This window comes from Anabrus simplex, chromosome 5, assembly GCF_040414725.1.
Source record: "Anabrus simplex isolate iqAnaSimp1 chromosome 5, ASM4041472v1, whole genome shotgun sequence".
NCBI lineage: Eukaryota > Metazoa > Arthropoda > Insecta > Orthoptera > Tettigoniidae > Anabrus > Anabrus simplex.
Genome location: NC_090269.1, coordinates 434,462,890 through 434,534,978, shown reverse-complemented (window position 1 = coordinate 434,534,978; position 72,089 = coordinate 434,462,890). Strand labels below are relative to the sequence as shown.

General features: G+C 39.1%; 1 long non-coding RNA gene across 1 annotated transcript; it reads left to right on the top strand.

The window, feature by feature from the left end:
- Positions 1 to 13,077: 13,077 nt before the first annotated feature.
- On the top strand, positions 13,078 to 28,171 carry LOC136875071 (uncharacterized). Its single transcript, XR_010860349.2, has 3 exons — positions 13,078 to 13,183; positions 22,397 to 22,526; positions 28,098 to 28,171. It is a non-coding gene; the product is annotated as an uncharacterized lncRNA (long non-coding RNA).
- The last annotated feature ends 43,918 nt before the right edge of the window (positions 28,172 to 72,089 follow it).

The window sequence follows — 72,089 nt, the reverse complement described above, 5'->3', positions numbered from 1 at the left end:
AGTTGAAATCACCTCCGAGAATGTTATCATAATTGTGACGCAGAAAGTAAGGCTATTCCTTCTGAATGAAATCTTCCCGTTCTTGACGTCTGTGTGTTCCTGAGTGTAGATATATATTAATCATCAGTGTATTATCTTCGTTAAGTATGGATGAAATTCTTCCACTCGGGTGACATTCACTGAGTTTGATAGTTATCCCTGCTCTATAGACTACGGCAGTTCATCTTAAATTTTCTCCGGCATTGATTATATAACTGTATTGAGATCCGAGGAAAGCTAAATTCGTGACGTTAAACTCTTGCAAGAAAACTACGTCTAAATCATAATCTTTAATAAATTCTTTTAGCAAGACCTGCTTGCTCTGACTTCGGAGGCAGTTCACATTCAAGGTACCGTAACAGCTAACTACTGACGTCACAGCTAAGGTTACCAAGAAAAATACATTAGCAGCTTCCATACTCGCTTGGCTTTATGCAACAGCACGTAAATATTCGTCAGATTAGGTTTGCGGAAGACATTTACTTAATTTTATTACTTTATTCCTATCATTCCCCTTAACCTCTGTTTTTAATCTTGGATCCCTGTGACTAACTGCTTGGTGGGATTTTGAATGGGTGGTTTCCATTTCCATTAAACTACCTTCGTCACCGCCTATTTTGTTTGTGTACTGTGGGGTGGTGTCATTTTTCAACCCAGTCATGTCACTGGTAGGTGTCGGGAACTGTTCGCTGACAGGTTCACAAAGTTGTGTCTGTTGCTGTGAGGGTGACTCTGATAGTACCGGTACATCTGTTAACTGGGTATTATTCTGGTGGGTTGATGAGCTGAGCGACTGTTCGACTGGGGAATTTCTATCGCAAACAGGTTCTGTTGTCTCCTCAAGGTGGTTGTGTGCTGGCTTGGCTATTTGTGTCTCTTCCTCTTCTGTGGAAATTTCTACCTGTTGTGTGGACGGTGTGTTTACGTGTGAGTCTGGTGTATCAGCTGATCGTGTGCCCACCTCTGGAAAATCTGGGGTGAGTTGTGTTGTTGTAAGAGGCATACGTTGCGTCGGTAACTTCCCCGAGGCTGATGTCAAGGTCGCCCAGGTTGGCTTGTCGGGTGTAGCAGGTGTTTGTACTGTTAAACGTCGCGTTGAGCACTCACTATGGTAATGGCCTATCTAACTGCAGCTGGCACAGGTTGGTGGTTGGTTATCGTAACTTACTAAAGCCTTATATCCTGCTATGTCTACGTAGGAAGGGTTTGTTTTTAAGCGTGATGCGTACTGCACGTATACCATTGTGCAACTTATATCGAAAATTGGAACTCCACGCAAGACGTCTGAAATGTGTCCATGAGATGTTTCGGTGGAGAGATTAAAAACTCTCACAAGTTTAATCCCTAGGCCGACCAAATCAACAGTTATTTTACTACGATAGCCATTGCTATGAACAAAATATTGCTCACCTGCATAGTGCTTGAGAAGATGATCAACTGTCTCTTACCTCCTGCACTTAATGAAGACTTGTCGGGAAATACCGTTGAGCTGTAATGTTTCGGCTTCATCTAGTTTCAAATTTTCAAAATTCCACTCATGGATTTCACAGGGGGCTGGTCTTGGAATATCTCGTGAATGTGATGACGATTGCATTTTTCCTTTCAACTATCATCGTTCCGTAATGTCTTTAGTTACCTAAGCGTATAATGCGCAAAACACTTAAACCAAACGGGCTTTCCCCACTTCACTGTACGACTCCACACTTGCTCGAGATACGTGTTGCTCGTGCTAAGGCTAAAGCGGAACTGAGCTCGCACCGCTATGCTGTTGCTAAGATGCTCATAATGAACTACCTCGTTCATTTGAACGACTTCGTTCATTGAACGAAGTGCCACGAGAGCTCCTTCCATGAAGACAGCACAAATGAACTACCTCGTTAATTTGAACGACAAATAAGCTTGCACACGGATGGTCAATGGCGTGCCGTGTTAATGGTCACGTGACAGCACATCTCACACTTCTGAACTGGGCAGAAGGAGTTATACAAAATTAGAAAATGTATCTGTCTCTCCGTCTCTCGTAGATACAATTTCTTCACTTAGGCAGACTGGCGGCGGCATTGTGTAGGTGTTTTCAGTTCGTGCTCATAATAAACTAACTCGTTCATATGAACGAAGTGCCGCGAGGGCTGTTTCCATGACATCACCTCATGAACTAACTCGTTGATTTGTACAACTCAAGGCTTTGAACGGTATCTAATGAAGTAGTTCAAGCGAATGAACTAACTGGACCCATCCCTAATTGAATGCTTTACGGCCTAACTCCTCCATTGGCTGTCTATTTCTTTCTACTAGTGATGCGCGCGAGCGATGCCTCGAATCGCAGTACTTGACACTTTCGAGTCCAGGCTCGGACTCGTTTCGCATGCGAAGGCTCGATGACAGCATGACGTCAAACGTTCGCTCTCTCGCCCGCTCTTGGATGGATGAAGCGTGCGTACAAGTGGTCGCTGAGGTTTTATGGGATTGCGATAGACCGGTACGATATAAATATTTTTAATGAATGAGCAAAATAAATAATCTGAATTTGATGATGACTTGCGAATGATAATACCTCAACTATATACGCATAATAACATATGAAAATATCCGTTCACGGCGTCTCTCACCCACTCCACTGAATGTGCCCTCTATTCTAATATTGATAACATAGCTTATCTGGTCTTCTGAGCCCAACTTGGCAGGTTCGATTCTGGTTTAGTCCGGTGGTATTTGAAGGTGCTCAACATGTCAGCCTCGTGTCGGTAGAATTGCTGGCACATAAAAGAACTCCTCGGGGACTAAATTCCGGCACCTCGGCATCTCAGAAAACCATATAAATGTACGTACTTGGACTTAAAACCCATGACATTATTATTATTATTGTTGTTGTTGTTGTTGTTTAAAATCACTGTTACGTTGTCCGGCTCCATGGCTAAATGGTTAGCGTGTTGGCCTTTGGTCACAGGGGTCCCGGGTTCGATTCCCTACAGGGTCCGGAATTTTAACCATCATTGGTTAATTTCCCTGGCACGGGGGCTGGGTGTAGGCCCTATGTGTTGTCTTCATCATCATTTCATCCTCATCACGATGCACAGGTCGCCTACGGCGTGTCGAATCCGTCTTGGGATCTCCCGGCACTAAAAGCCATACCCCATTTCATTTTCTTTCATTGTCACAGTATGTATGTTGTAACCATAACCTATTGCTAACCGCGCCAAAGCCTACAATCGTCCTAGGCGACAGGTGAACAGTTTATATTTACATCATACTTTCGGCAGATATAATGTAGGGTATTATGATTAGGCGTCCAGAATGTGATGTCTGTACACGAAGAAAATCATCAGACAGAACGTCATTCTGTTCTAGCTAAACAGCTGATGGAACGCAATGAACAAGATACACCCTCCGTTTTGACGTTTATCATTGCAACACATGACTGCGCAAAGGAACAAAACCGAGCGTAGTCTTTAGAAGTTGAGCGGCGGGATATGAGCAGTACTGTAAACATTGACAATGTCAAGTAGGAAGAGTTCGGGAGTATTTTGATGTCTCTGAAACTGTTCCCAATAAAGCTGTATGCGACGTACAGTATGTAATAATAAAATTTTAATTTAAACAGAAATACAAACGCCATGCTAAAATACCTGAATGCAGCACAAGAAATCAGTGTGAGAATACCTGAAGGGCAATTACGCCACCATCGTGGGACTGACAAGGATCATAGTACATACCCACGTAAATACTGTAAAATAGTTATGTAAACAATGTAAACGTAGTTTTATATCAAAAAATCGATTTTGTAATGTATTACTTAAATAAACAATCTATTACTTGAAATAAATATTTTGTGTACTGCTTTTCTCTAGGTCGAGGAATATCAATAATTTTCTTTCTACAACAACAAAAATATATACTGTAGTTCCGTTTCTGGCCAAGGGTGATCGAAGCGCTCACATATCAAAGCACCTCATTTAGCCACTGGCCAGTGAATGTTAAATGCGCTTTAATCAAATAGGAATCAGATGAGATGTGCATGTCATTCATGCAGAATGCGTGAATAAAATACCAATATGTGATACTTCTTCTTTTCCTACCGCTTTTCCCACACCCATGGGGTCGCGGGTGCGAACTGCGTCGCACATGAGGATTCGACCCTGTTTTATGGCCGGATGCCCTTCCTGACGCCAACCCTCTATGGAGGGATGTAATCACTATTGCGTGTTTCTGTGATGATTGATAGTGTAGTGTGTTGTGTGAGTATGAAGAGGAGGGTGTTTGGACGGACACAAAGACCCAGTCCCCGAGCCAGTAGAATTATTCAGAAGCGAACCAGGGACCCTCTGAACCGAAGGCCAGTACGCTGACCATTCAGCCAACAAGTCGGACAATAACAATAAGTGATACTACAACACTATGTTTCTGAACGCCCCACACATGTATCTTTGCAATAAATTCTCTGGCAGTAATATTGTAATTATTTCGCACAATATTATTACACATTTTCCTACAAGGACGTCGCGGGAATAATATTTCATAGCTATCAACAAATCCCTAGTGACTACATCCAGGCTGCACACTAATAATAATAATAATAATAATAATACTAATAATAATAATAATAATAATAATAATAATAATAATAATAATAATAATTGTACCGGGAGGTACACCTCTACTCCGCTCATTCAAAATCAGCGCCTTAATAAACTCCTCTATCGATCAAATAGTGAAACTGATAACACAACAAGTTGGAACCTTAATCAGAAGATGTCACCACTGAAATATTAAGTAATTTTGTTATTGTGAATTTCCCAAAAGTGACTGAATTTCTGCTTGTTTTGTTTGCCATTCATCAAGAAGTTCGGACATTTTTCCACAGATGACACTACCAAAACTATGGTCATGCACTCTGGTGCAAAGTGAAAGAACTTACAACTTAAAGAAGTTTCGTATTTCTAGGTTTTTATAACTGAATCTATGTTCATTTATTTTTGGATTGGCAACACTCTCTTTTCTTTCCGCCAGTTTTAAATCGGACCAAACATAAATTTTGGTATTTAATTTTCAACCAATACCGCATTTCTTGCTCATTTTGATTCTACCAATAAAAGTTAAGAGGATATGTCCTGATTAGTCTTGAATCCTCTCGAACCTTCCCTGAGGGTATATAAACTGCGGCTTTTCATGTTTCCTTGTCAATTGCTCACCGTCTTTCTAAGTGTGTGCGTTAAGGCCTCTTTCTTCAGCCAGCAGACCATCTACAAGGTAATGGCCACATAAAACTCTATCTTTCTTGCTGTCTCCGCAACTTTATCTGAGAGGAAGTTCCGAATCTTTAATTATGTAACCACACTTTTCTAAAATGTAACTTTCCTTTCGACTAATTTAAAAACTTCATAAAATCTTTAATTTTAAATCGGGGATAGAGAGTGAGTTACCCTCTCGAGCTCCCCTGCATCCCGGTTTGAGGTGACTTCGCTTTCGTAACTATTTTCTCTCCTGTAATAGATTAAAGATATTTCCACGCGAGCCACCTCATTAGTTTGGGAATAGCCCCTGTTTCATCGGCCGAGAGCCCTGTAGGATTATATATTTCATTATCTGGAGCGCAGTTTCCGCCTCCATTCAGTTTGTGTTCGGGCCGTTTTATTTAACCGGTTCTTTTTTTTTTCGCAAAGGCCCTTTAGGTTCGGTACTAGATACCCCTGCATTAGCAATTCCAATTCGTAATTCGTGCCTTGTGAGGCCTGAGATTGTAATATTTTGAGGTAATGTTGCCTTGAAGAGGCTGGAAGAAACTGAGAGCCTATTAGCTCTTTTCAAGTGGTGTAATAATGAAGAGTGCCTCTGGAAGGCTAGATACTGCAATTTAGGAAGCAAGTGCTCTTTGAATTGGGGGATTTCTGCCCTTGACTAAATTAGTTCTCATTTTGAATTGTACATTTGAGCTGGGAGCTCAGGAATTGTAAAACGAGGGGCTTGAAGCCCAGAATCTCTCAAATTCCCTAATCTAGGATTTTCTCAGTCTTGTTTCAAGATTGCTATTTTGTTGATAACAATGTTCACTCAGTGAAAAACATTGTTAAGTTTGTTTCTGGAAAAGAAATATAACCTTTCAAAGTTTTAATTCAATTTTGGTATTGTAGATAGACCCATTCACCCCGGTACCTTCTTTAACCTCTTTCTGCTCCACGGGTATCCCCGTAATAATAATAATAATAATAATAATAATAATAATAATAATAATAATAATTTCGTGTGGCTATTTCTAGCCCTTGCAGGGCAGACCCTCCGATGAGGGTGGGCGGCATCTGCCGTTGGTAAGTAACTGCGTGTTACTGTGGTGAAGGATTGTGTTATGTGCGATGTGTGAGTTGCAGGGATGTTGGGGACAGCACAAACACTCAGCCCCCGGACCATTGGAATTAACCAATAAAGGTTAAAATCCCCGACCCGGGCGGGAATCGAACCCGGGACCCTCTGAACCGAAGGCCAGTACGCTGACTATTCAGACAACGAGTCGGAAATAATAATAATAATAATAATAATAATAATAATAATAATAATAATAATAATAATAATAATAATAATAGAACGCTGTTGTTATCAACATTAGAAAAGTTCAGATTGTCCCCATTCCTCGCTCATGTTCGGTCTTACGTGCCTATCTTTCGAGTTAACGGTTTGTTAGTAAGTCATAGGTAAATATTTTGTCTATGATGATATTAATTATCGTAACAATCAAATTATAGACGACCGATGACTCAACAAAATCAATCATCAGCAGCAAACATATTGCATTCCTCATCACAAAAATATTCTGTGGGTGACCCCGAATGCCGTGCAATCCAGTGCCGTACAATAGATTATAGTTCTAAGACATGTCCACAGATAGCGAAAATAGTATGCTTGGACTACAGTGACTCTATATGTACAGTGTGGCCAAGGCTAGTCCAGCCGCCATGTTTTAGCCAAGTACTCAATCAGCTGATAGATGAAGGAGAGTGATATTATTAGTATTTCAATAAAGAATAGACTAGGTATGTATATAGGCCTATCAGTATTTGTTATATCCAGAGTCTGACTACCTGACGTAAGACTTCAAAATTTAGTTATACGTGGTATAGGCCTACAAGTCACTGTTATTGAAGAGGTCAGAAATTCTGTGTTGGTAGCTACGCCTATCATAACATTTATGTTATAATACATGTGGCATAAAATAGTATAGTCATTGTCTTGAATAATGTACGTGATGACTGTAAAATTAGCCTACATATATTTTTTTCTATTTGCTTTACGTCGCACCGACACAGATAGGCCTTATGGCGACGATGGGACAGAAAAGGCCTAGAAATGGGAAGGAAGTGGCCGTGGCCTTAATTAAGGTACAGCCCCAGCATTTTCCTGGTGTGAAAATGGAAAACCATCTTCAGGGCTGCCGACAGTTCGAACCCACTATCTCCCGGATGCAAGTTCACATCTGCGCCGCCCTAACCGCATGGCCAATTCGCCCGGTCATTTAAATTTTAAATTATAACATTACCATATATCAAGTTTCATGGTTTTACATATCAGAATATACAACGCAGTATCATAAAACTATACATAGGAATGTACTTTTTATATATGACTTATCGGTATGTACAGTATATACACGCAGAAGATAGAAAATAATATGACTTGTTAACTAATGTGTTTGTCCAACCCTTGTCCCGTTTCCCTACGGGGTCGGGTATGAGGTGAGATGAATTTGTCGTGGCGGTTTTTTATGACCGGATGCCCTTCCTGACGTCAACCTCATCAGAGGAGTTAATGAGAGATGAAATGAATGACGTGATATATGATAGTAGGGAGAGGGTGAAACCCGGTGCCGGCACATATCCTACTCCTGTCGAATAGCACCAAGGGGTCTGCTCAAGGCTTAACGTCCCCATCCGACGGACGAATCACCATCAACAGCGTCATATGCCCTCACTCCATATGAGCACTGCGGAGAGGTTTGGAATTTAATCCAGGCTTTTGGCACGCAATCTAGTGTGCCCTTCAGGGCTCTGAAGTTCCGGCCAGGCGAAAGCCGGTCTCGAACCCAGAGTAGAGAAGTGAAAGAACTCTCACAAACGTGAGCTGGTGCACATAGTCTTACATGAACACATTTCTTCGCTCAGCCGGATAAGAGCGCTCTTCTCAGGGATAACATGGGGATAAGTGGGCAACAAAAGATAAAAAACTAGGATATGTGACTAATCAGGTAAGAATTCGCTAAATTAAAGTAAAAATAGCTAACAGAAAACATCGCTGCATTCAAAGTTTAACAAACAGGGATTTATTACATAAAATTGAATTTATTTACAAAAATAAGAGCTTTTAAAATGCTTGGGTCAAGATAATGTTGAGCCGATGACAACCAGTTCACTGCCTTCACGAAAACAGCTGTGCTGTAACAAGCATGTTACAATTGTGTAAGTAACGACATCTAGAAAAACGGATATCTGCTGAAATACACATCTAACAGTAATTCCCATAAAATTTACTACGCCTCGTATCATCGAACCCCGGTGCAAACAAAAATCAACACATAATGTACAGTGTCCTGACTCGGTCACGAACCCTAGTCCCATGAAGAGTAAGGCGTATCATATTCATAAACAAAGAATATAAAAAGAACACAACCAACATATCCAAGGGTGTCAATATCAAACGGGCCAGTGTAAAAATTAACGTAGAACAAATAGAACATTAAAACAAATCATCTCCTTGCTTTCAAAACATCACGGTCGTCTCTTCCTCTAAACACACTCGACAAGCTGCAGACGGCAATATGACCAATTCTCAAGACTGTGACGTCAGGCACAGCACCCTCACCCTCCGGCCACTTCACACGCGACAGTCCACATAATTTACGAGCTCAGCTGTGCTGCAGGCTAAAAAAATCTCGCCTTTCAAAAACACCCCACGTAATCTGCTGCTAAAAGCCCTCTTTTAAATATACCTGGGCTGTCCGCCCTCATCTCAATGTCACCCGCACTATCACAAATCTTACTTCCGCCTCTCATGGGCTCAACCTTGGTGCTATAAAAACACAAATCACTAATCGATAGTCACATGGCCATAATACGGCATCTCCAATACATCAAATACACTCTCTAACTGTGCGGGGCTTTCTCATATCAATACATACAGTTGGCTATATGCTTAATGCTCATATCTCTCACATATTCGGACTTGCTCGCTCTATCAGTGAAGCTAGGTGAATTACGGGTTACATCCTGGTCACAACTATACACGTCTACGTCTGCAGAGACAAATGCCTGAACGCGACACAATAAAAAGTGCCTGCCTGTTAGACTAATCTACTATGACCAAAGGAGTACGACCTGACCCCTAAAGATAACCTGTACGCTAATATAATACTATTCAAGGAAAAAAAAATAAACACGCCAACAAGGAATCTACAAACAATCATCTACCCTAATGTACGGGGTTCGAGCTTGAGGCCTAGCTCTTTATTACCAAGAAATATTCCTACCCTAATTAATCTGTTGACTGACGGCCCCCGATTCCTATCTAAATTTAAATGACATGCTTGAAACAGAATTGGAAAGCTCTGACCTTATGTTATTGATGACATGACGGAGCGGCCCTCCCTGTGGACCACTGAAATTTACCACATCATGACAGACTGCGGCGCTTGCATCAGATACTGTTGACCACTTGGAGACATTCTTTCTTGCGTGACTACTTCGTACAGCTCCTTCGATAGTCGAAAGATGTCCCCTTCGACGTCGCGCTAATCAGGTGCTCCCAACGTTCCTGGATCGATGCCCGTTGTCGTGTTGGCTTCAGCTCCTGGTTGTGGCCTCCTCGCAATGATGATGTCAAAACTCGTTCTGACTTGATGCTGGGGTAACTGAAAACAAATTCATTCATTACAGACTGTCCAAACTCGATGCCTGTTTCCACTACTATCGTGTCTCACACGTTACATTGACCAAGTCTTTTTCAGAATATTAAACCTGGTACACAATAGTTTCTTCACTACTCTTAGTCACTGTTATTTCATCCCTTCACTCGGACAACAGGTAGTTCTTGAATTACCCTGAGCCAATATTAATTCTAGCCTTTCGTCAGTTATACCTTGACCTCAAAGAAATATGAAGCTACTAGTTCATCAGTCTCTTACAGGCAGTACCTCATCTCCCCATAGCATATCCTCAAAGGTAAAATCAAGAGTTCAGCTGAATATTCAAGTTGATTACTTACTTCCTCGCAGTTACAGTAGTACTAGTAGTATGTGCAGCTCGAAGACAAAGCGTTGTTCTCAGTACCAACACGCAGTATGATGACTCGTTCTAGCCGCCTTCCGGTCAAAGAATGAGACTGATATGCCAGGCGGCCTTATTTTTATAATCCAGTTTAGCGTCACCACGCCGCTTTATCGCGTGCAAGATACGCGCGCCCGCGACTCGAAGTTTTCCCGCACAAAGTACTTCCAGTGCTCTATTTAACGAATGCATTTATGATTGCAGCCCTAATGTCTATCAAAATTAAGCAGAAATTATGCAGGTTGCAATTCTTGTCTCAAATCCAATGCAACTCTTCCGTAACCAAAGATATTAATTTAATTCTTTCTTCCCTCCTAATGTAGGTTTTGCCGGGATCTAGGAAGCGTCCCCAATCTTCATTAAGAGGCTTGGCTTGGGACATAACTCCCTTTAATGAGGTTCTGGAGATTTCTCATAAAGACGCTCTAGCTCACTTCACATAAGAACGCTTCGTCTGGACTCATTTATGAAAAACACTATAAGACAATGACTTCGTGGGTGGTCTTATATAATCCGAATATCCAATACTAAGATCAATACTCTTGGCCCATGAACAGTACGGTTCACTAGTGGTTAGAAATTGTATACCACCACCTCCCCTACCCTGCCGGCCAACATTCTGATGGTGAAAAATTTTTCGACCAAGGGGACTCGAACCGGCTAACCTCGGTGTTAGACCGTTTTTAGACTTCAGTGCCTTAACGATCATGGCCACCAGGCGGGCTTATGACTTGTTAACTAATGGGTAGACAAAATTTTATACCAAGCTCCATATTTATGTTAACGTAATATAAGTTAACATAATATACAGTACCATTTTACTCGTGGTACTAATATAAATAATAGCGAAAACCTGCTAATCTTTAGTGGTGAAAACAAGCAACTGCCATGGCCCCCGGGTTGTGCATAGTGCTCCTTTAATGATGGCTACGGTTTGATCCCCGCAACTAGGAATTAAATATTTAGTATCACATCACAACAGGCCTATCGTATAAGAAAATACTACTTGTTGCTCGGTGAAAACAATCAATTTTCCTGGTCCCATTGTACTTGTATTCGGGACTCATCGACCACCCGCTGTTTGATTTCCGTGATGTGCGACTAATTCTGTGCCCCGGTTCGATTAGTACTGGTAGATATCCGCTGTATTTTAAACATTCTATTTGCTGCTATCGGTTTTTCTAATACATTGTTATAACTGGTATCATTACCTTATTATTTTTCTATCGCTCTTCCCAGAACTGTGGGGTTGTGTGGCGGAACTGCGTCATACATGTGGCTTTCGTCCTATTTAACGGCCGGATGCTATTCCTGACGCAAATCCTATATGGAGGGATGTAATCACTATTGCGTGTTTCTGTGGTGATTTGTAGTGTGGTATGTTGTCTGAGTATGAAGAGGAGAATGTTGGGACAAACGCAAACACCCAGTCCCCAAGCCCGAGATTTTAAAATACCCCACCCGGCCGGGAATCGAATCCGGGACACTCTGAACCGAAGGGCAGTACGCTGACCATTCAATCATGGAGTCAGACTATTATTGTTATTATTATAATGTATGAGAAAACTCAACTTGAGCTAGGCGGCACTTATAATCAGGTCCTTTAATAGATGAATAGCCATTAAAGTTTGAATTCAAGAATATATCATAATACCTCATACGGTCAAAATGAATGAGACGTACAGCGAATGATTGGGAGTGACCTTTCCTGGAAGTTTTGTTTCAGATAAAACGGATATTTTCGGGGATACTTGAAAATTTGTGAAAAATAATATAATCGTCAAAATCACTATTATTTCCTTACACGGTATCATTGCATAAAACGTAAAATGTCGGAAATTATATTCTAAATAACTTTCCTTATGTACAGGTTTTCGATACGGCGAATATTAACGGAGACATCTGACATTTACTGTTTTGACCTCTATAAAAATTACTGACCCATTTTGTTTTTATTGTTACCATTATAAAGCACGAAACAACCCTACTCGTTGTTGGGAGCGTCTTATAACGTGCTGAAAACAAGCAATTGTCTAATTTCATTTTAAAAACCTTTCCTGATTTGTTTCTGCAACCATAAGCATAACAGCCTGGCGTAATTTTCTTCAAAACTCAGACCCCAGAAATACGTAAATTCACACACATTTCTTAACTAATAATACTAAATAATCTTCCGTGTTTAGTAAGAACATATTTTCCGTGTATTAAGGTTAAAACAGATAGCCTGTACTTCGCTGAAATTGCATAAAGAGTGATCTTACCCTGTGCTGAATACATACGTTTAAATCAGCTGACGGGACATTTGGCTAAAACATGGCGGAGCCAATGAAAATGAAGCACTCGTTAGCCACACTGTATATATACAGTCACTGTAGCTTGGACTCGAGTTTGGACTCGAGTTTGGAGTCGAGTATACCGATTCTAAGAGCACATTACTCGATTCCGTCGCTAGCCCATCACTAGTTTTTTCAGTAGATTAGATGGCGAAACTGCACCAGCGCCACACGTAGTCAAGCGATGGAACTAGTGCAGCTGTGCGGAACTTTTGAACTTCTGAGAGATGAAATTAATAACACTTGTTTTGAAACAACCTAAAATGATACTCCAGACAGTCCTTTGCGCTATCATAACGCATGCAATACGCTCCTGACTATTAAACTACATCGCAATATCTTGTTTGGTTTCGAAGTGACAGGTATGTTGTTTTACAAGAAACGTATTAGCCAGCAGTACCGTCCAGCTTATTCCGTTAATTGTGTTACTTCTGTAAGATTTTATTCATTGAGGAATTGTGATTTCTATGATTTTACGCTGTGTCCACAAGCTCTAACATATTGTCGGTAATGTTCAAGTCTCAGTCATTTACTTTTGCCAAACTTATAGATCTCAGTTGAGAACTGTAAGAAGTAAATACTAATCGCTCTTAGTTTTAGATTTCTACATGTTTTGGGCTACCACTATTTTAAATGGTATTTATACTTAAGCATTAATAATTTATACCTATATCAGTAGCAGTCGACGAGTAAAATGGCGCCTGCCGGTCGTGTTGCTCCTCAAGCTGTTGAGAATTTTCAGAAATGTAATAGTTTAATGGAAAGTAGTGAGTGCATAGAATTTAACGACGGGAAGAAGAAGGTGTCAAATACCAGTGGAAGTGTGGATCAGGCCATAGGCCAAAGGAAAAATAATTCGCGAAGTGTTTGTGTATGTGACGCACGCATCGTGCATGCGGAAGCGGGAAAGTGTGTTGACTGTGTTACTTTATTATCCGAATTGGCCTCAAGGGATGAAATTATTCGAATGTTAAGGGAAGACATTGAAAGTATTAAACGTAATAGACTTAGTTTAAATGGTGTGACTGAAGTGCAAACTGAGACATGGTCGGAAGTAAGTACGAGGTGTTGTAACAGTAGGCCTAAAACTAATCATGATCGGGGCGTAGGCCTAGGTATTGAATTAAGGAATAAGTTCCAGGTCCTTGAATCAATTACCGCTAGTGAAGAAGAATGTGTAAAGATTAATAACATTCCAGCCATTACAAGGAAGCCTGCACTGGGGTTGAAGAAGAAAAAATGTAAGGTAGTTGTGTACGGGGATAGCCATGGTCGGGGTATTGCTGTCGAACTTGGTGATATGCTACCGGAGACTGAAGTTGTAGGTTTTGTCAAGCCAGGTGCTCTGTTCAAAGAGGTTCTTCAGTCAGATATGGAAGAGATGGGAACACTTAATGAGAATGACTACGTGGTTATTATGGCAGGGACGAATGATATTGCCAGAAATGAAGCATCAAATGTGATTTCTGGGGTGAAGAAAGCACTTTGCAAATTAAAGACCACCAATGTAATATTATGTAATATTCCACATCGACATGATTTAATTGAATGGTCTTGTGTAAATAAGTTAGTTGATGATACAAACAGGCGGCTACAGAAAATTGTCAAATGCTTTCGAAATACAGAAATAATTGATATGAGCAATATGGATCGAGGATATTTCACAAATCATGGCATGCATCTTAGCAGAAGAGGGAAAAAGCAGCTATGTAATATGATAAGAAAGAAAATACAACAGACTTCAGGAACAACTATCACAACCAATGCCATACCACTGCTGTTCGATAAAGATGAGGAAGTTGCAGAACATTTGCAGGTAATGAAAGTAAGAAGAGTTGAGGAAGTAGTTGAGGTGAGTGCTACCACTAAAGAAGGATGCCTAGGAGAAGAACATCAGCTGAAAGGGATTAATGTGATTCTACCACAATCATCAGAGACAGCAATACCAGAAAGCACTGAGTACTCAGGGAAAACTTGTGAGGAAACCATTGAGATCATCAGTAGCAGTCAGTTGAATGAACGAGGAGAGGAGTTACTGGAGAAGTTGGATGTTGGAGCACCATCAGGACGAACTGAAGGAGGGCAAGCTAAACAACCAGAAATAAGAACGTCAAGTAGGACAAGGAAACGACCAGTATTACTAGAGCAGGATTTTTTATGGTAAAAGGTAGCAATAGTTATAATCTAAAGGGAGAGCTAAATTTGTTCCACCAGAATGTTCAATCTTTAAGAAATAAAATTCTAAGTATGGAGGTTCTGTTGGCAGATAACCTACAAGGGTATGATGTTTTATGCTTAACTGAACATTGGTTGATGGAGGATGAGATTTCAAATTTTGTATTAGAAGGTTATGCTCTTGCAAGTAAGTTTTGTAGAAAGAAAATGAAGTGTGGAGGTTCATGTATATATGTGAATAATAATATCAAATGTAAGCAGTTGGATAAATTTGAATATCTGAATGTAGAGGAGCATTTCGAGGCTAGCTTTGTTGAACTAGTGGATTATAAGTTAATACTTATATGCATTTATAGAAATCCTTCTAGTAATGTTGAAACTTTTTATAATAATATTGAAATTATTTTAGATGACCTACAGAATCATAACAAAAATGTAATAATCATGGGTGACTTCAATGTAGATTTTTTAGGGAATAATGGTGGGCGAGATAAGCAAAGGCTAGAAATGTTGTTTTCCTTGTACGGTCTAAAGGCAGTTGTAAATCAACCAACTAGAATATCTGGGGATACAAAGTCAGCAGTAGATCAAGTCGTATTGAATGAGGAAATGTGGAACTATGAAATAGAAGTTTATGATACAGGTTTTTCAGATCATTCTGCTCAAATTGTGCATCTAAATTTTAGGGTAATAGGAAACCATAATTTAAAAAATAACAATGTAATTTACAGGGAAACTAGAATGTGCAACAAGGAAAATATTTCATATTTTAACCAGTTATTGGCCAAGGAAACTTGGGAGAGTGTATATAGAAATAACTCAACTAATGAGGCCTTCAGTGAGTTTTTGGGTTTGTTCGATTATTATTATCAAGTGGCAATACCAGTCAAAAGGATAATTGTAAAGAATTATAGGAATGGGTGGATTACAACAGGAATTAGAAATTCAAGTAGTCGATTAAGGTTTTTAAGCAAATGTGTGAAAGGGAGTAACACCTCATCTGAATTGAAGGATTATTATAAGAAGTATAAGAACATATATCAAGAAGTTTTGAAGGCTGCCAAAAGATTGCATAATGAGAATGAGCTAAAAAATTCTAAAAACAGGTCTAAATGTATGTGGAACATTATAAAAAGGGAGAAAGGTACTCTAGTTCCATTAAAAAATAATATTACTCTTACAAATGCAGGGAAAGAAATCAGTGATCCAGAAGAAGTTGCAGAAATATTTAGTAACTATTTTATAGAAGCAGTTTTGAGGTTAACGGAAAATTTTCAAACATCAGTGACAAGAACAAACTTGAATACAGTTCACAGGAATGTATCATCCATGTTTCTTACTCCTGTGACTGAGCAAGAGATAGATAAGATAATAAAACAGATGGGTAAAAAGAAGTCTTCTGGTTTAGATGGTTATTCAAACTACCTTATTCAATGCTGTTACCAATACATAATCAAGCCTCTCTGTTACTTGATAAATTTGTCACTAACCACTGGTAAATTTCCAGACAAATTCAAGGTAACCAAAGTTGTTCCGATACATAAAAAGGGTAGTGAAGAAGATGCTGGTAACTATAGGCCTGTCTGCCTCCCCTCTGTATTCTCCAAAATACTGGAAAGAATTATGTACGATAGACTGTTATCATTCTTAGAGAAGCATAATATATTAGCTGGTTGCCAGAATGGCTTTCGTAAAAATAGATCAACTACCACAGCATTCATTAACTTTATTGAACGGATATATGACACACTAGATGGGAAGGGTGCATGTTTAGGTATTTTCTTGGACTTAACAAAAGCTTTTGATATAATTGACCACAGCTTGCTTTTAGAAAAGTTATACATGTATGGAGTTCGGGGAATGGCCTATGACTGGTTCAAATCATTTTTAGGGGATAGAAGGCAGATTGTTGAAATATCATATACCGGTACTGATTTGAGCAAAAATGTAATTAAGAATGTGTATTCCTGTGCCAGAAACATAGATCATGGTGTTCCACAGGGGTCAGTTTTAGGACCATTATTATTTTTAGTATTTATTAATGATATCGTCCAAATTGTTGATGATATTCAAGGAGTGCAATTAACTTTGTTTGCAGATGATATTACTGTCTTTGTAGCTGATGAAAGTTCTGAAGGGTTAGAATTGAAGGCAGGCAATATAGTGAGTAATATCCTGAGCTGGCTTGAGGATAATAAATTAATTTTAAGTAAACAGAAAACTTCTGTGATTAGATTTCACCATAAGATTAATTTAAATATGGAAGTTAGTCCAATATCATTTGGAGAGACCATAATTGAGTACTCATCATCAACAAAGTTTCTTGGCTTGTGGATGGATGAATCGTTAACCTGGGATAAACATACAGAGTTTATAGGGAAAAAGCTTAGTAGAATTTATTTCATGATAATGTCTTTGAAAAATAGTTTTAATTTAAAGGCTTGCCAAATTATGTATTTTGCATATGTCCATCCCATACTAACCTATGGAATCATTTACTGGGGGAATTCACGATATAGCAAAGTCATCTTTAAGTTACAAAAGAAAATAATTAGAGGAATGGCCGGTGTCGGCAGGAGGACAAGCTGCAAGAAATACTTTAAACTTTATTTTATTTTACCATTGCCTAGCCTTTATATCTTCCATACACTTGTATATATGAAGGAGAATGTAAACAGCTACACCATAAATTCTGATGTACATAGGTATAATACTAGAAATAAACACAGTCTGCACATAGAAACACACAAAACTAAGCTATATGAATCAAGTTTGAGTTATGCAGGAGTACATTTATTTAATAAATTACCAGACTGCATTAAGCAGATAAAACCATGTTCAAAATTTAAGAAAGAATTATTCAAATTTGTTTCTAACCATTGTTTTTATTCTATTGAAGAATACTTAGCTCTTGAAAATTAACTTATGTATCACTTTATTTTTTATTTTTTTTTAATCTGTGCCTCTTTACCACATTGTATATTTCTCTTTATTTATCATGGCATGTATGTTACTGTTTTATCCTTTGTTACTGTAAATATGATTATTGACGTGTCCCATATCACTGTATGATCAGTTGGACGAAATAAAATACAATACAATACAATACAATACAATACAACTAGCTTTCTTTTAGATGGATCCTAGCCTTTGTGTTACAATGCCGGCAAGTCTTTCCCTCTTGTGTTGTAACAGAGTTCCGGTATGAATCTCAGTTTAACTGGATCGGATATCTGAATTTAATGGTATGGATAATTTTTGTGAAGTGCTACGCACCGGAAGTATTAAGGATGGTTGTTCTAGAAAAAAAAAAAATTATAGTATTTAGTGTATAATTGTAAGCATTGTGGTGATGTGTTGTATACCTCAGTGTGTGATATAAAAGTGACGCAGTAAATTTTGAAGTGGTTTATTTTTTTTTTTACTCTGTAGGCTGCGAAAGTTGGTAGTAGGACCCGGATACTTGCGAGTTGTTCCGTTTAGGATATCTGAAAGATTATCCGAATGTGTAGAATTGTTGGCATATCAGTGTTGTTATGGAGATTCTTCTGTATCATATCATCACCCCACAAGAGCTATATCCATTATTTATTCCTCACGTATTATCTTAACAGTAGCCCGCTTCACTTTCGTAAGATATTTCCTGATATTTATCGGTGTATTAAAGAACTTCTTCAGCACCGAGCGAATTGGCTGCGTGGTTAGGGTCGTGTTGCTGGGAGTTTGCTTGGTTCGAATGCCACCACCGGCAGCCGTGAAAATCGTTTTACGTAGTTCCCCATTTTCTCATTAGGCATATGGTGGGCAAGTAAAACCAGCAATATATTAATAGAATAACCAATGACTGCCAGAATGAGTAAACTTGGCACATTTAGGAGTTCTTCCCTATGCTGAAATATACAAAACACATTTGATCATAGTTTCCTGAATAGATATATGTGTACACAGAAATCTGTTCCCTAGCAATAGGTAAGGATTAACGCAATTGGCCACAGGGACGGAGCTCGTTACATGTGTGAGAAATTATAGTATTCATTGTCAGTGCAGTTTGTATACTTTTACAGTAAAATATCAACACTGCTATTGACTGAAATGAATTAGGTGAGGCATTCAGCACAGACAAGTTTTGTATCACCAGGGGAACAATAAAAACTGCTAAATATTTAAACCAATTGTTTGACATGGAACTCCCTTCAAGGGGCGCTCTAGTAAGCACCCCTCGGTTCTGTCATTAGACATGACATGCACATGAAAATAAAGGGAGGTTGGTAGCATTTTTAAATGAAATTAGCTGATAGGAGTGTTGTATAAATTTTTATCTTCAGTTCAGCAGATTCTTCTTCTTCTTCTTCATTTCCTGTTTCCAATCTTCTGGGTTGAGTTGTGAATCAACAACCTCATCAGTTTTATATCTCTCCACCACTCCCTTCCTTTCTCCAATATTTCTTCAACCTTTTCTCCTCTCTTCTCTGTACTCTCCTTCGCGGTATCATGCACCTCTTTCTGGGCATTTCCCATTGTCTTTCTCCTATTATTTTCTCTCTAAATACTCTCTTTGGTACTCTATCCTGTTCCGTTCTCATCATGTGTCCATACCATTTCAGCTTACTGGTCTCTCCCTTGTATTCCGATTCTCTTGCTGATTTCTATGTTTCTGCTTTTATCCCTTTATGTCTTCCCAATTATTCCTCTAAGGAATTTCATCTTGGCTGCTTAGATTCCGCTTTCATCATGTTTCCTTGTTGTCATTGTGCTGCCGCATATATCAGAATTGAAGTGTAACACATTTGGTACAGAATTTCCTTACATTTCTTTGGGACATTTCATTTCCACAGTATACCTCTCACACATTAGTAAAATGTGTTCATTAGTCTTTCGAATTTCTCTGTTTATTTTCCCATTATCAGCAGGCTGAGTGGTTCAGATGGTTGTGGGGGGGGGGGGGGGGGGTTGGTTGCCTTCTGACACCAGACTTGCAAGTTTGAGCATGGCTCAGTATGGTGCTTCATGTAGGTAGATTCATTGACACACACAAGAACTCCAGTGGGATTAAATTCTGACACCTGGCATCTCCAAAATGTAAAAACATGGTTATTAGGATGTAAAGCAAGTAACATTATTATTAATTATTTTCTCAACTTCTGCAAGTATACACCACAAATAGGCTACTTGAATCTTTCCACAACTTCCAGTGGTCTTCCATGTCTTAAGGTGGCATGTGGGCAGGCAGACCACCATATTTTGAAGGTTTTTAAAAAATTGTAGAAAATAGTAGGTAGCTTGCAATTGTAACGCGTATATATCATCAAAAAATTAAAAGTGTCTATTCTACAGATTAAAAAGTTGCATTAAGTTCTACTGAATACTTTTCACACTACACATTTTCCAACGGTATGCCTTTTGCAACAACAACAAAAAGTCTGACAACGAAGTTTTACAAATGATGAACTTGAGTGAGGAATAGTTTGAAGCATTCAGGGACACAAAGTGCTAAAGAACACATTTGATACCACCAGTATGTCTCTTTCCTCATTACTTTCCAATTTTCCGCTTTTCGTTTATCTGCATGGGCATTGCAAGTGCATCTAAATCACCAAAAGTACCCGGCGAATGTGAATCAGTCCCTGCCTTTGAATTATCATCGCTTGCGTCACTTTGTTCTAAATGAAAATCCAGTCGTATGAAGATCGTGAAACGTTAGCTAAATAAAGTTGTAAGTGCAAGATCACATCTAGGTAGAATATGATAGAATCGATCATAAATACCTTCATCACTAACATGAAGTTCGAAATCAGGTTCTGTATCTGAATCATCTACCTCTTCTTCTGAACCACTGTCATCAAACATCTCTTCTAAAATCTCTACAATTTCACCTTCATTCAATGATCCAATAATTATAGCAGAAACAAAACGCAGTCTAAACACTTCGCAGGATGTAAACAAAACTCTGAAAGCGCGCGCTTTGAGCAGCTGGAAGCAAGGCTGGAAGCATGGAGTGTAGAAGCGAACTCGAGTAAAAATAAGCTGCTATAAGTTTGAGAAAACAATGACAGAGGACACGAACGCACAGTACAGATGTTATAAAAGTACTTTAAAGTGGTATGCTTTCCGAGCGAATCTCGTCCCGGCTGTGTTGACAATATAACAAATACACAGGCCCGAGTTAGCCTCGGGTGCGGTCAGTCTGAGCTGTTACCCGACCCGATACATACTCGGGCTCGGTCTCCAGTGTGTTAATATTCTCTCTTCCTTCTCTATTACCTCTCATCACCACTACTATTGTACACTTCTCCACACATATTTTATTTCATATCCTTCTATCTCCTGATTCAATACAGTAACTTGTTCTTGTACTTCCATTTCATCTTCTCCCCAAATTACAGTATCATCTGCACAGATTAAAGCCTGTGTCTCTTTGCTTCCCATTTCTTGTTGTATACTCTCATGGATTTTCATTCATGACTGTAATGAAGAGTAGAGGGTATAATACATATCCTCGTTGCAGTCCTGTTTTTATATTCAAACGGTTTGTTTATCCTATCATAGTTTTCATACTGCTGGCTCAATTTTTTGTATATGGCTTTGGTAATTTGTTCTGCTCAGCCTGCCTTCAATTTTTATCAATTCATCCAAGACCAGTTGCCGTTGTACACTCTCATATGCTTTCTCAGTATCTATAAATACTGTCACTAAATCCTGCCTGAACTCCAATATTTTCTCTGTAGTGTTCTTTACATTCAGGAGATTGAAAACTTGAGAATTATATTTACATTGAGTGTGGAGTATCACACTCCATGGAAGTGAAACATGGATGATAACTGGTGCTGAGGAAAACAGAGTTGAAGCCTTTGAAATGTGGTGTTATTGGAAGTTGTTGAATATCAGATGGATAGAACATGTCTCAGATAAAGAGATAGTGAATCAGCTTGATGAGAGGAGAACCATTGGTGAGAATTTGATTCTAAGAAGGAAAAGTTTGATAGAACAAATCTCAAGGAACTGGGATTTTTTCAGTCAGTTTTGAAGGGAAGCTCAGAGGATAAGAATGGTAGGAAGATACCCGCCTAATCAAAGTGAGAAGCAAGTGGAATAATCACTGAATTTTTAAGACATTTTTAGTCTGATCACACTCAATTTGCCTTGAATTTTATATTGAAAAGTCATCTAGCTATTGTTTCAGTTCTGTGTAAAACTGTAGATTACATAGCTACGATTGCAATATCAGCTGTCATGTAAAATTGGGGGGTCCTTGGCTGTAATCATGATATCATCAGCCATGTTAAATTAGATATCCTATGGAAGTGATCACTGTATTGACAGTCATGTAAAACTGGAGGTCCTTGGATATGATCATAGTATTGGTCATAGAGAACTTGTGGCTCTATAGGTATGGTCACGATATCAACAGTTATATGAAATTTGAGTTTTTTTGCTGTGATATTGGCAATCATATAAAATTACAAGCTTGTTGTTTACTCTGTTTACAAATAACCTAGATAATAATGACAGCAAAATGATAATGTGTTTTTCTGGCCTGTTTTTCAGTGTGAGGTCATTGGAAGTAATCAACAAACACAGTACCTTCTAACTACTTCACTTGCATTGTGAAATGGAGCTGGAAATAAAGATCAAAGAGGAACCAGCCTGGCATGAAGGAACAGGAAGTGCTTCAGTTGTAAGTCTTATTCCAGATAACTTTATAGAGATCAAAATTCAACCCTTAGTAGCTGAATAAGTTTGGCAGGGGCAAAATTTACTCTGTGCTTACCCAATATTAACACCAGCAGTCACCACTTGCAGCATGGGCATTTAGGCGTGATATATATCTATTATGTATCTCCATCTGGAAATTGTCTGGAAATTCATGACAGCATGCTACACAAGCCTGCCAACACTCAGGAATTACAAACAACATTATTGAAGTACATATTTGGATCTGGCTAGTGAAAAAGTCATTGTTTATGGGGCAAGCAAAAGGGTTCTGGTGGCATAAGCCTGCAGATTTGGGCCACAAACTGGCTAATTGGGCTCTAGCATTTACTACAGGAACAGCAGTGCATTCTATGTTTCATAGTGTTAAAAAGCTGAATTATTATTTTGTGCTTGATAGTGAAGGAACCTTTGTTAGGTCCAGCTAGTTATGAAGTCATGATAGACTGTGTCTCAGGATTGAGGCTTCAGTGCCTTTCATGCACTAAGTAACCCTTGATTGACAGTCTATTGTTTATTCATTACCTGTGTTGGTTATTGATATGGCTGTCAGATGGTTGTGTGGTTATGTTTGTATTCTGCATGGATTGCCAATGGTATCTTTGTAGGATTGATATCATTTCCTTTCATGTCAGCCAATTACAATGCTACTAGCTGCTGAAATGATGGACAATGTTGGATGTTAGATTTAATTAGGTTATGGATGGTAGGTCCCTGGCTATCATAGTGAACATATTCTTCCTCCAAAAGAAATTACAGCTAAGATTTTCATCATTTAAACTTCTTTGCAATATTACTAATGTTGTCGCAGTATAGCATATCTAAAGTAATCACTATATTAAATGCGGAGATGCAATCAAAGATATTGGAGAAGAAGGGAGATATTTTCATCATCTTTCCTTTCTCTGTCTGTTGCTACTCTAAACACAGTCCATTGTGGTCTTCTGAGTGTGTGGCTTTCAGTTTATTGCCCCTTCATCTGATGGGTCAGTGGGTAAAGTGATGACAAGCTAATTTCATGTTGAGAAGTGTGACTCGGGTTCAATCTAGAGGTATTTGATGAAGGTGAGTTATCTCTGCATATGTCTGTAGTTATACTGAATTCCTGAACATCTATCTGTCACCTCTTGTACAAATATCAAAATTATGTTAGAGGAATGTGTGCCAATATAAGAAACACCTTTTTTTCTTCATAAATGTGCAGAGATATTCTAAATGATACATTGAATTTTAAAAGACCTATACCTTTTAAAGTCTTTCATAAAATAAGAGATGAATGCTTTCCAAATATTAATTGTGTCTTCCTTTCATCTCATGGCACACATCTGTTTAGGGTAATGCATTTAGTAGCATGTCTCTGTTGATGGCCATCAGAGAAGCAGTGATGCAATCCTTAGGTCATTCATTGTTGATGGAAATTCTGAGTAGTTGCTGTCTTCCGAACATTGATGTTGTTCCATTTTCCCTGTCCATCTCTTCTGTTCTCTGCTCAACGTCCTTATTATCAATCAATCAATCATTCAATCAGTGACCACCGAGCTGCACTGAGGGCAATCACTCAGGTTGCAGATTTCCTATATGTTGATTAACGAGCCTTTTCTTAACCCTTGTCTAGTCGCGCGAAAATTGTTACATTACTAATCACACACAGAGGTAAACTCCGGGTTTAGAAATGCGCGTCATTTTTGTCCTTTGAGATGATGTTTTGGCATGTTCATTTGCAGTATTCTTCGGTATAATTAAAAGAAACCCTTTTTTAATACTTGTAGGTCATTTTTGCACAGTTTATTTGATCTAAAAGCAGAATACTGTAGACCTTAACTATATCGAATGATCTTATGATATTAAATTTGTGAGACTCGCCATTTACCTACGATGATCACATCATATGAAATATGAAATAATATTTTTTCCTAAATAAGTTTAGAAGAACAAAACAAGGTCATCGACCTCAAAAATAAAAAGTATGCACTAATATATGAGGTACTTTATTTAATCGCACACGGATGAAAGGTCCAGGCAATGTCACTTGTCAGAACAATATTCCCACACTCGCACACAGGATGCACGTTCGCGCTGAAATGCTGACAGGACGAGCCCAAATGAACAAGGAGAAAGGTATAGCGATGGGGAGACCCACAGTTCAACTAGGAAGTTCAGTACCGTACAAGATGTAATCGGCCCAGAAGAAATCTCCGTGTGCGACTAATTAAGGGTTAAACAATTTCAGATAATTTGGAAATGATTGAACATTTTTGCTTGGTAAATGATACCAATCCCTAAATCCTCTTTCTATAAACACATATTTGATGCAGTTTTTCCTTGAATTCCAAATTCACCTTCTCTCTTAAATTTAAAAACACTACTCAGAGTTATTCGTCTACAGATGTCATTGCACAACATCTCTCCGCTTACAGCTTTGAAAATACTAACAAATAAATCAAGACAGGATGCGAGCTCATCAAACTGTGTGAAAAATGTGCATTCAAAGTGTCAAATAACATCACATCAGCACAATTTAGATTTGCTCCTTCATGGCCATCAGAGAAGCAGTGATGTAATCCTTAGGTCATTCATTGTTACTGGAAATTGCGAGTAGTTGCTGACTTATGAACATGGGGTGAACTGTTACTTTTCCCCACAGTACTTGTTTTGTCTTGAATTTCTCAGCTTTTTTTAAACTCTGTTTCTCTGCGTCTGTTAAATGGAAAAACTGAGCTAGTTGGCCATGCGGTTTGGGACGGATTCCTGTGAGTTTGCGTTCACAAGATAGTGGATTTCAAACTCACTCTCAGAAGGCCTGAAGATGTTTTCCCATGTTTCCCATTTTCACATCAATTAAATGGTATCCGATGGTATTACATATGTCTAAATGTAGTAAATGAGCAGTGCTCTATCCATGGTGTGTCCAGATATTACTAGTACTCCTGAAATGTTCAGATGTTTCAGATGTGACGCCTAATAGTTACTGTTAGTGAGAGAGTTAAGATTGGATTGGATTAGCCTGTAATTTTTATTGTCAATATCAATGTTACTTTGCCAGTTCTTTGGTTTAGAGGTTGCACATTTCTTTTCCTTCCCCTTCATTATAATAGAGGGTTGTAGCCGGTGTTTCTTAAAACCATAATTGCCATCACTACTACCACACCACCTTTATTACCACATCTGAAAAAAAATTCCTTCTACCTTAATTACTGTAGGAGAAATTAAATTACAAAACTTCGGACAATGTTTCTAAGACTGGATAGTACAGTCTGTTAAACAGAACTTCAATGCAGGTGCAATAACTCTGGGTTACTTTGATGTCCACAGTCTGCTAGAGGAACTGTGTGTTGAGGAAAGGGCAGGTTCACCTATGACAAACGAGAGATAAAATAGCTCAAAGTGTGAATGTAAGTTCTCCCAAAACAAGTATCTTTATCAGACATTGAATTCCTTTGGGAGGGCAGAATTTTGATAAGCTCATTATATTCCTCCAACACAGGTCAGTGTCTATGTTGTATGGATATCCATGTCTGAAGTCTCATGAGCGATTTCTGAGAAAATTATCTGTAATCTGCTCTGTTTAGTGGGCTCTTGTTCTTTGACAACTTAGGCAAATTAAAGTTCTCCTGTCTGTGCTCTTTGTCATAATTCTCCTCTCCTTTTTCTGCATCGCTTTCTGCGTCCTTCAGTCATTAGTGAAAATTTGGTGGAGGCATTTGACCGAGCAGTGAGAGATAACAGATGCTTTATGATTATGTCATCATCTGATGTGTTTCCTCAAGTTTCTCGAAGTGTTCTTTATGAAAATGTGAGTAAGCGATTAAATTACCGAAAGGTGTGCTCATGCCAGGTACCGAAAATGTTGATGGATGAGGACAAGAGCAAACATTTGGGCAGTGCCTTAACTTGGCTGGAGCATTACCATGAGGAAGGCGATGATTTTTTGAGTCAAATTGTAACGGGGGATGAAACCTGAGTGGTCTGTGTTACACTTGAATCAAAACAGCAGTCTATGGAATGGCGACATTGAACTTTACCCAAGAATGTGAAGTTTAAGCAAATAATGTCAGCCTGGAAAATCATGTGTACCGCATTTTGGGACAGAAAGGGGTGTTACTGGTGGACTTTCTGCCCCGTGGTGAGACAATCAGTTCAGCAACATATTGTGAGAGCTTAAACAAATTGCACCGCTCGATTCAGAACAAAAGGCATGGCATGCTCCGTAAGGGGGTCCTTTTGCTTCATGACAATGCCCGCCCACATGCGGCTCATTGAACCCAAGAACCTCATCACATCATTTAACTGGGAACAAGTCGATCACCCCCCTCCCATACAGTCCCGATCTTGTGCCCAGTGATTACCACTTGTTCCTGCATTTGAAGAAACATATGGCCGGCAAATTCCATGACGACAGTGATGGTATCTAGATAGCCATGTTGCAATGGCTGACACATCAGGCGGCCTACATCTATGAGGGTGGTATGCAAAGCTCATTGTATGATATGACATGTGCCTCAGTATTAGTGGGAATTATGTTGAAAAGTAGAGTAAAGTACAGGCTTTCATATAAAAATAAAATTGTAAAAAGATCTGTTTTATTTCATTTATTTCAAAACAGTACTTAATTAAAAAACATGCCTAGTATATTACAATGTAAGCTTTTGATCACAGTCCCTTTAGTGTTGACCAGATTTTATGAGTCCAAGTGAGAAATTTAAAGGTCTCATACTAGATCATGAAGGAGGCTCTGAAACAGCAAATGTACTTGCCAGCACTGCTGGCTCAACACCGATGGTTTTCTCGTCCCTACAGTTCTTCACAGAAAACAGCGTAACATCTTTGTAGTCGTAAAATATTTCATTTGTAGTTGCCTTGAGTGCGGCTCACATCACGTATTTTCCTGGAATATTACTGATAAGCCTGCTTCTTTGATGTTTTTAAAAATTTTGTACTTGGAAGCATTGCCATGGAACTGTCTCAAGACATTGTGCATCACTTTTTAGTTCGGCAAAACCAGAGTAGAGAATGTGCTTCGGATATTTCAAGGTATTTTAACATGCCTGTAAACAGAATGTAGTATTTATATTTCTCACTATATGTCAGAAGATATAGAACAGTTTCAACACTTGTAAGTGGTTCAAACAACCTCTAACATTATTTTGATAGCATTGGACATATAATATCAGTTCATACTATTTAGTGCTTATGTCTGTGGTTGCTTACTTCCAAAATGCTGTGTGATATAACTCCAATTCCATCTCTGGCATGATACAATATATCTTCTGGTATGCCTAAAAAAGTTTCTCGGTTTATATCTGAATAACATTCTCATCCTTTCCTTGACATTAGGTGTGAGCAAGGATAGTAACAGGATTCTCAATACAGCCTTTGGTTTTAATAATCATCTACTGGTAGAAACCTTTCATAAACATTAGTGAAATTTTGAAAGTACCTCTAAAACTGGCAGGTAATGACTTACCATTCTCACTTTTGGTGACTATAATTGTAGAACTTTGTTATGTGCATATCTAATATATCTTCTTTCCCACAGGAAAATATTGAACATGTATCAGAAATGATAACTATGAGAAACAAAGCCAAATCAGAGTTATCAGAGCCAGGGCCAACACAGGAAAACTCGTTTGAGGTAATGTACATAATTTGATAAGCCATTGTCAAATAATGAATATAGTTAGAAAGTGGCTCAGTGGATATCAATGGTTAACCCTTTATTTCAATGTGTATCATTGATAGTACCATGCATAATATACTTTATTATGCGATTGCTTTTTACTTGCCTGGTTTTCATATTTTCTTGAAGTAGTTCCAAGATGTTGTATTAGGTATCATGTAGAAGTTGGGATGGCTCCAAAGAACTCCACTGCATATCATTTGGGAAGTAGTGTTATTGATACTATTACTTTTGACTACATAAATATCATCTGGCACCAATTTGCCGTAAGATACATTCTTTTATTACTGTTGAGCAAATGATGCAGTAATGGATATTCTACTAGTTCCAAATGAAACACCTTTGTAATCTTATTGATTATACTAATTGGATACTTAACAGTAGATTGGTGCAAAGTGCCAAGTTCATGAAAAATGTGATAAGTGGTTTGAAAGGTGTAGTATACTGAGGAGCATTGCCTGTGAAAAGGGCTAAGTCCACTGAGAACTCCAAGTGGATAGAAATACCAGCACCAAATGGCAGTTGTGCTAAGTTCTCTGATGATCTCATAAGAATGGTGCAATGTGCAATTCAGTTGTTTTTGTTTGTCCTTTTTGCACTGCATGATAAGTGTATGCATATACTGTCATTATCTCCTGTTTTGTGACTCATTGCTCTTCAAATTATAAGATATGTGTATAACTATTGCTTAATATTATGTCATATACAATCATATAACATTGTCATACTAATTAAATATTTATATGGAACCATTTTATACATATGTGATGTGCACATGTTAGGTTATCGCAGCTGAAAGCCATGTGGGTAGGAGACGAAGGAAGAGTGGTAGTGGGACATTAAGAAGAGAACAGAAAATAGTGTAGACAAAAGGTTTAACCTACGAAACACTCGCAAAATATGTTATGCCAGCTAAGAATGCTCCCTTACCACAGGTACTATTTTAAGCCTAACACTGGCAGTGAAGTCTGAATAATATGATAGCTGTTGAATGTATACATATCTCCAGTATACTCTACAGTAAACATGCTGATATTATTGTTCTTTCTTTTAAGTACAATGCAACTGTAGATTAAGGTGCAGGGAGCTGGTGCCTGCATTGAAAATAGATTTGTTTAATAAATTCTATAAGCAAGACTACCCACCACAAGGAACCTTCCTGATGGGTCACACCAGTACAGCGTCGTCGGCATGGAACCTATGATAATCCCTCTGAAAGTTGCCGGCAGGGAACAGTTCAGTATTCTATTCCAAATGCCAAAGGTGATCTTGTTGCAGTATGTTAAAGCACTTTCATGGATACTTTTGCAGTTGGAGAAAAGGCTGGAATTACTTATTAAGATGAAAAAACTCAGAGATACAACATTCACTGACCACAGAACAAGACAGTCACTCAAAATATAGTGACGATGACAAAATGACTATAAAGCAGCACTTAAATGGCTTTATGTGGGAAGTTAACCATTATAGATGAGCAAGATTAATAAAGGAATAACCTCAGTCCTGATGTAAATATTGCAGGACTGTACTCCCACTTTCAAAAGATGTTTACTAAAAGTACCATCTGTTTGAGTTTTTATTGCCAAATCTTTCTGAAAGAGTTTCCCACCCTTTCCTTCAAAAGACCTAGGAAAAATACCTGCAAGGCTTATGACTTAATGAACACTGAAGTAAATACTGGTTAAACGCAGTCACAGGTGCATTTAGAGCTTCACCATAGGAAGGCAGAGATGGCACAGAACATTTTGAAGAAGGACATCGGTTCATCTCCATTCCCTGACTGTGACTCTTGCATCATATCCATTGATTTGCAGCAGGTTATGTTTGTGCCCACATTGACACATTCTGAGGTGTTTTATCACTCCCAGTTATCTTGTTACAATTTGGGAGTGTCAGTAGGAGATAACCTTCAGTCTTACTTGTCCATGTGGTATGAGACTATTGCTGGTAGGAATGAAAATTAAATCGCATCTTGCATTCTCAAAGTGTTGAACAGTGCGATAACAATGAAGAAACATATAAATCATGAACAGGATTCAATAGTTAGTTGTATTTACAATGTTATTTACATGACATGGGACTAGTTTCAACCCTATTCGGGGTCATCATCAGCCTTATTAATCATTCACAATACTTGATAAAATCCTAAAACATGTTTCTAAGCAGTAAAAATCTTATGAATATATAATTTACAATATGAAATTTGGTTGAATTAGGCAAGGTGTTATGGCGCTCAAAATGTTGCAAATGAAAGTGAAATATTACGTGTGACATAGGTGAGCAATAAATAATTCAAGTAACTGAACATGCTAAAAAGTCTGGAATAAAAGTACAAATGAGATCCTCTGTGTTGTAGGTCAAACATTTCAGTATGATTTTAGACTCATGGAATTCAGTAGGTCCTAGTAATACATAATGGTTGTGGACCGAGTGCTATGGTACTAAGAATGAACACAATATAAACTGACACATATATAAAAATATACAAGTATGTGCAATGTCTGAGTAACAAAATATGTAGTTGCTACTCTCTAGAAGAATCTGAGAAGAGGTGACTATACACTGGATCCGCTTGAGCAGAGAATTTGGTACTTGATGTGTTAAGTAACCAAGGTAAATTGATAGGGCTGCATGGCTGATATTTGGAATTATGCAGACTGAATATGAAGTTTTTGAATTCTTCTTGAGAAGAAAGTAGACACTGCGCATGGTGATATTAATTGATGGTACTCTCAGTTTGTAGCAGAAAACAAATTGGACCTATTAAAATTGAGAACAGCCAGTAAAATGCAAAGTACGCAGAAAGAGGAAAAGGTTACCACAAAGCGAATGGACACTCACCTCGCACTGCGGTGTGTGCAGCTTGGCTGATAGTGTGCGAATGGTGGCAGAAGGAAAAATATTGGAGGGGAGGAAGGCATGTGGCTTGGGTAGACTGGAGGTGATTTGAGAGTGGTTAGGGTGTTGGAAGAGGGAGGAGGGGGGAATTTAAGGTGGAGCACATGGGTGTGGGAGAAAGGGTAATTGTTTTGAAAAAGTACCTTTAATTAAACTTAGGATTGAATTGTGGTTGGCTGAATTATTGTTTCTGAGAAAAGTGATAAATAAATCAAAAGGATGTTGGGTTTCTCAGAGATTTCATTAAGATTGTGATTGGTGTTAAAGTATTGGTCTAGGTGGATGTAGTCATTTTCCATTATGTTGAGTAAAGGACCCTCATTTGCTAATTCAAGAATGTCCATGTACATTTGGAGACAGTGCCGAACTTTGCGTGTGTTGTGCTACTATTCAGAAGATCGCGCCTTACTTCATATAAGTGACTGACCTTCTACTTCTTCTAGATTTTACGATTTAAAATCGCACATTGCCAATCCCTATTGTCTTATTTTTCCTTTTCAGCTGTTTTTGTGAAAGACTCATTCCTTAATTTCTTATTCACCTATGCATTGTTTTAGCATTTTTTTCGGCTGATGATGACCTGGATTGGGGTACCGCTTCCACTTATAATGAAATAGAAATGTAACTCTACATTTCTTATTTATTTGTATTGAATAGGTTGAACTATGTTATTTGTTATTTCAGTTTAATTGTGATACAGTTCAATACGGAACATCATGATATTTTTATCTTTAAATTTTTCGATATTGGAAAAATTATGCTTATAATCTTGCATGTGTTGGCCGATAGCTGAAAAATTGTATTTTATTGCGTTAGTGTGCTCATGGTATCTTATATTGAAGTTTCTTCCGGTATGCCCAATGTAGGATTTGTCACAGGTATTGCATGTGATGCTATAAACTCCTGATTTTAAGAAACTGCTGGTCTTGTTGATATGTGGAGTATTGTGTAAAATGTTCGTGTTCTTATTGTTGGTTTTGAAAGCTAGTTTAATGCCTTGTTTCTTATAGATATTGGTTAACTTGTAAATATCATTGTTGAACGTGAAGGTGGAAAATGTTAGGGGATTAGTTATTTCTTTTTGAGGGTAGTTTTAGGGCGATGTTTGTGTTTATTGATTATCCTTTCTATCAATAAACACAAACATTGCCAACAGTCAAGAAGTCTTAAATGAAATCGAACCCAATTTGAAATTCACTAAAGAGGATGAGATCAATAAGATATTGAATTTTGTAGATGTAACACACACACACACACACACACACATAAAGATAACACCTTGATTTCCAAATCTTTAGAAAGCCGATACAATCATCTACAACTATAAACAACTTCTGATTATACCCGAATTCATAAAAACAGGCCACTTTCCACAGTCTAATATACAGAGCACTTAGAATTCCTCTATCTCCAAAGAATTTGAAGACAGAGTTAAATTATATTAGGAATCTTACTAAACTGAATGGTTTCAAAGTAGAAATGATCAATCGACTGATCAATAAAATTAAAAAAGATTATCCATGAATCTGATCCCAGAGAAAACCAAAAAACTGAATTTGCTACATAGTTTTTATTATGAACATTGACAGTGCTGCATTAACATGTTTTATTAATGTATTAATGTATTATTCACATTTTTTGTACCAAGTTTTAGTGATTAGGCTACAAGGCTAATATTTTAGCTTGTCTTTTAATATTATGTGTACTTTTGAAGATTTTATATAAGGCTGAAGATGCCCTAAATTAGGGGCAAAACATGTGCGGAATAAGTGTTATTATGTTTATGTAACCACTTATAAATGGATGTAAAGTATTGAACAGGTGGTTCAATAAATACCTACATTGTTTTTGAAGTATAAAAATGCAACACTTTCCTATTGTCAAAACGAAGGGTAAGGCTGTGACAGATGACTGAAAGTAACAACATTTTTCTAGCACGTACCAGAAGACATAATGTACTGTAAACACTAGGTCCTGCCAGCAAAGCCATGACAATAAGATACAAAACTTTAAAATTAGAAATGCTGCTGTGTTTGATAAGATTTCTGTGGATATACTAAAGTCTATATACATATCTGTAGTCTTTAATTGTTTACCTGTTTGTATGAAGCAAGTATACTAAACAAATGAAGAGTTGTTGTATGAATAAGAGGTGATAAGGATAATGCCAATAATTACAGTCTAGTCATCTTGACTGTTGCTGCATGCAAGCTCTTGGAAAGCATTCTTCATGATTATGATTATATTATGCACATTCACAAAATTACTAACTGGTTCCAAGAAGGTAATTCAGCTTTAGGAAATGATATTCTACTGTACTTCAACTTATAGGATTCAAGCAAGATATAGCAGATATTTTAGATTCAGGAGGTCAAATGGACTGTATCACAATTGACCTACCTAAGGCTTTTGATGGGGTAGATCATGGGAGAATACTGATAAAAATAAGTGCAATTCATCTGGATAATATAGTGACTGAAGGTTTGGTTATATTTCTAGAAAATAGAATTAAGATCTGTAGGGTAGGTGAAGCCCTATTTGATCTTTTAATAATTATGTGAGGTTATTTAGCTGTTGTAAAGGAGAGGGCATTTATATCTCCTTGCTTGTTGTTTTAAGGGGCCTAACATCGAGTGTCATCACCCTATTTATAACTCCAGCAAGGCCACAATTATAGTAGGATTAGTTGATTAGAGAACAGGAAATAATGCACAGAAAGCAGCTCCATTTCTTGTGGTTGATTTCTGACAAAAAAAAGTTCTGTTACAGAGATTTTGCAGAGTTTGGGCTAGGAAGACGTAGAGAAAGGAAACAAGCTGCACAACTAAGTGGTATATTGTGAGTTGTCATTGGAGAGATCGCTTGGAATGATATTAGTAAATGAATAAATTTAAGTCAGTGTTCTTTAAAAGTAGAAAAGATCACAACATGAAAATAATTTGTAATTCAAGGGGCAAATATTTGCAAAAGTTCATTTATAGGAAGGGGAGCTTACGATAGAATTCATTTACCAAGAGATTTGTTTCATAAATTTCCAAATTTGTTTTCTATGTAAACAATTGATAAACCTTGTGCCACCTGTGTGACAGCTTTAATGCTGAACTGTATTTATTTATTTATTTATTTATTTATTTATTTATTTATTTATTTATTTATTTATTTATTTATTTATTTACATATTAATTAATTAATTAATTCTTGTGCATCTTAATGTGATGTACAGAGAGGGATGATGGATATGTCTTTGGTTATGATTTAAGCATTGTCCACTTGTTGAGATAGTGGTAGGAATAATGTGGGATTATTTGGTATTACAGTGAGGTGTTTTGGGAATGGAAAGGAACAAAGAAGCAACAAGTCAAGTCATGTGTAGAAAGATGGGAACAGGGGAATGTGAATGTAGGAAGATTAAGAAAATAGCTATTCTGTGTGGAAATAGGAATCAAAGGAAAGAGAAAAAGGAGAAAGTATTGGTATTGGATGAGGATTTGGAGATAGTCTTTGTCCTTTAATGTTTCTCCTATTCCATTGAAACTCTTCTAGTGCTATCCTATCATGTGTTTCTTTTCATGTCCTTATCTCTCTTATCACTTGTCTGTTCCTTCTTATATTTTTACATTGGGATATAAATTACTTATACTCTTATTGTGCCAACATGAAAATCACCTCCTCTGCTTTTTCTTGTTTACATTTTTTCTCTCACTTCTTTATTCTATATTCCTTATTTCTTACTTATAGCCTTCTGAAGACACAAAGGAGGATATATTCATAGAACAACACACTGTTGATCAGCTTGTTCCATACATCAAAGAAGAAACAAAGTATGTACACCACAAATCCTATTAAAAAGAAGTAATATGTTGTACCCATTCACTGTTGTGTTCATTTGTGGATAATTTATTTAAAAAACTGGCCATTTTCATCAGCTTTTATCCTTTCCTTTGAAGATTATGTTTATACTCTTATATATTACAAATCAGTTTGTTAAGATTATTTAAAATATTTAGAATTTTGAAGATCATATTAATGTTCCTCAATGTGCTTTTTTTTTAATATGCACTGAAGAAAATGGAAATTTCCACACCCAGAAAGAGTGGTGCTACATTGCTGCAATTGAACATGCAGGACGAGTGTTGCATTGTGCTTCGATGATTACACCTTCAGGTCCCTCTGACCGCAAGTTTGGACAACAATCAATACAGGATGTGCCCACCACGAGCTGCAATACATTGATGAATTCCTCAAGGCATGGAGTCAATAAGGCCCTAGATCACTTCCTGAGGAATTGTGGCCCATGCTTGCTGCACTGCACGGGTCAGCTGTTCCAGAGTTGTGGGTGGCTGAGGACGGTTGGCCAGTTGTCGACCCATCATGTCCCACACATGCTCAATAGGACGGAGGTCTGGGGATCTGGCAGGCCATTCTAAGGTTGTGATGTCATGGAGAGCTTCTCTGGAGATGCGTCCAGTGTGAACCCGGGCATTGTCCTGCTGAAACATCCCATTACCAATGTTCGCCATCACAGGGACAACCATTGGATTGAGTACCCTATCAACGTACTGTCGAGCAGTCATATTGCCCTCAACATGCACTAATTGTGATTTCACATTAAAGCCAATAGCTTCCCAGACCATAATGCTTGGTGTTGGCCCTGTGTGCTTCTTGACAATAGGAACTGCGCTGCCCCTCTCCCCGGTACAATGGTGCACATGATTCCGGAAATCACTGCGGGCAAGACAGAAGCGCAATTCTTCACTAAAGATGACCCTATGCCATTTGTCGACCCACGTCGATCCTTCTCGACACCAGGCCAGCCTTACACATCGCTGTTGTGGGGTCAATGGAACACCTTCTGCAGGGACACGGGCTCGTAAGCGAGCTGCACGCGCTGAGCCTGTGCCAGGTCTACGAGTGTGGGGTACCTTCATTTGACCACTGCTGCCATACACCTTGTACCGTAGATGCCTGTTGGCCAACACGTGCAGCGACAGGCCTTAGCGATAAGCCAGCCTCATACAGCCCAATGATCCGAGGCCTCTCAAACGGCAACAGTGGTTGATAGCGTGCTCTTCTCTCTCGTCGAGGCCTTTTTTACGGGGAACATTTCACTGCACAGACTGCAAGTCAACTACGCTACACCAGAGTCCGTATACCGGAGTTGATTCCTCCGTGACCAATCACGAGGGGAGACCTGTAGCAACAATCAAATGGGTCTGAAACGTTGATCGTTTACATACCTACATTGCATTGTTCCATATCTTGAAAATCAACACAAACGACCAATGCCTTCATGGTGTTGCAATTTCCATTTTCTTAAGTGTATATCTGAAAAGAATAAGCTGGTATTTGTAGATATTTCTGAAGTGCATTTCTTTATAATACATTTAAGCAACAATGAAAAATGTATTCTTTCTTTCACTGTCACTGCATCATTGGTTCATTGTACTTTTGTCATCTGAAATGTCATCTGCAACTATTACCTCCAGATATTCTCAATTTTGTGTGTGTGTGTGTGTGTGTGTGTGTGTGTGTGTGTGTGTGTGTGTGTGTGTGTGTGTGTGTGTGTGTGTGTGTCAACAGTGACACACAGACAAATTCAAAATTGTTAAATTCTTATGGACATTGAATACAATATAATTATTTCAAGTTACATAACTTAGCTTCATTAATCAGTATATTGATGGCTCCATTCAGTAGTACAAAAACACAAAGAATATTGTCATTTTTAAATTATTTATTTGGTTAGAATTCATTTCTTATGATCTGTCCAGTTCTATTGTGTGTAAAGTCAAATTCCTCCATTTGTGGACGCCAAAGCAGAAGGGTTGTAGAAATGAAACATTCAGTTTGGTAGATCTACATCTTAGATATCATAGTTTTGAACTAAAATTTCCACATTGTTGTAAGCATAACAAGATATCGTGGTGTTAATTTGAAGTTTGTTCCAGTGTTATGGTCATACTGGCTGATTGTTGCCTTTTTATACTTTTCGTTTTAGTGCTCATTTTCAGTCAAGTGCTTGTGCTGTGTTGATTGCAAATACATTTACACAATTAGTAGAATTAGTATAAAGTAATCAAATGAGCAGGTACAATAGAAGTTTTAAATTTGTTAAGGTGGCCCAGAAAATTCCCAGAATTTTTCACGTAAATTTACTATCTCATAAATGTAAGTAAATAATAATATAATGATGAAATGTTATTTCAGAATTGTTATTGTAACATTGATGTAACGGAGTAGCACCACTACATATCCCGTTTTCAAATTTTTAATGCAGGAGTGTCCTCTTGACTTTGGGTGTGCCATTTGGCTATGTGCTAGTTACATTCTTGCTGTTACACCTTTGGTGGTTATTGCATAAAATGGTCTTTGCTTGTCACTCCTGTGCTCCCTGGGATGTGATTGTATAAGTTCAGACTTGTACTCTCAGCTGCGGCCTTGTATTGTCAGGTTCTGCTACGGCTAGTCATGGCCTAAGGTTTGACTTCAAACGACATTCGTGATGGAAAAGATAAATTCTGAAAGGTTTATTTGTAGTTTGCTTCTTCTCATCTGTTGTGGGGTGCATTGTCTTCATCCTACTCTATATTCATAGCCAGCGGCAAGAAATATTCTCTCCAGTCCACAGAACCATCCAGTATCATCTTCTATTTTCTCATTAGTCATAGAAGAGCCATGCACACAGCTGGAGAAAACTCTAATATATCAACTCTTTGAGGTTCAAATTCTCCTGTTACTTTGTAATTCTTGTGTAACAGGACACCGAAGGCTAATTTAGAAAACAATATTTTAACATGACCACCAATAAAAATGTTGCTTATGAAAATCATTATTCCACAATGCATATTTCTATTTCTGGATAGGGTTTAATTTTGCTTTCATCTTCCTATAATGTAATGTGGAGAGGCACTCTTAAACCAGGAATGCAGCAAGACTTTTGCATATAATCATTCTGCTTGGTGTAGAAGACAGAGGACATTCCATTGTCTAAGTAGCTTAGTCCGTTGAATATCATAGGACCTAGATGCTTCTGAGCGAGCTAGTCGACAGGCTTTCATAGTATCTACAGCTTCCCACTGTTCTTATACATCTCACCTCTGGTGCTCTATTTTTCTGACTCTGATTTCAGCAGTGTACAAGTATCATGGTCATGGAGCAACTTAAATTACTTCTTTCAAAATGTCTAAAAGATTTTCCATTTCAGTTTTGCACCAAATTACATAAGAGCATGTTATGAAAATTAATACAATTCTTAATTGCTGACATGTGTAAAGATACATGGCCCTGAGCTAACCACTTATTACTCAGGTTACCTTCCATTTCCAGAGAGAGACATGACCCTGATCCAGCCACTTAGTAGGCTGAGGTTACCTTCTACTTGTGCAGACACACATGGCACTGAGCTAACCACTTTTAACTCAGGTTATCTTCCAGTTGTGGAGAGAGACATATGGCACTGAACTGACCACTTAGTGCCGAAGTTAGCTTCCACTTGTTGAGAGACATATAGCCCTGAGCTTACCACTTTTTTCCATTCCTCCATGGTCTTCATATGTACGTATATCCCTTTCAGACCTGAAAGAAAACTGGAGGTGTGAATTTTTGTTTGTACGTCAAGAACTGACTAAAATGCTCCTCAATACACATATTAATAGTTTATTTTACAAAATAAAAACTAACATCCGAAAAACAGGACCTACACAATTGTGCGTATCAAAATTCAAAACCTTGTTGTATCACGTACGATGGTGTAGCTTCAAAATTTACGTTCACTAACCAATGTACACACTTCATTGAATATATTCCGGTATTCAGTAAAGCTTCTAGATTAATATAAACGCAGTAAATAAATACTTACTTTCGGCACTACTGCTTCCTGCCATCTCGCCGATCAACTGTGCTTTTTAAACTCTTCTTCCTTCGCCCTGGCGGTCAAGCGCATACTAAAATCAATTGAAATACACGCCACGTGTCCTGCACAATCACTGCAGTCCGGTGTAGCGCCGAAAAATCATCAAATACGGTCAGGGATAACTAAAATACGAACCCGCACAATTGTGCGTACTCGGTCTGAAAGGGATACACTAATCGGGGTGGAAATAACTAATGAATATGATCGTCTGCCATCTGAGATGATGTAGGCAGATATATGAATTGTAAAACTCCATTCAGCCCAGAACACACTGAGAGACTATTCTCTTGTGGCTACTCATAGAATTTCTCCTGATGTCAGACTGTCACTGCCAGTTAAGCTAGATAATCCTGAAATGTTTCTTTTTGTGATTTATATATATTCTCAATAATGCATATAATGGAGTGAATTAAACACATATTCAACAAGCGTTCTGTCATTGAAACGCTATTTTGTGAAAATAAGTCATTTATATGTATTGGACACAGGCTTTAAAGGAGAGAATTTGAACATATTAATTTGAATGCTAGGATGTGTAAAATATCCATTGTTTCCAATTTTTTTACAATAGAATGTTCATCAATCTGCTTCTTGATATTCTGCTTCTTTAGTGTTTGTCCTGCCTGCTGGCAAGGTTCACTTCTGTGTTTCATTGTGTCCCGTTAGTTCATTCTCAGGCCGTGCCTGTATGTAGTCTTACAGCTTTCGGGTCATTGTGCACTTTATTGTCCCTTCGCTGAGTGTTTGTCCCTTGCACCTCTTTCCACTGATTTCCTGTGTATACGCACTGTGTACGGTATATATGCCCAAACTAGTGCACATGGCTTTCCTGAATTTTCTTCTGGATCGGTGCAATGCCACAATGTTTCCTAATAACATAATTTGAAATGTAATCGAGTCTAGTTATGCCAGCCTTGCACCTAAGCATCTTCATACCCATGATGCTTATTTGGCATTCTGTCGCCTTTGTAGCTAGCCAACATTCTGTTCCATAGAAACTGACAGGATAGATAACAGTTAGGTAGCTCTTACATTTCAGACAGTACTTCATTCGCAAGGTCGCACGTTGTCATTTGCCACTTCAGCCAGGCTGCGTATATCCTTAATTTGACTTCATCAGTAATTCGCTCATATTCAGAGATTGTGGAGCCAAGATATATAAATGTATATACACGTGGTGTATCTTCACCATCAACATGGATGTTTCCAACTTCTCGGTTTCCAACTTCTCAAGGATTTAATATAATGTATTCTGTCTTCATTTTGTGGAGGTGCATGGCGTATTGCTCTAGTGGATTGTTCCAATCTTCTGTTTGGCACTGGAGATGAAACTTATTCTTTGCCGCCACAATGACGCCTTTAGCATAGAGAAGTGTCCATGTTATTGGCTTGTTCAGGTCTGATATAACATGTCCATCACAAGAGTGAACAGTAGTGGTGACAATGCATGGTATCAGCGGAAATCATGAGATGCTCCTGCGGCATCTTGAACATAACTCTTTGGTTTTTCGGAGAGCAGTTGTACACAAGGTGCTCTGGAATGCCATTTTCTCGTAGCGCTGACCAAATTAGGTCATGTGGTATCAAAAGGAAGGCCTTCTTTCTCAAAGTCCAGAAGGACCAGGCGAGTTGGCCGTGCGTGCAGAGGCACGCGGCTGTGAGCTTGCATCCGGGAGATAGGAGGTTTGAATCCCACTATCAGCAGCCCTGAAAATGGTTTTCCGTGGTTTCCCATTTTCACACCAGGCAAATGCTGGGGCTGTACCTTAATTAAGGCCACGGCTGCTTCCTTCCAACTCCTAGGCCCTTCCTATCCCATCGTCGCCATAAGACCTATCTGTGTCGGTGCGACGTAAAGCCCCTAGCAAAAAAAAAAAGTCTAGAAGGTGGATATGAAACATCTTATACTTTTCATGGCGTTTCTCACCTAACAGCGGTGCAGTGTGGATTGCTGCTGTTGTGCCACAATTTTCCATAAATTCAGCTTGGCCAATAAAGGTTTGGCTAAGTCGCTATTCCTTTTGTCAAAGACTTGTTCAAAAACTGTCAATGCATGGCTCAGAAGTCTGATCGGATTATAATTAGAAATATCGGCAGGTCTTCCCTTATTTTTGAATGGATGCTCCGTCGCCAGTCTGTTGGTATTTGACCTTCTTTGATGAACTAGTTGAAACGCCATTTTAGCCATACTGCTGCATCCCACCATTGATAGAACAAGACTCTGCTGGAGGATCATCGGGAATGATGGCTTTCCCTGGTTTCATCCCCTTCGGCACAGCCCGGACTTCGGTGAAGTCGATTTCCTTCTTTGGACCATCAACAGTGCCGGTGGTTGGGATTGGTAGATGGGGAAGTTCCAAGATCGAAATTTTGTCAAACAAGTTCCGCCAGAGTCCCGCTCTTCCTGCCCATCGAGTAGCGTTTTTCAGCATCATAAATGGTTCGTGGTGAATATTCATCAGCACAACATGAATCACCATTTTACTGACAATCTAACTGAAAACCTGATAAATCACTTGTCACTAAAGAACCTAATTACGTAAAGAAGAATTGCAGCAGAGTATTGCACCTTTTCCTTGATGTGATATGCCACAAAACGTACGGCGTACGAACCACTTGTACTTTCTGCCCCGCATTGTCTTGCGATGGCAGTATTTTGTGTGATGACCAAGATGTCTAGCCTGTCGTATCTGGAATCCAATCCCCCTTTTATTTGTCCAATTATTTTCTCCTAAGTGTGCAGCAACAACAACAACAACACGAGGTGGAGCCTCGTACTACATTGCTTGTGAGTCATGCAACCCGCAGTGCCATATAAATGCTGGGCATACAGAGTCAGTTCGGCCGTACCACTTCGTGTTACGATTTATTTTGGCCTGCGTGATCGACTTTTCACATCTGCTTGGTGTAAACGGATTCCATGTTTAACCAAGTAATTTGTATTTCTATCTCATCATTCCTAGAATATCTAGACCACTGTGCAGTGGGGACACAGGCACAGACTTCGATACTACCATTTCACTAACATACCTGCCGAGTATTCAGGCATTTCCGTAAAATGTACGGATTCTGAGTTTTTTTATGGTTGTATGGATGAACAACCTTTTTGTATGGATTTTGAATATCCGTGCTTGATTTCACTTTCTGTGGTCAAATCCGTTTATTTGACTTTAGAACGTAGCTGGTAATACGAGATGCAGTGTTCGAAATTCGACCGGTAAATGTATTGATAATCACATTGTCGATTATCACCGTGCTTTTGTCACTTGTTCGACTTCAGCTGCTACTTAATATACTGAGATGTTCCCAATCAATTAGCAGGCTGTGATTTTGATGAAAAGAACTCAGTGAAAGATAGCAGGCTCTGAATTTATATATAAGAACTTCAGTAACTACGTCGTGCTTCATAGCAGCTGAAAACTTTGTTTGTGTGTTGGTGTAACATTGGCGGTAGCTCTGAAACTCGTTGAATTGTGTGACGAATTGTAAGCAATTTAGTATTTTCAGTGGTGTTCGTAATGAGTTCAACTCAGAAATTATATTATTAATCTTTCAGGGAGGCATATTTTGCTGAATTTCCTTGTTTGTATGATAATCGAAAGGCGAAACATTCGCTTTCTGTTCCATGTGCTTGTGTGGTATAAAGGTTTCTTAAGGAGGAGGAACTGAATTCATAAATCACGTTAAATCTGTTAAGTACGTCTCCATAAAAATTTTAAGGATGACAGTCAGAAAATTAGTTTGTTTCTTACATATTCTTGAAAGAGTAAGAGTGGAATGCTTCTTCAATTCATTTTCAATTGATCATAATATCCCGTTAGCTGCTGCTGATCATGCTGCTGCTCTGTTTGGAAAAATGTTTCCAGGCTAAGAAATTGGAAAAATATAGCTGTGGTTGTAAAAAAACACACGTTTTGAAAGAAATGTCTATGGGTTCAAGAAGTGAACTTGGTGGTTACATGCAACGTGATCCATTTTCTTTATCTTAAGATGGGAACAATAATAGTAATTCTAAACCTAACCCTATTGTCATCACCTGTTTTGTGGCAAGACAGGAAAAGATAGTTAGCTCAGTGTTGTCTGTTCCAGATTTTTGGGGGTGATTAAATGGAATGTAATATTTGTAATTTGGTAATGTTGCAGTTAGAGTGTTTCAAAACACCAATTGAAAATTGTGTAGTTTTAAGGGAAGCACAGTCTTCTGTCTTTGTACTGGTTTGCTAATGCCATTTAATTAACTTGGCTGTTGTGAAATGTGCAAGCAGTTTGCCTCTTAAAATTGATGAATTATTAGTCTACATCTTCCATTACAGTATTTAGAAAAGAGTTGTAAGGGGAAGGAACATCTTAAGAAATTCCAAGAGCTATGCTGCAAGGAAAAGAAAAAGATACTGAAACATGTTTGCACAAGATGGATATCATTAGGAAGGTGTCTTTCACAGCTATGAGATCCACTACTTGATTTCTTTAAAGATGAGGTGCTTGTTAATACTCAGTCTGCATGAACGACCCCAAAAGCCAAGCCTGGTAGTTCAATAGACGATGTTAAGGAGAAAACTATTGAGTCATCAGAATTGGTCACTCCCAATAATTTGCATGTGCATCAAAATTAGACACTCCTTGCTAAAGAATAAGAACATTATTTAAAATTGCGAAGAATTTTTTTTATGGTTCTGTCATGAAGTCTAAATAAGGCATTCTGTGCCTTCCTGTATGCTTTCATTCCTTTATTTGAGAATCTCAATTCTACACCTCAGAGTACTTTCCCTCATATTGATAAACTACTAGAGCTAAGACTAACCTATTAAAGCAGCTGCTTTCCAGATTTGTTAAACCAGAAGTGATCAAAAATTCCCTTTTATTAAAAGTTCCATACCATTCTTTAGAAAATCAGAGAGACAGTGAAGAGCTAGTCATTGTATAATATAACTATTTATAATAGTTTACTTAAATCCGCTTTGATCAATACACTCATTAAATGAAAGAAACATTATTAATTAAACCATACATGTTTCGGGAAATCTCAACCATTCCCTTCATCAGTGGTTAAGTTTATTAACAGTGAGCTAGTCATTGGCATTGAGAGAATGGACTTGGTGAATAGACTTAATGATAGAGATAAATCAAAATTCTTTTCATCTGCTGGGGGTCGCTTCTGCACAGCATGTGGGTATATTATTTACAAGTTCCCTCTAAATGAAGAAGTACTGAAACATGCAAAGTGTGCAGATGTTTCAAAAATTGAAGAGGCCCGGTTTTCATCTGTACAGTTCTTTTTAGAAAGATTTCCATCATTGCTGCCGGGAAAGGACAGTGAGTCTCTTGAGGATGCAATAAATGTGCTTCAGAACCAATGTGTAGCTCTTCAGATTGATGAATGTTCTCCTGTTGAGGGTGAGAATCTGACAGATGTCACCAAATTGGCTCACTTGATGAACATTCGTGGAACTGACGATGTTCCCAAGTATGATAGGATATCCAGGCTAATGCATTCTGTTCTAACTACTGCACAGCAATGCTGAATGTGAACGTGTGTTCAGCCTCTTGTAAAGGAACCAATTTTAGTTTAGGTACTCACTGCCAATTGAAATTGTGGATTTTATATCTGTTTAAAACTAGATATAATGGTACACGTTACCCAAGGAGTTTTACTCAAGAATTTCTGATGAAAGCAAAGAAAGCAACTCATTTCCATCTGTCCTCTCCAACTTGTGATAAATGATAGCCTGCATACTGTGAACTGGAGATAATTTTGAAAATCATATTAGGCCATTATGCCTTTCAGCATTCAGTCTGCAGTCTGCAGTGCTGACATTCAATGCTGTTGAATTTTTTACCTACTGACATCAGTTAAGTTTTCAGAAGGCTAATGTTCATACCATACTCATTGAACCTAGTTTCAAGTTCCGAGTTATTAGACTGCAGGCGTTGGGCACAATCTGCCATAAAAGCCAAGTTGTCAGCATGGGCCAGACTGCTTATTACATTTCTACCTAACTGAATCTCTCCCATCGGGCGAGTTGGCCGTGCGCGTAGAGGCGCGCGGCTGTGAGCTTGCATCCGGGAGATAGTAGGTTCGAATCCCACTATCGGCAGCCCTGAAGATGGTTTTCAGTGGTTTCCCATTTTCACACCAGGCAAATGCTGGGGCTGTACCTTAATTAAGGCCACGGCCGCTTCCTTCCAACTCCTAGGCCTTTCCTATCCCATCGTCGCCATAAGACCTATCTGTGTCGGTGCGACGTAAAGCCCCTAGCAAAAAGAATCTCTCCCTGCCACGTTATACCTTTCAGCAAATGATCCATGTAAACTACAAACAAGAAAGGTGAAAGATTACAGCTCTGTCTAACCCCTGTAAGTATCCTGAACCTAGAACTCGTTTTACTATAAATTCTCACTGCAGCCCAGTTGTCAATATAAAAGCCTTTGATTGAGTTTAATAATCTACCCTTAATCCCATAGACCCTCAGTATGGTGAATGCATATTCCCTTGGTACCCTGTCGTATGCTTTCCCTAGATCTACAGAAGAAAAACACAACTGTCTGTTCCTCTTGCAGTATTTTTCAATTACCTGGTGCATACTGAAAATCTGATCATGACAGCCCCTCTGTGGTCTGAAACCACCTTGGTTTTCATCCAACTTCCTCTCAACCTTCGATCGCACCCTCCCTTCCAGTATGCCAGTGAATACGCTGCCTGTTATAATAATCAATGAGATACAGAACCCTTGAACTTACCATTCCATCGTTGGTCGTCTGCATCGGTTGCTTCAATAGAACATTATCGTATTCTTGGATCTGGGGTCATTGCAAGTTTTTTCTGTCACTTCATTGACCAAACAATAGCGTTCAGAGGAGAACATAACTACTTCAAATGAGAAGCAAAAATGTGCTCACTAAATATTTATTCATTGTAAATCACGATCATTTATTTATTAAAACGACAAGAAAAGTCACTTAAAATGTTCACAACATGTTTTAACGCACTCACAATGCATAACGTGAGTAGTAAAATGTTATTGAAATTGTTTATTATTGTCATTCAAGGAATGAAAACGTAGTGTAAAATTTATGGGCAGAAAAAACCAGAAAGCGGCAATAAAACCTGAAAATCGGGCACCATTGATCGAAACATTGCCTGAGAGTTAATCCACGCGATCCGTGGAAAATCTGACCTTCAAGAAGTAGAATTCCAGATTTGCATTTAATTAAGGTTATCCATCAGTCGACTATCCTATCGGATATTAGAACACCCCCCGAATGGATCCTTAATCGAACCAAATCGACTATCAGTTACTTTGGGTAGGTTGCGAAATATTACTTGAAAGCATGTTGTTCATTACGAGTTAACAGCAATTGTCAGACTGAAAAATAAAATTCCACCATGTATTGTCATCTCGGGACACCCTTAACTTACTTAGGAATCCCGATGCTGAATATGCATCACCCCAAACAGACGTTCAGAGGGAACCAACAGCACTTGATCCGATGCGATTTTATGTTACATCGTTCTGAAGGAACAAAGCAGCAAAATGCAGGAAAACATAAATTCATTATGCATTTAGAAGAAATGAGAAACACTGAAGTTAAAGAAAAGTGATAAATCACTTGAATATGTTTGCACTAAACCAACTTTCAAGTTATGGAACAGTTACGTCGTTAAATTCGTTAAGTAGAAGTCCACAATATAAAACAAACAAGGGGAAATATTTCCAATTAAAAAGAAGACATTTTCCTGAAATACATCATTACACAATTTACATTAACAATGTTTCTATCAAACACACAGCTCATTGTTAATAAATTTATATTATTACAAAATTTTCTATAACTACGGCTACGATTTCAAATCTGTCCACCTACACTTGTCCCATTAAACCAAACTACAAGTGATCGGTAGATCAACGTCTCGCATACATAATGTGAATAACGAAACATGAAAATGAGATCTATTAACAGCTGACAAATTGGAACCGTATTCGTACTGTTAATCCTATATAAATGAACTAAGTGTCAGCACACGACATTATCATAATATACTGGATACCCGAACAATAAATCTTAAAGTAAAGATAAGCGAATAGAAGACGAACGTTAATCGAACTTGAACACACGCGGCTAAACAGTAAGGATCAGTCTCCATTAGCCAGGTTTCCACGTGGGACAATCCTTACGTTCATGCCGCTACTGATGCATCGCTATTATGGGAACACCACCTGGGTAATAAGAATAATGCTGAAACATGGCCTGAATAGTACCTGCTAATATATTTCATATTCGTATCCACTACTGCAAACAATAACATCGTTCAAGTCGATTCGCAAAAATGCCTATCTGATGACATGACTATGTGCAGACGACGCCGCAATCCTGTCGCTGAGCTAACATTACAGTGTCTACTCATCCTTAAATTATGTAATACACGCGGTATCCTAAATCTATCGTTGAGCCAACGTTATGGTATCTACACATCATTCATACTGCCAGCCGAAATCGAAACTTTTAACACAATGTCGGGATATTTACGTCTGATCCTCGTTGAAACTCTAACACATGAAGTAAAAGTCGCTACAAAAATGGACTCGAACTTGGAAATATTACTGTGTGTATTTCCTACAATAAAGCGTAGAATCGAAATTAAACCACATGTCCAAATAGTTTAATCTGTTCCTCAACAATATCTCAACATGTGCAGTAATGTTTGCTAAATAAAAATAAACTCGACTCTCGCTTGATATTACGTAGTATCACTGAAAACAGTAATGACTACCATCACGATATTCACGGCATAACTCGAGTGTGAGGCTCCAACTGACCTGCAATGTCCAAACTTATATCACCCTGAACTTCCCAGTGAAGTAACTATCCATCGATCTACGCAAGCTAAGCTACCATTCTAATAAAATTTATTTTTCACACCCGCAATATTTCCGGTGAGCGATATTTTCAATTTACAATTATCAAGTATTATCTTGACCGTCTTTCAGAATGTATTTTGTTCGTGAGGTCGGATATCACAAAATGGACTTCGTTGGTATCAAATAGAACCGTCACTTAGACTTTTAGTTGTCGTTACCTACGGTCTTACATAAAATAGTAATCATGGCTGTACATAAGCTTCTACTTAAAGTAGGCGTTGCAACGCGTTCACTTAGATTTGACAACCTTGATATTCATCAATCGTTCTGGATTGTTTCAGGACATCGTTCATATTATACGGCCTGTCTCAGAAATATTACATCTCAACCTATACAACATGTCACAAAAATTCTTCTCCGTCGAAATACAGGGCCTCTTATCGTCGGCACCGTGTTTATTCTACATCAGACGTTATCACGCACTTTCTCTAAGGAGCCGGTATTACTTGCTCCGCTCCGGACGGCTGTCAGTCACGTGACAAGAGAGCATCGGACATGCGGGTTGCATACCGTGGCGGTACTGTACTTGGCGCTCGGAAATGTTACCATATGAACAACATCAATGAAATGCCTGTACATAAATTAATCATCTCTGAGGAATTATCAAATAATCAACTCTGAGGAATTATCAAACATTATAAAATAAATAGAGTTGAGTAGGGCAATATGAAATGTACGTAAACCCTCAGATGTGTTATTTTTAAGTTTTTCTACTAACGCTGTGCTTTCCCGGCCTTCATTTTTATCAACTTGTTGGAATGGCATAAGGAACAACGGCACTGCGGATAAATATTTGATGTGATTCAATATTTTAGTACATATTAAACATTTTGTGTGTTATTTTCGTGACGTATCAAATATTCTTCTTCCCAAGAAGGTTTGAAACTCGTAGGCGTTGATGACCTAGGCTTTGCTGAACTGTCTTCCATAGTAAATGCAACATTTACCGGCTAGGATTGAACGTCGTATAGTGTGAGAATAAAGGCGGAAACACACTACTGTCACCTCACATGAGTTCAAGCGTATCGTGTCGCAATCTCACCTGCCCAGAAGGATGTGCTGTACTTTGCGCCACTGATCTTTAGTCCGTACTACGTCATGCATTTCCGCTACTTGTTCGCTAAGCTGCTCTCGTTCCTCACGAACGGAGAGCAAACTGGCTCCGAAGGCATTTCGCTCTCGATTGACGATGCCTCTTCTACATCACTCATAAAGAGGCTTACTCTGTGCTTCATACGCCTAGATATACCAATAGCTCATAGAAAAAGAGGTAAGCTAAATATAAGCTAATGGGTTCATACCCCTTAAATAGAATTGTCCTCCTTTTATACTCCTGCAAGGTTCTTATTTTTTCTTTAACATCTTCCTAAATATTCTCGTAATATTTCATTTCCATTACAATCCATTTTCTTCTTGCTTGAAACGTTTTTATTTACTTGCGATCCCTGATGAAACGAATTTATAATGATCTCACAATTATCTTCTTGAAATTTTTCCTGACCTCAGGAGCAAAATAGCATACCGTTGTTTTCTGTATCACAAATACACGGTGTTACCAAATTTAAGTTTCCCAAAAATGCCTACTTATGATTTTCATCACTGGATTTCGATATTAACTACAATTATTGCTTGACGTTTCTGCTGAACACATTATTTATCACCCTTGACGTGATTATTATTATCATAACGGTTATTTTATCGTTATCATTATTGTAAATTTTCCTGGCCGGAACATTATTTCATTGATTTTCATTTACGGTATTTAACTTCACTCTTAATTCTCTAAAGAAATTTAAATACATTTAACAGTCTCACGCGTTGACATAAATAATAGGCAGTTCGTCTCCACACTAGAATAACTACAGAACACATCATCGTCTTCGCAACATTTAAATTTGCACACGCCACATATACAACGCGATTCTCAACTATGTATGATTTATTAATTAAATAATTTAAGGAGACAAGTATTTACATTTCAAACAACAAAACATTATATTTAAATTAGACAGGCCTCCAATTTCGTCGTTGGCATGGCGTTATCTTGGCTTAATTTTATGCCAGCCACCTCGGACTTAGCCTCTCATAATTTCCGGACACATTCTTCGCTTAAGCACTACCTTATAAATGCACATATTCTGCACTTGGCTTGAAGCAAAACACATTATATTTTCTTAAACCTAACATTTGACAATAAACATGATAGTAAACTTTATTATGTACACTTATACAACAGTTAAGCCGCCCCGCTTCGTGTCGAGAACTCAACTAATAGAGTTTGTGGAAACCTCCCAGCTAATTCTTATCCAGATGCTTCAGAGGTGTGACTGACCGTGAGACACAAGCCTATCTTCGCCAGACTACAGTCCTCCATTACCGATTACTAAAAGTAACATCGTCCGCAGTAATTCACAAGACCTATCTATGGATCTGCTGTCTCCCTATGAGAATTTCAGGAAACCTACAATTATTTAACTTATGATTTCCTTCCCCGCGTGGGATGGATATCGTGGATACAATGTTATCCGTTCACCATTTACCACTTTGTTTATATTCCTCCCTCCACCCAACTGGCTTTAAGGATCCTACAAGTATATTTCGCCCACTTTAAGCTTTCTTCTTAATGTCGCCTGGTGCAGATTCACACTATCGGGCAACTGAATGATTACTAACGCTCTTGGTTGAGGAGGGAGGAATTATACATGTAGAAGCGATGCTGTGCTTGGCGTTATCTACTGTTGTTCAATCATTCCATTTGATGACCACTGAACCGATTTCTTCGAGATTCACCCCCGGAGATTCCATCCATTGTTCAAGTCATGATGGTATTTTTTGCTAATTTTTCCTGTTCCTTTAACGGGCGTAATTAATTTCGTGCACGAAAATTCCTGCGCATTTTGACTGCATGTCCTTGACATGTGTACATAACTCCGCCAGTAAGGATGCCAACTTCTCTCCAGGCCTAATTAAGTACATTTCCATCCTGTGGACCTTAGCTTCATCAGATATTTCCCAAAATTCTTTATTACTTATTTCTTTGTTAATGACAGTGCTGAAATATCTGACAATGATGGTTATTATCCTGTATGTCATTGTTAATTACCCTAGGTCTTCCGGAATGTTCCGACCTCGTTCGATGTTTGGTGGGCCGTATCCCGCTGTGAGTTTTCACGCCACAGAACGCGAGATGAGCTTGCAATAAAAATATAGATCCTCTTCATCTTCTAGTCGAAATTTCAGCAAGGTAGAATTTTTGGCTCTAAATCCACCTACAAAGACGGAATGTTTACATATAACGTGGGAATATTAAAATATTTCATCAAAATCTGAAATTTGTGGAAGGATGTTGACATCGAAAATTAACCATAATTCTTCAGTCCAGCGGATTCTCTTGTCAGTCTTGTTTTTTACGTGGGACTTCAATCCTCTCGCTCATATTTCTGTTTTCCTCTCTCACCAACAAAATGTTGCATATGTCATCGACGAAATCTCATATTAAGGACCTGCACTCTGGACGTTCCTGGTTTTTCTCCGAACTTCTGTTGATATTTATAGTTCCTTGGAGTGGCCCTTCGGCCGGTTTTTCTCCTGTTAAAGTAGCAATATAGACGGACCGTAGGACCTTTCCTTCTCCGGCGGTCATCTCCGCTGCTGGTACGCGACGTCATCGGGTTGTGGAATTTTTCTTCTCGGGCATGGCATCCCTTCCGATTCACTGCATTAAATTTGGCTTCCATTCTGCCGTCCAAACTTCAAAATTTTATTGTACTTGTTCCTGAATTTCTTAATAAAATTATTGGCCCAACGTATAAGAGGATTTTGCGTAGATATTTTCCCGTAGTTTAGACATCATGGGTCTCCTCACGAGCACAAATTGAATGGATGAAAACCATAACGGTATAAGTGACATTTAAAAAAAAAAGTTAAGTGCAGGATGTAACTCCGGGAGGATGTATCCTTTTACCAGCAAAGAGATGCAAGTGATAGGGGTACCGGGCGAGTTGGCCGTGCGCGTAGAGGCGCGCGGCTGTGAGCTTGCATCCGGGAGATAGTAGGTTCGAATTCCACTATCGGCAGCCCTGAAAATGGTTTTCCGTGGTTTCCCATTTTCACACCAGGCAAATGCTGGGGCTGTACCTTAATTAAGGCCACGACCGCTTCCTTCCAACTCCTAGACCTTTCCTATCCCATCGTCGCCATAAGACCTATCTGTGTCGGCGCGACGTAAAGCCCCTAGCAAAAAAAAAAAAGTGATAGCGGTAATATTCTGCGCTCTAGTGATGGGTGGTATAACTACAAATAGCATGCTTTGAATGAGTGTTGAAGATATTTAAATGCCTTTTTCTCTGAATGACCAACATGTTACTTATACCGTTATGGTTTTCATCCATTCAATTCATTTTCCTCTAATGGACGATGGAATCTTCGGTTTCTCACTATACGCAACCGGCGATCTGCCTGCCGATGTAGGTGATCAGCCGTATTTTGTGTACATAATTCCTATGATGGTGGAGGATCACTGGGACACTGATCCACATCGTGCCAGGGTCTCACCGGGTATTGGTTAAAATGAACGACGGATGGAATTTTCCTATAGATTCGTGTACGGTGTTATTGACACAATTGACTATCAGGGGTAACACCTCAATCCACTTAAAGTGTTCCTGGGCGCAGTAAATCCTGCAGAATTTTGCAATTACATGCATTACCCTCTCGCTAGGATTTCCTTCGGGATGTCTAACACTACTGAGAATATGATGAGTTCTTAAACTGTGCGGAAGTAAACTCGGGACCACGATCTGTAAGAAGGAATTTAGGTCCGCCCATATCTGGAATAATGTTACGAGGTATACATCCCGAAACAAGCTTGGAGTTCCCTTTCTGCGTAGAAAAGTGTCGTAAGTTTGGAGAAGGCGTCAATGGTTACTAAGACAAACTTGCTGCCACGCATTTCTCTTACGAGGGGCCCATGAATGTCCATAGCGAATAGCTCCTTTGGTTGTGAAGGCAAGGGACGGATAGGTGCCTTTCGGATTAAGTAAGTGTTTGCCTTAACCCGCTGGCATGTGTCGCATGTAATGATGATTATTCTTACACTCTCCTGCAAATCCACCCAGGTAAAGGTCTCTTGAATGGTTGAAACAACCTTATCGATCCCTCCATGATCGATAACTCTGTGCATGTGCCGTATTAATCCCTTTCGTAGCTGCGTTATCAAAATCCGGGATTTAACATGATCACTATCTACAAATTTCACGAGTGTATTATTCAAAAACAAGTAGTTATCAGCGATGATTCGGATGGCAAATTATCGTGTATCCTCAGCTGTAAGTGTCCCTCGAGGGTGCGAGATCATTTTCCGGCGAAAAGTGTCTCTCGATTGTAGGTCTCCTACTTGTCCCAAATCTATCAGGAAATCTAGTTCTTCCTGGACTAGATCTAGATGGTTTACCATATTCTCTTCCACGTTAGGGTTTGTGCTTAATAAGTCCGCCAGGACATTTGACTTCCCTGAAAGTGCTCAATCTCAAAGTCAAATTGTTGGATAAACGGAGCCCACCTGGCCATTCTTTCACTCGCAACAGAGGTCTTCATTATAAAGGTAAGTGCCTCGTCTGCCTTAATGATGGTATGATATCCATAAATTATCTTTTCCATTGCTGCAATGCCTGAACTATAGCCAACATTTGCAGTTCCGTCACGCTGTACCTGATCTCATGCAATCTTAGTTTCCGAGTATTGAAGGACAAATAATTCCTATCGGTGGGCTGGTTTGAACTTTACTTATATGAAAGTGCCCCGATTCCCACAGTGGGAAATGAAGGATTTCTGAAAATCGGGATAACCTAGCTTGACGCTGTTTGGCAGTAGCTAAGTGGTCTTCTTGAATGCTTCCTCACATTGTGGACTCCATCTCCAATTATTGTGTTAAGAAGCAAGCTCGGAACTGGGGCCACAACTTCGGTATAATTTCAGCAGTTGTCCGCGAAAAGTTGGCACATTCAAAGGAATTGTCTGATTTTTTAATTTTGAATGGCCTCGGAAACTTGTGTATGGCCTGGATTGTCACCGGATTCGGGCGAACCACTCGCCATCAATAACATGACCAAGAAACAAAACTTCCCTCTGTCAAAAGTAGGACTTCTTTAAATTTACTGAAGCTTGATGCCCTTATAGTTTCCAATAGTTTCCTGAAATCTTTAATGTTCTCTTCGAAACTTCCTGAAGCTAACAAAATATCGTCCACATCACGAGTTGTCACAGCCGTAAATTTTTCGGTGAGACATCGATCTAGGTCGCGTACGAGACCTGCACCCGAGTTTTTAAGTACGAAGGACAAGCGATTGAAAACATACGTTTCGTAATAAAAAAATTAAGCTAGTAAACTGTTTTGACTTATGGTCCAGCCCGATCTGCTGGTATGAGGATCTAAGATCTACGCTGATGAAACGTGATTTTCCTCCACAACGTCTAATGACATATTTAACAGGTGGAGCTTGTCATGTTCGGGGACCATCGACGGCACGAGCGTTCGGACACACTCCCAGTGACCCGTGAGGTTTCTGAACTCCCACTAACGGATTTAAATATGGTGTGGGGTGCTTGGAAATTAACCCATTCTCCTCCATTTGCTTTATAACTTTGGCAGCTTTTCCTCATGAAAGGCGTCCAATCCGTAACTGCTAAAGCATAAGTGAAGTTAGGGATTAAACCTGGTTTGCAATCGAACACTAATATGTACTCCATCTCAAGATTTCTAAGTTGCTTCTTTTCCCCCACGCTCCCTGGAAATTCAGCTACCTTCAATCTTATTGCGGCTTCATAACCGGTGTAAACATCAACTTCCAAAACGTCATGTAGCTCCTTACGATAAATTATTTCATCCTTTATAACCTCACTTTCACCAGAATTTGCCCCTACTTAATTTAGAGAATTTAAACATTGGACATCCTCTTCGCCGTATTCAATTGTTCTGTCCTCTACCGATTCCTCATTTAATTGAACAAATTCATATCCCTAATATTTCCTGAATTAAAATATTTTTATGTAAGTCAATCACAGCATTAGTTTCCCGAATGAAGTTGGCTCCTAAAATCAAATGTAGTGCATCTTGGACATGATCACAAATGGATGAGCGAAAGTGAAATTTCCAGTGTGGAGATTTAAAAGCGTTTGTAGCTTACAAACTACAATTTTTTCAGGTATGACCCGTCGTATTTTTAACTCGACACTGGAATTATTGGCAACTTATTTTGATGTCTCATATCGTCAAAAAGCTTGAGAGATGATTCTGATATTGGCACCAGTACATACCAAAGATTTGACCTGAAAGTTACATATGCGGACATTGATTAGGGGTATTTTCTTTACTATGCTAATGTCCTGTTTCAAGTGGTCTTCAACTAGATCATCGGATGTAATGATCCAAGGGTCAGTTCGTGCAACCACCCAGTCATCTGACGCTTCGCATTTAAAAACGGGGTTGATGACTCAGAAATTTCATCTATTGCGATTTTGGAGATTTTCTATCAGGTGATTGTGAATCACGTTAGAAACTCGGCGCAAAGGGATTTAAGTTGGAATCCCGCTGATCTTGGTGATTTGCTTCCTGGTACTCTAACCCTTCAGCCCCAAAACAGTCTGTGTTTACTTCCTCGTGTTGAATGGCACGCTTCCACTTCGCTTTCTTCTGAGCTTTTCTCAATCCATCAGTATATCGAACCCGATCTCGATACGTCTCTTCGTCCTTATGTCGAGAATTCTGGTCTGTGTTATTTCCCAAGTCCCTTCGGTTATTTTAATCATTCCTAAACTGCCTGCTGTAACCTCCGTTTTCACAATACCGACTTCAGTTAGGGTTCCTGTTCTGGTGATAATTCTAGTTCTCCCTGCGTCAATTCCAGTCCTCATTTCTAGGATGTTAGTGTTCCTAGTTGTTTCCAAACTCTCGTCTTTATTTGGTCGAATGTGGTTTTCCCTGGTCTGATACTTCCAGACCTCCTTCGGGAACCTGATTGATAATATTGACGTTGTGTTCGTGGGCTCGTCCTCCTTTTGGTGGTGTTTTGTTATGCGTGTGGTCTAACTGTTGGAGGATCATCTCCGCTTGTATGGGCGACTCCACTTTGATGCATCGAGCATCCTTTGAACCTCCGGAGGCTCCGACGGTGGTGCTTGAAGTTCGTGAATTTTAACAAGCTGAGCTGTAAAATATTCTGAATACTTGGTAGGGCCTACAGCTTCGTACTTACGTGAGTACGTTTCAAATCTCAGGCTCTGCTGGACCTCTGCTCTCCAAATCTTGCTTAGAAATGCCCGTTATAATTCGTCAAAAGTGTCGAAATGGTAACGAAAGCCTATGAACCGGAATCATAGCATCACGAATATATTCCCAAAGATCCTTACGGAATCCTTTCAGAATGAAGAGTGGTCCTCCGTTAAATGTCTTAGGCTGGCCTTCATGTAGCCTAATCAGGTTTATGGCATTCTTGACTCCTGAGCCTTGAGATCGTCTGGTCTCAACATTCTGACTCTGACCAGTAATGTCGACTACCATTTGGCAATTGGGAACCTAAATCTTGATTAGGAACTGTCTTGGGTTGATTTAAAACTTTATCTACCTTGGATTCATGTGAACAGCACTACTGATCCAACTATTGACTTCATCCTAAATGAATCGACCTTCTTATCCATTTTTCTTAAATCCTGCTCAATACTACTGTTCCTATCATCGGACTCTCTGGTCATGTTCTGCCTAGTGTCACGCAAATAATTTCTCATTTGCACTAATTCCCCTTGAATTTATTTAATCGTGGTTTCGGAATCCTCACTCGACACTCGAAGTTTATCAGTTGCTTCCTCGTAAAGTTACAGTACTCTTTTCTCCACTGTTTGGGTTTTCAGCGTTAACGTACTGTCCAATTCTCCATTAATTCGCTCCATCTTACAATCTAATAATTTAATATCAGCTGATAAAATTTCACGCTGCTCCTCCACGATCGTTCAAGTTTTCTCCTTCTCATGATCTATGGACTTCCGCATCTCTATAATCTGTTGATTAATGTCGGCTTTAAGTTCTACGTGGGTATCGGTCAGCTGTTTCTGTGCTAACTGGCTATCAACTAAATGTTTGTCAAGTTTCTTCTTTATCCCCTCCTGGCTATCACATAATAATTCACCATAGATGTCGTAGCTTTCATCAAAACTTTATCAATTCTGTTTTTAAACTACCATGAATTTTGGCAAACTGTTTAACAAAATCGCAGTTGAGTTTGACCTGAACTTCAGCAAATTGTTTGTACATTTAGTTTCTAATATCAACCTGGCTATCATCGAAACGCTGATTTAGTTTTCCTATCTCACCTTTATTTTTCTCTGAGTTCAAGGCAATTAGCCTGTGTTTCTTGAATCTTAATTTTAACTTTCACTAGTTGATTTACCCTGTCCTTTAATCTAACCTTTAAATCATCACTAGAATCTTGAATCCTAGACTTTAAATCATCACTATTATAATGAATTATAGATTTTAAACTATCACTATTATCTTGAATCCTGGACTTTAAATCACCCCTGGACTCTTTACAACTAGTCTCTGTATCATTAATCCTACTCTTTAAATCATCACTGTTAATTTTCATTCGTCCCTCACTCTCTCTATCTTCTGAAATTTCATATCTTCCAATTGCTTCAGCGGATCCATCGTCACCTGACCTTCCATCACAACAACAGCAAATACAGAAACGAGTATACTGGCTGTTCATTTCAGCCATGATACCCCAACCACCATTGGAAGAATTCACTACTGCGTTCTCACATACAAATGCTATTAAGTTTTAATGAAATGAAACTCACAACTTTGAAACAGTTGCCTTATTTAAATTTAATGTCTGTGGCTTTTATCACAGAGTATTTAATGAAAGAAAATCTGTCGTCATAGTATCGGCTTCCTTGAATGCACTGTGACTGTTTTTACTATTAACTAAGTAGTTGTGCTCCTCGTTAAAAGTAATACATTTTAGCACTCTTATTGGGCATATTTTGTTTAACTGTGGCTCAGCGCTAGTGTTCATCTGGCTTGTTTTATTTATAATGTGGCTTAGGCCTCAACATTTTTTCGTACTATCGTTATTTATTTTTTCGTGTCGTACACTCCCTCATCGTTATCGTGACAGGTTCCCTCATCGCTATCGTGGCATAGGTCTCATAGCACGCCATTTTACTGGCGAACAACTTGTCAAAATCTCTTCGTCAAGTGACATAAACCCCACGTTTATACCGAATTTTACTGAACCCTTGAACATACCGTTCCATCCTTGGTCGCCAGCCTCGGCTGCTTCAGTAGAGCAATATCGTACTCTTGGATCTTGGAGTCATTGCGAGTTTTTTCCATCACTTCATTGACCAAACGATAGGGCTCAGCGGAGAGCATAACTACTTCATATGAGGAACAAAAATGTGTTTACTAAAATATTTATATAATGTAAATCACGATAATTTGTTGAAAAGGCTAGAAAAGTCACTTAAATTTTCAACACTTGTTTGAACGCGATCACAATGCAGAACTTGAGTGGTAAAGATTTTTGAAAATATTTATTATTGTCTTTGAACGAATGAAAACGTAGTGTAAAATTCGTGGAAAGCAATATTCAGAAAACGAGAATAAGGCCTGAAAATTGGGCACAGTTGGTCCAAACGATAATTGTGAGTTAATCCACGCGATCCGTGGAAAATCCTACCTTCAAAACGTAGAATTCCAGATTTACATTTAGTTAAGGATATCCACCAGTCGGATATTGGATATTGGAACCCCCCGAAATGGATCCTTAATCGAACCAAATCGACGATTGGTTGCTATGGATAGGTTGCGAAATATTACTTGAAAGCATGTTGTTCATTACAAGTTAACAGCAATTGTCACAATCAAAAATGAAATTCCACCATGTATTGTCATCTCGTGATACACTTAAGTTACAAAGGAATCCCAATGCTGAATATACATTATCCCAAACAGATGTTCAGGTGAACCGACAACACTTGACTCGATGCGATCTTACGTTACATCGTTCTGAAGGAAGAAAAGAGCGAAATGCTGGAAAACATTCATCATTACGCATTTAGAAGACATGCCAAACACTGAAGTTAAAGAAAAATGATAAATCACATGAAATTATTCTTACTAAACCAACTTTCATTAAGTCGTTATATTCGTTAAATACAGGTCCAAAATATAAAACAAACAAAGGGAAATCCCTCCAATTTTCTTTAACTGCGACTACAATTACAAATCTGCCCAGCTACACTTGTCCCGTTAAACCAAACTACAAGTGATCGGTAGATCAAAGTCTCACATACATAATGTGAATAACGAGAAATGAAAATAAGATATATTAACAGCTGACGAATCGAAACCGCATTCGCAGTGTAAATCCTACATAAATGGACTACGTGCCAACACACGACGCTATCATAATATCAGACACCCGGGCATTAAACTTAATGTTAAGACAAGCAAATAGAAAACGAAAGTTAATCGAAATTTGACACACGCGGCTAAGCAGTAAGGACCAGTCTCCATTAGCCAGCTTCGCACGTGGGACAACCTTTACATTCAAGCTGCTACTGATGCAACGCTATTATGGAAGCGCTTTCGAACTAGTAGGAATTATGCCGAAACATGGCCTGAATAATAATAATAATAATTTCTTGTGGCTATTTCTAGCCGAGTGCAGCCCTTGTAAGGCAGACCCTCCGATGAGGGTGGGCGGCATCTGCCATGTGTAGGTAACTGCGTGTTATTGTGGTGGAGGATAGTGTTATGTGTGGTGTGTGAGTTGTAGGGATGTTGGGGACAGCACAAACACCCAGTCCCCGGGCCATTGGAATTAACCAATGAAGGTTAAAATCTCCGACCCGGCCGGGACTCGAACCCGGTACCCTCTGAACCGAAGGCCAGTACGCTGACTGTTCAGCCAACGAGTCGGACATGGCCTGAATAGTACCTGCTAATATCTTTCACATTCGTATTCACTACTCCAAACCCTAACATCGTTCAAGTCGATTCGCAAAAATGCCTAACCTACGACGACTATGTACAGACGACGCCCTAATCCTGTCGCTACCGGGCGAGTTGGTCGTGCGGTTAGGGGCAGGCGGCTATGAGCTTGCATCCGGGAGATCGTGAGTTTGTACCCCACTCTTGGCAGCCCTCAAAATGGTTTTTCGTGAATTCCCATTTTCACACCAGGCAAATGATGGAGCTGTACCTTAATTGAGGTCACGGCCGCTTCTTAATTCCTAGCCCTTTCCTGTCCCATCGTCGCCAGAAGACCTACCTGTGTCGGTGCGACGTAAAGCAAATAGCAACGCAAGCAAAGCAACCCTGTCGCTGAGCTAACGTTACGGTGTCTATTCATCCTTAAATTACATAATACACGTGACATCCTAAATATATCGTTGAACCCACGTTATGGTATCTACATGTCATTCAAACTGCCAGGCGAAGTCGAAACTTTTGACACAGTGTCCGGATATTTACGTCTGTTCCTCGTTGACACACTAACACATGAAATAAAAATCGCTACAAAAATGAACTCGCACCTGGAAATAATACGTGTGTATTTCTTACAATATAGCGTGAAATCGTAATTGAACAACATGTCCAAATAGTTTAATCTATTCCTCAACTCGTTATCAACACATGCAGTGAAGTTCGGTAAATGAAAAACTCGCCTCTCGTTTGATATTACGTAATATCACTGAAAACAGTAATCACAACCATCACGAGATTCACGGCATAACTCGAGTGTGAAGCTCTAACTGACCTGCAGTGTCAACACTCCAAACTGGTATCACCGTGAACTGTCCAGTCCCATCGATCTACGCAAGCTAAACCTCATTGTAAGAAATTTATTTCTCACACCCGCAATGTTTCCAGTCGGTGATATTTTCGTCTCGTGAAAATACAGAATAGAATTCAATTTACAGTAATCGAGTATTATCTTGACCGTGTGTCAGAATGTACCTTGTTCCTGAGGTCGGCTGTCGCAAAATGCACTTCGTTGGTATGAAATAGGAACGTCACTTAGACTTAATTGTCGTTACCTACGGTCTTATATAAAATAGTAACCATGGAAGAACATAAACTTCTACTTAAAATAAGCGTTACAATGCGCTCGATTGGATTTGACAACCTTTATATTCATCAATCGTTCTGGATTGCTACAGGACATCGTTCCTCTTTTACAGCTTGTCTCATAAATATTGCATCTCAACCTATACAGCATGTCACAAAAATTTCTCTCCGTCCCAATACACTGCCTCTTATCCTCGCCATCCTGCTTATTCTACATCACTCATAAAATACACGCTTACTCCGCCTTTAACATCTTCCTAACTAACCTCATAATATTTCGTTTCCATTACAATCCATTTCCTTCTTGCTTGAAACTTCTTTAAATACAAGCGATCCATGATCAGACAACTTTATAATGATCTCACAATTAGCTTCTCGAAATTTGTTGACCTTACGAGCAACATAGCATACCGTGATTTTCTGTATCACGAATACACGGTGTCACAAAATTTAACTTCCCAAAAATGCCGACCTGTGTTTTTCTTCACTGAATTTCGATATAAACCGCAAATATCACTTGACATTTCTGCTGAACACATACATTTATCATCTCTATTTTATCCTGACGAGAATGAAATGAAATGTTGTATGGCTTTTAGTGCCGGGATATCCCAGAACGGGTTCGGCTCGCCAGGTGCAGGTCTTTCTATTTGACCGCCGTAGGCGACCTGCGCGTCGTAATGAGGATGAAATGATGATGAAGACAACAATACACCCAGCCCCCGTGCCATTGGAATTATCCAATTAAGGTTAAAATCCCCGACCCGGCCGGGAATCGAACCCGGGACCCTCTGAACTGAAGGCCGGTACGCTGACCGTTCAGCCAGCGAGTCGGACCTGACGAGAATATTATTATTGCATAATTTGATATTTGAATTTATCACACTCATAACGGTTATTTTATCGTTATCATTATTGTAACTTTTACCGACCCAAACATTATTTCATTGATTTACATTGGAATATTTAACTTCACTTTTAGACTTAAAGAGAAATTAGACACATTGTAAAGGTTCGCGCACTGACATAAATAATAGACTTTTGTAATCCAGACTACAATAATGAAGGCACTCATCATCATCGTCGCAACTCTTCTGTTTACACATGCCACATGTGCAACGCGATGTTATGGTTCATTAATTGATTAATTAGTTTAAAGGGACAAGCATTTACATATCTAACTACAAAACATGGTATTTAAATTAGGCAGACCTCTAATTTCGTCGTTGGCATGGTGTACGTTGGCTTAATTTTATGCCAGGTACGTCGGACATAGCCTCTCATAATTACAGGACACATTTTCGCTTAAACACTCCCTTATTAAATACACAGATTCTGCACTTCGCTTGATGCAACACACATTAAATTTATTTTATATCTGACACTTGACAATAAATCTGATGATGTACACTTGTACAACAGTTAAACCGCCCCGCTTCGTGTCGAGAACTCAAGTAATACAGTTTGCGGAGTCCTACCGTGAGACACAAACTTATCACCGACAGACTACAGTCCTCCTTTACCGATAACCAAAAATAACATCTTCCCCAGTAATTCAGAATAGCTGTCTATGAATCTGCTGTCTTCCTATGAGAAGTTCAGGAATCCCACAATTATTAAAGTTATGATTTTCTTCCACGTGCGGGAGGGATATCGTGGATACTATGTTACCAATATCTAAAATGTCGCTGTTCACCGTTTACCACCTGGTAATATATTCCTGCCTCTAGCTAACTGGCTTTAGAGACTCTACAAGTCTATTTCGCCCACTTTAAACCTATGATGACTGACGAACTAGATTGAGGAGCGATTATTCGTGCATGTAGAAGGGATGCTCTGCTTGGCGTTATCTTCTTCCAGACTCACCCCAGAGATTCCATCTGTATTTCTAGTAATTATGGTGTTGTTTGCTAATTTTTCCTATTTCTTTAATGCGTGTAATTAATAAATTCCGTGCTTGAGGATTCCCGCACATTTTGACGGCGTGTCCTTAAGACGTGTACACTACTCTGCCAGTATAGTTACCAACTTCTCTCCAGGCCTAATATTAAATACTGTACATTTCCACCCTGTGGACTTTAGCTTCATCAGATATCTCCCGAAATTCTTAATTACTTAGTTCTTTGTTAATGACAGTGCCGAAATCCAAAATTTCATTATTAATTACCCGAAGTCTTCCGAAATGTTACGACCTCGTTCCATGTTTGGTAGGCCGCTAACTGCTGTAGGTTTTTACGCCACAGAGCGCGAGATGAGTTTGCAACAAAAGAATGAACGCACTTCGTCTAGTTGTTGAAATTTCAGCCAAGTAAAGTTATGGGCTCAATACCTCGATAGTTGTTGCAGTCCTTCCTTTTCCCTGAATCTGCTTTTGTCCAATCTGAAAGTACTTTACCATCACTCCATGCTAATCTTATTATTCTGTGAAGCTATTTCGTCCCTGCATTCTAATACATCACCATTTCAGGTCCAATTCAATCTATTCCTGCTGCTTTATGACATAATTTACCATCCTTTCCACTTCCTCAAGCGTAGTTTTACCAGCATCATTTTCCTCCTCCCAATGAACTCCATAGTTCGCGACACCACCATGAAGATTTCCTATTACGTTGAGAATATTTTCAAAATATTCCATTCACTTGTCCCGTGATTCCCTGGGTTCTATTTTCAGTTCACCTGAATTACCCAAACACTGTTTATTTTTTTCCCCCTCCCTTCCTAAGATTCTTTATTACTGTCGTGAAAGGTTTCTCTGCTGCTTGACCTAATCTTTCCAGGTTATTACCAAAATCCTCCCACGATTTCTTTTTGGATTCAGCAACTATTTGTTTCGCTCTGTTTCTTTCATTTATGTACAATTCCCTGTCTGCATCGGCCCAGGTTTGGAGCCTTTTCTGATAAGCCTTCATTTTACGTTTACAAGCTGTTCTCACTTCATCATTCCACCAAGATGTTCACTTTTTCCCATCTTTACACACAGTTGTTCCTAGGCATTCCCTTACTGTTGCTACTACAGCATCCCTGTATGCCAATCATTCTCTTTCCATATCCTGAACCTGCTTACCGTCCGTTTTTCGGAACCTCCTACTAATTATGTCCATGTACTTCTGTCTAATTTCCTCGTCCTGGAGATTTTCTACCCTTATTCGTTTGCAGACAAGTTTCACTTTCTCTAGCCTAGGCCTAGAAATACTTGCAGTAATTCACTACAGATCAGATAGTGGACTGTTTTATCGAAAAATCACCGGAAATCCCGTATATTCCTAACAGATTTCCTCAATTCGAAATCAGTTGAGATTTAGTTTATTATGGATATGGTACCCGTAGTTTCCCATGTATAGCGGTGAATGGCCTTATGCTTGAAGAATGTATTCGTAACTGCTAAACCCGTACTAGCGCACAAGTCCAGCAAACGCTTTCCATTCCCATTAGCTTCCATATTTACCAATTACCCTTTCGTATCCTTCAGTTCTATTTCGATGTCTCGCATTGAAATCCCCCATTAGCACTATCCTGTCCTTGCTGTTGATGCTGACTACGATGTCTCTCAATGCTTCATAAAACTTGTCAAATTCAACTGCACCCTCAGTTGGTGAGTGCACTGAGACAATTCTAGTCCAAATTCCCCCATCTGCCAATTCTACCCACATCATTCGCTCGTTTACGTGCGTAACAGAAACTATGTCGCGTGAAATAGTATTCCTGATAAACAGCCCTATCCCAAACTCTGCCCTTCCCTTTTTAACACCCGTCATGTACACTTTATAATCTCTTATCTCTTCCTCTTATCTCCCTTTACCTGTGTTACCGTTTTTCCGTGGAGCAGAAAGAGGTGAAGGAACGTGCTGGGTGGAATGGGTCTATCAACAATATCAAAAATTAAATTAAAACTTTAACATATGTTATATTTCTCTCTAAATCACGAACCTAACAAACTTTTCACTTGGTTAAATAACAAGGAAATAGGTGCAAATAACAGTCTTGAAACAAGAATCGGGAAACCTAAGATTAGGGAATTTAACTGTTTTTGGTTCAAGCCCCGTATTTCCAGCTTTACAATACCGCCAATAAGAGCTTACATAGGCAAGGAGAAATCTCCCAAAACAAGAGCGCTTTGCCCCAACCGATACCATTTACAGCCATCCAGGGGCACCCCTCAATATTACAGTTGACCTTAGAAAAGAGCTTACATGCTCTCCAACATTAACCAAGGAGACTGCGCTCCCAGTTTCTTACAGCCCACTCAAGGCAACATTACATCAAAAATCTAATAAATTTCTGCCCCCTCTAGGCCCAAATTATACTTTACACTATAGTACACAGGAGTAACTAGTACCCAAACTACTGGGCCGTCGTAGAAAAGAAAAACGTGTTAAATAACTGTCCCGAACACAAAATGATTGGAGGCGTACACTTGCGCTCCTAATTGGGCTCTCGGCCCGATGATGCAGGGGCTAATCCCAAACTACTGAGGTGACTAGAATGGAGGTTAATCTAACGCTTTACAGAAAAGAGAAGAGGTTACAAAATCATAGTCACCTCAACTTAAATTAAAGGGGAACTCAAGAGGGTAACACACTCTCTATCCCCGATTTACAACTTTGCGAATTCATGAAATTTTACATTAGCCGAAAGAAGGTTTATATTTTTAGAAAACAGGTTACATAATTAGAAATTTGAACCTCCCCCTCGTGTAAGTCTGCGGAGGTAGCTACAGAAAAATAAGACTGGTGGACATTACTTGGCTGATGGACTGCCTGGTGAAGAATGAGGCGCCCTGACTCATGTTTTAACACACACACACACACACACACACTATCAGAAATACGGCGATCAAAAGACAAAGTAGCCTGAAAGCCTCAGCTTATATACCCAAGGGGACAGTTCGAGAGGGTTCAGGACAAAGTCTGGACACGCCATCTCATTTTTATTGGCATATTCAAGATGAACAAGGAATTATTTATTTATTTATCGTATGATGTGCACAGATAGATTATATAAATAAGTATACAATATATACAAGCAGAAGCCTATAATTCCAAATCAAGTCCATTGATCCATTTTAAGGCCTCCTCAGTTGCATTATGAATGTCCTCCAAAGAACTTTGAAATGCTCTCTGTGGACACTCGGCAATTACGTGGTGGATGGTCTGTGAGGTAGCTCCACAATCACACCCAGAAGACTTCTGCCAGCCCCATTTATAAAGAGTATAGCCGCATCTTCCTTGATTGACTCTTATCCTGTTTAGAGTCCTCCATTGACGTCTGGGTAGATGGAATCCGGGAGGTTGAACATGAGGTAGAGTCACAAGATGTATTGGGAAGACTGCTGCCATTGGTGTAACCAGGCGTTCGTCATGGAGAACCCAGATTCTTCCAGTGTAAGTGCAGTGCGCCAGGGTGGAGATCTGGACTGAAGTCGTTGAGGGGCAGGTTGTGTAATATCCCGGTGAACGGGGAGGTTGGAGTCCAGGCTGGTCTTCTTCCACAGTTTTAGAAGAGCTTCAGACCTTCTTAAGCAAGGCGGTGGAATATTACTGAGTGTAGGCAGCCAGGCCACGTTTGTAGAGCGAATACAACCAGTTACGATGCGCATTGCTTGATTTAGTTGAGCATCAATCTTCGCAGTATGAGCACTGTTCAGCCAAGTTGAATCGCAGTATTCGGCAACTGAATAGCAAAGAGCTAGAGCAGTAGATCTCAACACTTGGTTGTTTGCGCCCGAGGATGTGCCGGCTAATTTTTGAAGAATATTATTCCGACTTTTGATCTTGGCGGCTGTGTTGTTAATATGATGTTTTGTTAGGGATCTGTCTAATGTGACACCTAAATATTTTGGGAAGGGACAGTGTTGTAAGGATTGATTTCTGAATGTTATTGTATGCTTGTAGTTGGCAAATTTATTTCTGAGATGAAACACAGATGCAACAGTCTTTTGGAGATTTAGACGAAGACACCACTTTTGGAAGTATGTATCTAGCTTTTTTAGATCTGCTGTAAGAATTTGTTCAGCTTCTGGAAAACTTGGTGTTTGGGTTACCAGTAGTATATCATCTGCGTAAATAAATTTCCTGAACTTAGTTGCTGGTAAGTCAGCAGTATAGAGGTTGAAAAGTAAGGGTGCCAGAACAGATCCTTGTGGAAGTCCATCATTCAGTTTGTAGGTTTTGCTTACTGCATCACCCGAGAAGATCTGAAAATTTCTGTTGCTAATCATATTGCCAACGAGATTTGTAAGTTTGACACAGGGGATGGCAGAGATAAGTTTTAGCAGGAGCCCTTCTTGCCAAACAGTATCATGGGCTGCTGATAAGTCTAAGAAGACAGCCATACTAATCTTCCGATTTTCAAATCCATTTACAAAATGAGAGGTCAATGCAAAAATTTGGTCAGCGCAATTTCTTCCAGGTCTGAAGCCAGCTTGTTCTGTGGGAAGGAGATTATTGATGGTTTCTGAGACCCTATTGTATATTAATCTTTCCAGGAGCTTTAGAGTAACACTTAGCAGTGCAGTGGGTATGTAGCTTTCCACTCTCAGAGGGTCCTTGTTGGGTTTCAAGATCGATATTACTTTGGTCTTCTTGAATAATGAAGGAAGGTTACCTGTTTCCAAAATATTGGAGAAGAATTTGGTGAGCCAATAGATTGTTGCAGGTCCAAGATGTTGCAGGAATTCAGGATAGATGCCGTCTAAACCTGCTGCTTTCCCGGATTTTATGTTCTTGATGCCTTCTAGGCTCTCTTGTGAAAGGACGAGAGAATTGGGATGATTGTTGTTTTGCTAATTGCTTTTTATATTTCAGTGCCGACCGGATTTCCCTTACAACATGTTTATCTCTATTGATCTGTGAGATAGAGATCATGTGTTTGGCTAGATCATTAATGTTAACACTCAGCTTCTGTCTACCGGCTGGCTTTGATGAGTCAAGCTTTCTAATGAGAGACCTGGCGTTTCTACTTGAGTGGGTAAAATCAAGAGATGACACAGTGTCGTTCCAAATTTGTTTTCTATTGTCATTCAGTGATTGAATAAGTTTTGTGGCTGTTTCATTGTTGCCATTTTCCTCAAATTCCTTAAGAAGGCTGTCACTCTCTGCAGTCCATCCAGGAATATATTCTTTACGGCATCCTCTTGGTATGCAGCGCCGAGCAGCACTTTTTATAACTCCAACAAATTTGTCATAGTTATTAAAGGTTGGCTTAATCCATCTTATATTTGCATCAGTTTGTTCTGTAAATTTTTTCCAATTATCTTTTTAAAGTTCCATCTAGGATTCGGATAAGATCGAATGACAGGAATATACATGCCAATTTGGAGTATGACAGGCCGATGTTGACTATGAGGGAAACTGTTGAGAACTGAGCGAAGTATCTGGTTTGGAGAGTTTGGGGATTGGGTTATGAAGGAAAGATCTGGAGTGTATTCCTTACCCCATCGGGCGGAGAAGAAGGTTCCTTTTTCTCTAGCATCATAGATTAGTTTAAGATTTTCCATGTCCATCCAGTCAAAAATTGCCTCCCCATTTAGATCATTTTGTTGATAGCCCCAACTTGTGTGATGACTGTTGAAGTCTGCTATGATTATGATTGGGTGTTGTAAGGATTTTAGAGGAGGAGTGGGCCACGTTGTGTTTGGTGGCTTATATACGTTCATTATTGTTAGATTATTGATTTTAATTGTGACGGTGAAAATGTCATCACTTGAGCTACAGTCGCCTATTGCGTAGTTAGTAATATTGTTTTTCACATAGGTAGCTAAGCCATACATCTCGTGATTATTGTGAGCCACTAATTTGAAGCCTGGGATCTTGCCTCTTGTTCTTAGTTGCATATCATTGGCTGTATGAGTTTTTTGTAGCGCAATGACATCAATCTGTTGACCTTTCAGAATTTTAGCTAGACACTCGCATTTTGCTCTGCTGATGCCTTTGATGTTAAGATGGCATATTCGAATTGAAGGTCCGATTTTTCGGCTATAGGCTTCCGGGTCCTGATAAGGACCGATTTCTTCATTACTCTGTGCATTATGACCGAGAGGTCTTTTCAGACAGTTCGGTCGCATCTCTTCGCCGTTGCTTTCTTAGCACCACCCGGGGTTTCACCTACGGACGTGAAGCAACGCTCGTCCCCCAACAACGAATGCGTGATTGGTTGAAAATTAATTAGAGAAAATTCATGATTGGCCAGGTTCAAAACTGACGGATTGAGAAAGAAGTGTTGTAAACCTTGAAATAACAAAATAAATGAACATTAATTTAGTTGGGAAACAAGAGAACAAGAAACTTCTTTAAATCACTAATTCTTCCGTCTTACACCAGAGTGCGTGACCTCAGTGTTTTTAAGGACATCTATGGAGGGAAGTTTAAACTTCTTGAAGTAAATTAACACAAAGCTAATAAATCCAGTCAGATTAGGCAACTTCACCATAGCACAATTACTCAATACTTCAATGGTGACATCTTCAGGTCAATGTCCCAACTTCATGCCGTGGGTGTTTTCAGGTTTTGTTAGATAGATAGCGTTCCTTAAGGCGCTTCATTTAAATGAGCGGAGTTGAGGTGTACCTCCCGGTACAACCCGAATATTACTCTTTGCTGACTCAGCCAGTTCTACTTTCTTTCTTCCATAAACCCCATTAATATTGATAGCTCCCCATCGAATTCCATTTCGTTCGCCAAGTTGTTTCCAAGGAGGCCCTCGCCTGTAAAATGGGAGTGGGATTCCGTTACTCCCACAGATCCGATGCTTACTTATCCCTTTCCCGCCCGCATTTTCACTCCGCTTATCCCCAGGTTTCAACCTATTATTTAGCAAAAACTGAAACAGACCGTATTGTTTCAGAAAAAGTTAAATACAGTAAAAACTATTGATCACAATGAATTCAAATTTTCAATAACATCGGAAAATATACCATCACATCTGTTTCTCTGTTTATTGAGTCATAATGTGTTTTTCACCCCCCCCCCTCCTCGTGATACTCGACACAGAGACAGTCTGCATTTGTCATATTCCCATGTTGTCTGAATCCCTCAAAACCAATAATCACGTGATTTTGGAAGTGGAATGATGCCCATGTATATAAGATTTTATTTCATCTGAGCAAGGGTCTTCCCAATCTGTTTTTATCTTACCGGAATGCGACTGTTTGAAGGCTGCATTGTTATATGCGCAATAGGCTATGTCACTGAATAGTTTTCTCCTCCTAACATACGTAAAAACAATCTCTTTCCCCTAATACTCTCCGAATTATGCGCAGGTTCAACATCATCCATTTAATCATTCGGAGTAACGAAACGTAATATTTGTGTTACCTGAATTGCCGTGGCATCACCATCAGGTCCGATTTATCGATATTCGTTTTCATATCACTGTTATCACTAAAATTATCTTCGTTGATAAATTATTCACTCATTAAAAATTCACCTGCAGCCCTACTCAAGGATTCTGTGTCACTTTTTTCGCCCATATTCAGCTCAGTTTCAATATACGCGATATTCAATCCCGCCATGTTAAGAACAAAATAGTTGACCCGCGCTCGTGGAAGTTCAAGACCGTTGCCTAGGCAACGTCAAGACAGATTATCTCTCTTCCTTTATTCCCTAAGACTTGTAGATTGCACTGCGTGTTCATAAATGCCTTATAAACACTTTACTGATGAGAAAAATAAAAAACCATCGCACAGATCGCAGACGAATGCAGATAATGCAGCCGGGCGCTTTCGGGCGCTAAGGACCGGAAGGCTAAATGAACAGTCGGGCGCTTTCGGGCCCTAAGGGCCGGAAAGAGTTAAAGTGTCCTGAGCTCGGTAAATTCATGAAGCAGAATGCTACCCTACTTAAACCTAGTCTAAGTGAGGATCTCTCCTCTAACGCATTAGGGACCATCGGTGGATTGTTCAGCCGTAGCGGCCTGAGCACAAGGAAGATCATGGCTCAGAGTATGTCCGAGATTCCCGCTCGCATTCCGTAGCGACTGTGTATTCCGACTCTCAGGATCACTTACTAGGCCACTCAGCCGTTGCCCATGGTTCACGAACTAGGACGTGACTGCAGTAACCCACACCACGAACCTTATAAGCGTGCATGTGTCATTTAATTTTGACGGTGATGTTCGTATTGTAACCCGCAAGTTTAAAGTGCAGAAAACACTGCTTGTGTACTGCGTTCTGTCCCCAGTGTTAAGCGAAAACAGATGAGCACTCATCAAATGTAACTTTGTGTAAGTGATTAATTTCAGGGGTGACCATAACATGTATTCGAATTGTATTAGTATTATTTGTAATCTCCCCTTGCTGTCCTTTTTCACTATGTCTCAATGCTTTGCGACGCTTGCGTGTGTTGTTAACCCCTCAGCGCTGACATCTGTACGTGGTATAGACACGTACGTGGTTTCTCATTTACGGCTATTGCGCGAAGATTTTTCGATTTATGCATGTGCGAATTGTTTTGTTTCCAAGAAGACATTTTTGGGATTTTCAGTGTTGTAAAATAAGAGTTGAAGGTCGTTAAAACGTAGTTTTTTACAAGGATAAATATTCGTAAGTCTGAGCACTAAGCTCTGGTTTTTCTAATCTGTTTGAATCATTTTTCCCACGTAATAAAATAAGGAAATTATGATCTGTGAAGTTTGTCTCTTCGCGTGATGTTTATCTGAAATATGTGTCATGTTTTTTTTTGTCGTAAATGTTATTCCCATCATTCAGTTCCGTCCTGCTGCTATCGGTCTCGCTGCAGCTTCATCAGTCCGTGTGCGCGCCGCGTTCAATGGCCAGATGACACTAACGTGCTTGAAATATTGTATAATTCAGATGAAAGTTTAGTCGGAAGTAGTAGTGACGTATGAGCAGCAGTGATAATGAAATATATGATCTGGTGAATGATAAGAGTGACGGTGAGGAGGAACCAGTACTTGGAAATTTCGTGTTGCAGACTATGGATAATTATACATAGGCCTACAGGTCCAGCAGTGTACTCGGGTTCCTAAATTATCTA